The following is a 72,089-nucleotide window of genomic DNA, read 5'->3' as shown; positions in this document are numbered from 1 at the left end:
TTAACATTGCAGCATATTTTTTTTATTATGTGCCCATAAAGTAGCATGCACTTTTCCTTTTGCATTCACTGTTGATTTTATTGAGTGACAAGCGAAAGCAAACGATCGTGATAACACATCGTTAGTGTCGTCGTGAAAATACGAACTCAAATTGCACAATGTGCACCTTTTGGCCGGCTTTGGTATATGAGGTAGTAATAAATTTGTAGCGTGATTACAATGTCAAAAAAAAAAAAAACGTGTGTAAAAATCGAAGAAAAAAAAACATATCAAGATAAAACAAGTAAGGACGGGACTGTCTTCATACCTTTCATGAATGGGGCTGAACAATAATCTTATCCCGTTCGTAATCTCCGAATAATCGGATGTATAAGATAAGAAATATCTAGTGAACAGATCTACATACCTAAACGATTTTTAAGATAAATATAAAATAAAAAATAGGTAGGTACTTTGTGTGAGGATGCAAAGTTTCAGGTTTTTTGTGGCCTGCGTTTAAAAACTATGACTACGAATCACGTATTTCAACAATACAATATATGACGTAAACGTAACTATTTGAAGAAATGTTTTGCATTTTGAAGCTTCTAGCCGTAAAAAAGGTGCAAAAAAATACAGTTTATATGTGGTATATAATATATGTACCACCGATCTCTATGATTTTTTCGGACAACAATATTTACTATACACGTAAGCATTTGGTGAAATTTGAAGCTTCTAGCTGTTAAAATGGGCAAGAAATTGCGCAAAATTTCTTATCTGAACAATCGGTTGTATGAGATATATAATATATATACCACCGATCTCTATGATTTTTTTCAGACAACAATATATGCTATATACGTAAGCATTTTGTGAAATTTGAAGCTTCTAGCTGTTAAAATGGGGAAGAAATTGCGCAAAGTTTCTTATCTGAACAATCGGTTGTATGAGATATATACTATGTATACCACCGATCTCAATGATTTTTTCAGACATCAATATATGCTATACACGTAAGCATTTTGGTGGAATTTGAAGCTTCTAGCTGTTAAAATGGGGCCGAAATCGCAAAAAAAAAAATATATATACTATATATACCATCATATATATTATATATATCACCGATCTCTATGATTTTTTGACACAACAATACATACTATATACGTAAGCAATCGGTGAAGTTTGAAGCTTATAGCTGTTAAAATGGGGTAGAAATTGCGAAAAGTTTCTTATCTGAACAATCGGTTGTATGAGATATATAATATATATACCAACGATCTCTATGATTTTTCAGACAACAATATATGCTATATACGTAAGCATTTGGTGAAATTTGAAGCTTCTAGCTGTTAAAATGGGGCCGAAATCGAAAAAAAAAATATATATATACTATATATACCATCATATATATATTATGTATATCACCGATCTCTATGATTTTTTGACAAAACAATACATACTATATACGTAAGCAATCGGTGAAGTTTGAAGCTTATAGCTGTTAAAATGGGGTAGAAATTGCGAAAAGTTTCTTATCTGAACAATCGGTTGTATGTGATATATACTATAAATACAACCGATCTCTATGATTTTTTCAGACAACAATATATGCTATATATGTAAGCAATCGGTGAAATTTGAAGCTTATAGCTGTTAAAATGGGGTAGAAATTGCGAAAAGTTTCTTATCTGAACAATTGGTTGTATGAGATATATACTATATATACAACCGATCTGTATAATTTTTTTAAGACAACAATATATGCTATATACGTAAGCAATCGGTGAAATTTGAAGCTTTAGCTGTTAAAATGGGGTAGAAATTGCGAAAAGTTTCTTATCTGAACAATTGGTTGTATGAGATATATACTATATATACAACCGATCTCTATGATTTTTTCAGACAACAATATATGCTATATACGTAAGCAATCGGTGAAATTTGAAGCTTATAGCTATTAAAATGGGGTAGAAATTGCGAAAAGTTTCTTATCTGAACATTCGGTTGTATGAGATATATACTATATATACAACCGATCTCTATGATTTTTTCAGACAACAATATATGCTATATATGTAAGTATTAGGTGAAATTTGAAACTTCTAGCTGTTAAAGTGGGGCTAAAATTAGCGAAAATATATATATATATACTATATATATATACTACATATACCACCACATATATACTATATATACCACCGATCTTTATGATTTTTTCAGACAACAATATATGCTATATACGTAAGCATTCGTTGAAATTTGAAGCCTCTAGCTCTTAAAATAGGGCAGTAATTACGAAAAGTTCCTTATCTGAACAATCGGTTGTGGGGGATATATACCATATATACTACCGATCTCATCAATTTTTTCAGGCAACAATAGCTGCAATATACGAAAGTATATGGTGAAGTTTGAAGCTTCAATCTGTTAAATTGGGTAAGATATTACAAAAATCCTTTTTCTGAAAAATCCGTTGTATGGAGGATATACGCTATAGTGGTCCGATCCGGTCGGTTCCGACAAAATGTCTAATCGGACACCCAAATACACCCGCTCACCAAATTTTATCAAGATATCTCAAAAATTGAGGGACTAGCTTGCATACAAACAGACAGACGGACAGACGGACATGGCTAAATCAACTCAGCTCTTCAACCTGATTATTTCGGTATACTTAATGGTGGGTCTATCTATTTTCCATTAAGGACTTACAATTTTCGGTTTCGTGACGAAATTAATACACCATTTCATTTTCATGAAAGGTATAAAAATAGGTAGGTTCTTTGTGTGAGGATGCAAAGCTTCACGTTTTTTGTGGTCTGCATGTAAAAACTGTGACTACGAATCACGTATTTCAAAAATATATGACGTCAACGTAACTATTTGATGAAATTTGATGAATTTTGAAGCTTCTAGCCGTAAAAAAGGGGCAAAAATGACAGTTTATATGAAGTATATAATATATATACCACCGATCTCTATGATTTTTTTAGTCAACAATATACGTAAGCATTTTGTGAAATTTGAAGCTTCTAGCTGTTAAAACGGGGCAGAAATTGCGCGAAGTTTCTTATCTGAACAATCGGTTGTATGAGATATATACTATGTATACCACCGATCTCAATGATTTTTTTAGACATCAATAAATGCTACACACGTAAGCATTTGGTGAAATTTTAACCTTCTAGCTGTTAAAATGGGGCCGAAATCGCAAAAAAACATATATATATATATACTATATATACCATCATATATATATTATATATATCACCGATCTCTATGATTTTTGACACAACAATACATACTATATACGTAAGCAATCGGTGAAGTTTGAAGCTTATAGCTGTTAAAATGGGGTAGAAATTGCGAAAATTTTCTTATCTGAACAATCGGTTGTATGAGATATATACTATATATACAACCGATCTCTATGATTTTTTCAGACAACAATATATGCTATATACGTAAGCAATCGGTGAAATTTGAAGCTTATAGCTGTTAAAATGGGGTAGAAATTGCGAAAAGTTTCTTATCTGAACAATCGGTTGTATGAGATATATACTATATATTACAACCGATCTCTATGATTTTTTCAGACAACAATATATGCTATATACGTAAGTATTCGGTGAAATTTGATGCTTCTAGCTGTTAAAATGGGGCTAAAGATTGCGAAAATATATATATATATACTATATATATATAATATATATACCACCATATATATACTATATATACCACCGACCTTTATGATTTTTTCAGACAACAATATATGCTATATACGTAAGCATTCGCTGAAATTTGAAGCCTCTAGCTCTTAACATAGGGCAGTAATTACGAAAAGTTCCTTATCTGAATAATCGGTTGTGGGGGATATATACTATATACGACCGATCTCATCAATTTTTTCAGGCAACAATATGTGCAATATACGAAAGTATATGGTGAAGTTTGAAGCTTCAATCTGTTAAATTGGGTAAGATATTACAAAAATCCTCTTTTTCTGAAAAAATCGGTTGTATGGAGGATATATGCTATAGTGGTCCGATCCGGTCGGTTCCGACAAATGTCTAATCGGACACCCAAATACACCCGCTCACCAAATTTTATAAAGATATCTCAAAAATTGAGGGACTAGTTTGCATACAAACAGACAGACGGACAGACGGACATGGCTAAATCAACTCAGCTCTTCAACCTGATTATTTCGGTATAATTAATGGTGGGTCTATCTATTTTCCTTTAAGGACTTACAATTTTCGGTTTCGTAACGAAATTAATATACCATTTCATTTTCATGAAAGGTATAAAAAGGATTTAATGTGGGTGCTTATAAGCAAGCCCCTAATGTTAAATGCGGGAAGGATAAGGGTAAGTTTGCCGGAAGCGTTCTTGCAAATATGTGTAAATGTAATATGTGCAGATGCAATCAAAAAAGGAATATTCAAAGCTCCATAATTTCGAGTTAGTCCAGTGGTGTATTGTTGTTGTTGGCCTCTGGGGGCTGACCGAGCTGATGAAGATAGCTTATGTTGCGTTGGTCGGTGGACGGAAATGGTGTTGTTGTGGCGATATACCGCCGGTACAAAATATGTGTCCCCCAAAAAAGTGTTGTTGTTACCGCCGTCTGTGTCGCAGGTGGAAGTTGCGGTTGCCAGCAATGCATATACGTGCTATTGTTGTAGATGTTGGGTGCCGTCGGAAAGCAAATGTGTGTATTGTTGGTGAAAGCGAATGATAATAGTTTTTATGGTACCGCCAATATTCAAAGATGGAGTATTTGTTGTTTGGTTGGATGTCGCCAATATAAAAAAAGATTCTGTTGTGGTTGTTGCGGCCGTGTGTGGCCAATAAGAAAAATGCAGCAGGTAGTGGTTGTTGTTGTGCAGTGCGCTACCAAATTAAAAATATAGTGTAGTGCGTGGTGGTACTTGCCGGGCGGTATGTAGCCAATTCAACCGGTGATGTGGTTGTGAAACCGTCAGACTTACCTGGTTTTAGCAGTGGCGATAGCCTTTGTCGTCTAATTAATTTCTGCTGCAACGGTCAGGATCGGGAGCTAGCTGGCAAACCAGATTTTCCTGGTTATAGCGGTCGCGAGACACTTTTCGCCGCACACTACACAATTAAAAAAAGGTACTTGTCTACAAAATTTAGTAAACAGGCTTTTCCTTCGGTTTGACGCGCGCACTAAAAACTTGGATTATTTAAAGATTTTTAAAAGTTTTTTTTTTCTTTTTTGTGTTAACCACTTTCCACTTACACTTACTGGCACTGATGAAATAATACTTTGGACCATTGGCTCATTTTGCCCCTTCTTATAGCCACCGCCGTGGTAAGGAACGTTACCCAGAAAATTTTTACCATTACATGTCAAACTTTCTTATCGGCTTTCCCGTATTTTCCATTTATACAATCATGCACTCATACATTCACACGCTTACCGCTCCACAAAACGAACACCTACACAGATACATTTGGTTCGTCTTGACCGCTCACATTGATGGATTCACACGCGCATAGCCTTGCACCAATGCACATCCTCATACACACCAGAACAGAGCAAACACATAGGTACATTCCATTCGTCAATGCTGCTAGGTTGATAGCAACATGGTGATATTTTACTTATTCTAACAACACGATAAACACATAGACATATATACATGATGCCACTTATTCAAGCCAGTATGGAGTCAGGCTGTCGTTACATATATTTTAAGGATACATTTAAAGAGAAACGTGACGAACGTTAAGTGACTTAAAAGATTTTTGATCGACTTATGGCATTAAAAAAATTTCTGTTAGAAAAAGGTTTTTTAAACGGGCTTGCCCCTCAGTCGTGGTTTCGCAAGCACTCCGAGTGTATTTCTTCAACGAAAAGCATTCTAGTGAAAATTCATCTGCCTTGCACCGATGCCCTTAATCGGCATAAAATATGTAGATCTCGTCACCTCGATTTGTAAGGAAAAGTAAAAAAGCACGACGCAAATTGGAAGAGGACCTCAGTCTAAATCTGGTCCGAGGTAAATGGCGTCAAGAATTTTTTATGTCATTAACCGTTTTGTGGTATTCGACAAACAGATGTCGAATTTCTGCAGAATTCTGAGCAACGTTTTTTTTTGCCAAATCTGCGCAACTCAGCGTCGCAACTCCCTGCGCTCACCTCCCCCACCAACTGCTGGTGAGAAATCAACAAATTATGTGAGTGGTAGTATCTGCAAATCGGCTTCTAATGCTCAGAACTCTCTATATCCGAAGCCCGATGAGGCTATAAAGAAATGGGATAAATCGACTGATAATGCTAACAAACAACAATTTACATTAGAAGCTTTTTTTAACGTGATTTCATGTCTTCGCGCCGAGAATGCCCGTGTGTACAGTTTGGTTAGTGCACTAAATAAAGATAACAACAAACAGGCGGTGGAAATTGAAAAAATGAATTTGGCTCTTCTCTCAGTACAGAGCAATTTAGCTGAAAGAGATGATACCATTGCTGCTCTTAATAATGAAGTAAAAAGCCTGCGTAACTCTATTGACGTTGCCCTCGACAAACTTTTTAGTAACAATGTTATGGTCAAAGATAGTATTGAATGCAATTGCCTGCTTTATTGAATTCTATACATCATGCACCATCCCCTTCGCCCTCTATTACTATTAGCGAAATTCCTATTGTAAGTGCTGCTGCTTGCGTTACAACTACACCATGTGCTGTGACATTTGCGCCAATAGTGGTTTCTTCCGATGCTGCCCTCTCACATGTTTCAACGAACTTTTTTGCTGTTAAGTCAACTGCTAGTGCCTGCACTGATACTAGTTCGTTGACTTCATGCATTGTGTCGTCGATGCCAGAAGTTGATGCTAATGTTGATGGCCGCAAAGTAAATGCTATTGCCGGCACTACATATTCTTCTGTTTTAGCTGCGCCTATTGTTAATGCTGATAATGGACAGTGGGCGAAGGAGCCAGAAAAACGGCTTATTAATAATAATAATACTGTGAATAAAAAGAAACAAATACGTGTAAGGGGTACAAATTCTGGCACCGACCTTGTTGTTGCGGCACGGTATAAATGGCTACATTTAGCTTCTTTTTCTCCGACCGTATCTGAAGATGATATCAGAGATTATGTGGCTAAACAAATTAATTTAGATAAATATTCCTTATCATGCTCTAAGCTGGTAAAAAGAAATGTCTCAGTATCAACTCTCCATAGAGTTTATTTCAAATTGGGAGTTCCTGAGTCTTCTTACGAGAAACTGTTGTGTTCTGCTATTTGGCCGAAAAACGTAACGGTCAAAACCTTCCAGTTTTTTCGGAAGGCTCAACAAAAACCACAAAAAGCGTAGCAAGGAGTACTCTCTAACCTGCAAACAATAAAAGTGGACTAAAAATTTATTTCCAGAACTTATCCGGCATGAGAACCAAGTCTGATATTGTGCACAATTTCAGTACGCATATGGATTATGACATCTTCGTTTTCGTCGAGACGTGGCTTAATATTAGCTTTTTTGATAGCGAGTTCTTTGACTCGCATATATTTAACGTACTTCGTAAAGATCGAGACCCATAAAAAACTGGTCGCCGCCCGGGCGGTGGCGTTCTAATTGCCGTCAAGTGTCAATTGCATACATTCTTAGTCCCACTCAATAATGGGGACACTTTGCTTGATCAGATTTGCATCTGTATAAATGGGTCTACTACGCAAGGCTCTCTATATCTTTTGGCGTCGTACGTGCCACCCGGCAGTACATTTGAGCTTTACAAGGCACATGCCGATAATATTGTATCTTTGGCCCTAAACAACTTGAACGATAATCATCTCTGCTTGCTAGGTGACTTTAACCTTTGTAATATTCATTGGTCGAATAACTCTTCTAACTATGGCCTCACTCCTAATAATCTTGTTTCAAATCATGAATTGTTCTTTATCGATAATGTATTTAAGTAGTCTTAATTTATGTCAAATTAATGAACATTTCCATGCCCTTAACATGCTTCTAGATCTTATATTCGTAAGTGATAACATTTTTTGCGAAGTTAGTGAGTGTGAATCCAATTACTCATAAGGACAGGCATCACATACCTCTGATTATAAAATTTAATTTTTATTATTTTTAACTGGATGCTTCTGAGTACAGACTAACTTTTAACTTTTCCTTGTGTGATTTCGACTCTTTTAACAATTTCTTGTTTGAAATAAATTGGGAGCAGTTACTTGGAAGTCTTGCCACCTCAGAAAGTTTTTCGGTTTTTTTAAATATTTTGTTCAACCACTGCTTGGATAAGATTCCGGTACGAAAGAAAAGACCATACAAATTGCCGTGGACTTAAGTAAACTGAGGAACCTGAAGAACAAACATCTTAAAAAATTTAAATGTACCAAGAATCACACATTCTTTGCTAAATATAGGCACTATTTAAGGACTTTTAATAATTTGAATAGATCTCTCTACAATAATTATATTCGCAATATTGAGGTTAACATAAAAGCTAACCCCAAATTTTTTTGGAACTTTATAAAGTCTAAAAAAACTTGTGCCAGTGTGCCCAAAGGGGTTTTCCTTCATGGCAATTCTGCACAAACCCCAAGTGATGCAGCCAATTTATTTGCAGATTTTTTCAAATCAAATTTTACTCTGGATGTTAACAATCAATCGCATGATTTTTCAATCAATCAGGATACTTCCCTTTATTTTGGAGCTCTCTGCTTTTCTTTTGAGGATATAAGTAAAACCATTGATAAACTTAAATCCTCCTCTCAAACAGATGTCGTCGGGTTTTCACCCGTCTTGCTAAAAAATTGTCCGGCTTTGATTAATCCATTGAGACTGATATTCAATAAGTCTCTTATTTCAGAGACTTTCATTGATGATTGGAAGCTCACTTCCATAACGCCCGTTTTCAAGAGCGGTTACAAAAATGATGTCCGAAACTATAGACCTTATGAAATGTTTGATTAAGAATAAAAAGATGTGAAAGGTTTGGTAGTCAAACATTAATTCCTTTTTATTAAATAAATTCTTTCTCTTTTATAGCTATTTACTTAACCTATACATTCATAATTATCTTAATACTAATAAACTAAAAATATGTACATTGGTAATGGGGTATGCATACATGTAGGTTTGTATACATGCTTTGTATACATGTAGATTTGTATGCATGCTTGCATACATGTACATTTGTATGCATGCTTGCATACATGTAGATTTGTATGCTTGCTTGCATACATGTAGATTTGTATGCCTGCTTGCATCGTCAGCAGATCAATGCGAGTAATTTGGTTAATGCTATGCATACATGTAGATTTGTATGCATGCTTGCAAAGTCAGCAGATCAATGTGAGTATTTGGTTAATTCACATTATTGGTTGTATGTAAGCAATAATCAGAATTTATAAGCTGTGAACGGACATGGGTTTCATATTCGGCATTCCATTGATGTTAGCTAACCGCTGTGTTAGTTCAATAATTTATGTTGTATAATATTGTAATATGATTGTTACTAAGAAGTATTTAGCATAAAAGTTCATGATGCGTAATGCCGCAAGTGTATTGCATAGGTGAGTATGACACATAATGCTACACCATCCGCCTTAGAAAAAGAGGGTTATATAATTGTTTTGTGAACAATTGTATAAGGCTCTTTGTCGTATTTTCAATGATTTTGATATTTTACTGTAACTTTATATTGTAGTGAAAGAGCTTGTTTGCTTTGTTTCTGATTTGCTGACCTTGGTATTTTTATTGTTTACATTTTATGCATATCCCTTTTTTTAATTTTAAGTTTAAGGATTATTTTACTTAATTTACTTATTGTATTTACTGTATGTGTTTTATAGCCGGATTTTAAATGTGTGCACTCACTTAAAATCCGCTTTTTTTTTTTTGAAATTATTTTCTAAAATTTATATGGAAATATGAAGCAGAAAAAAATTCTGTTTTCAATTGCCTAGATACGAATTATTATTAAATAACTGAGTAAATTGGAATAGTTATGTATAGATTATTTTCAAGAGATATCTTAGATGGACTACTAATTCCTTACCTTTATTGCTTCTATTACTAGTTTCTAATTTATTTTTATTGTTCCTACCATTTTTATCCTACCATTATTATTATGCAAACTAATTTCCTATTAATATTTTCTAATCTATTGGAGCTAAAGTAGAGTACTTCCCTAATATAGAAAAATATGATCTTATGAGACCTAGGTAATAAATTATTTTATTTTCTATTATTCAAGGAAAAAGGATTTTTTTTTCTTTTTTTTTTTTTTAATAATTTTTGGGCCAATTGTTGAAATTTAAATATTTTGATTTTCAGAGCTTTAAGGCCGTTAATTAAAGACAAAAACTAAGTTTTTCCTTGTTCTCCTACGCGCTTCAATGTTTTTACATCTTCTTCAGGGAGCCTGGTTTATTTAACATAAAACAAAAATGAAAATTATTAATATTGATCGTTTTTTCTAATGGCTTAGCGTCCCTGAGGCCGCTCAATTGATTCTAATAAAAATTATAAAGATTTATATACATAATATAGCTGCCAGTTTGATGTTAGTTAGGATTGGAATTGTTGCTGTACCGTCCTTTTTTCCCGAAATATGTATTCCACTCAATTATGCATTCGATGCCATGCGTGCTTTTTGGATCCGAAGCGTATATTCCACTCGATTATGCATGCGCTGCTATGCGTACCTTTTGGATACGAAGTGTATATTCCACACGATTATGCATTCGCTGCCATGCGTCCGTTGTTATAAACTATTTGTAAAATGGGATCACTTGCATCCTTTCAAATAAACTTCTTGTGAAACGGGGTCACTTGCATCCTTGCCAACAATTAAATAGTTGTTTTCGAAAAAATTCATTTGAATCCTTTTTGGGATTTTGATAACTACTTTTAATTACTTTAGCCTTTCAGATCTTTGGCAGGATCTGGCAGGCTCTTCCTTCAAGATGATCGCCTTTAGCAATTTTCCGCTTATTCAGCAAATTTTATGCTTAAAGGTTGAACTGGCAGGATCTTTTCCAGTCAGATCGTTTTAGCAATTGTGCTGATGTTTGATCTGAGCCGGCAGGATCTTTTCCTCCAGCAAGATCTTTTAGCAGTTTTGCTGATTTCTGATCAAGCTAGTCAAACGTTAATTCCTTTTTATACTCAGTTGAGCAGAGCTCACAGAGTATATTAACTTTGATTGGATAACGGTTGGTTGTACAGGAATAAAGGAATCGAGATAGATATAGACTTCCATATATCAAAATCATCAGTATCGAAAAAAATTTGATTAAGCCATGTCCGTCCGTCCGTCCGTCTGTCCGTTAACAGGATAACTTGAGTAAATTTTGAGATATCTTGCCGAAATTTGGTGTGTAGATTCCTGGGCGCTCATCTCAGATCGCTATTTAAAATGAACGATATCGGACTATAACCACGCCCACTTTTGCGATATCGAAAATTTCGAAAAATCAAAAAATTGCGATATGTCATTACCAAAGAGGGATAAAGCGATGAAACTTGGTAGGTGCGTTGAACTTATGACGCAGAATAGAAAATAAGTAAAATTTTGGACAATGGGCGTGGCACCGCCCACTTTTAGAAGAAGGTAATTTAGAAGTTTTGCAAGCTGTAATTTGGCAGTCGTTCAAGATATCATGATGAAATTTGGCAGTAACGTTACTCCTATAACTATATGTATGCTCAAAAAAAATTAGCTAAATCGCAGAGCGACCACGCCCACTTAAAAAAAAATTTTTTTTTTTAAAGTGGATTTTTTACAAAAAATTTAATATCTTTACAGTATATCAGTAAATTATGTCAACATTCAACTCCAGTAAAGATATGGTGCAACAAAATACAAAAATAAAAGAAAATTTCAAAATGGGCGTGGATCCGCCCTTTTTCATTTGATTTGTCTAGGATACATTTAATGCCATAAGTCGAAATTTACCAATCCTTGTGAAATTTGGTAGCGGCTTAGATTCTAGGACGATAACAGTTTTCTGTGAATAAGGGCGAAATCGGTTGAAGCCACGCCCATTTTTTATACACAGTCGACCGTCTGTCCTTCTGCTCGGCCATTAACACGATAACTTGAGCAAAAATCGATATATCTTTACTAAACTCAGTTCACATAATTACCTGAACTCACTTTCTGTTGGCATAAAAAATGGCCGAAATCTGACTATGACCACGCCCACTTTTTCGTTATCGAAAATTACGAAAAATGGAAAAAGTGCCATAATTCTATACCAAATACGAAAAAAGGGTTGAAACATGGTAATTGGATTGTTTTATTGACGCAAAATATAACTTTAGAAAAAAACTTTGTAAAATAGGTGTGACACCTACCATATTAAGTAAAAGAAAATGAAAGTTCTGCAGGGCGAAATCAAAAGCCCTTAGAATCATGGCAGGAATACTGTTCGTGGTATTACGTATATAAATAAATTAGCGGTACCCGACAGATGATGTTCTGGGTCACCCTGGTCCACATTTTGGTCGATATCTCGAAAACGCCTTCACATATACAACTACCACCACTCCCTTTTAAAATTCTTATTAATACCTTTAATTTGACACCCATATTGTACAAACACATTATAGAGCTACCCCTGGTCCACCTTTATAACGATATCGCGAAAAGGCGTCCACCTATAGAATTAAGGCCTACTCCCTTTTAAAATACTCGTTAACACCTTTCATTTGATACACATATCGTAAAAAGATTCTAAAGTCCACCCTGGTCCACCTTTATGGCGATATCTTGAAAAGGCGTCCACCTATAGAACTCAGGCCCACTCCCTTTTAAAATACTCAATAAGACCTTTCATTTGATACCCATATCGTACAAACAAATTCTAGAGTCATCCCTGGTCCACCTTTATGGCGATATCTCGAAAAGGCGTCCACCCATAGAACTAAGGCCCACTCCCATTTAAAATACTCATTAACACCTTTCATTTGATACCCATATCGTACAAACAAATTCTAGAGTCACCCCTGGTCCACCTTTATGGCAATATCTCGAAAAGGCGTCAACCCATAGAACTTAGGCCCACTCCCTTTTAAAACACTCATTAACACCTTTCGTTTGATACCCTTATAGTACAAACAAATTCTAGAATCAGCCCTGGTCCACCTTTATGGCGATATCTCGAAAAGGTGTGCACCTATAAAACTATGGCCCACTCCCTCTTAAAATACTCTTTAATACCTTTCATTTGATACGCATGTCATACAAACACATTCCAGGGTTACCCGAGGTTCATTTTCCTACATGGTGATTTTCCCTTATTTTGTCTCCATAGCTCTCAACTGAGTATGTAATGTTCGGTTACACCCGAACTTAGCCTTCCTTACTTGTTATTAAATAAATTCTTTCTCTTTTATTGTTATTTACTTAACCTATACATTCATAATTATCTTAATATTAATAAACTAAAAATATGTACATTGGTAATGGGGTATGCATACATGTAGGTTTGTATACATGCTTCGTATACATGTAGATTTGTATGCATGCTTGCATACATGTGGATTTGTATGCATGCTTGCATACATGTAGATTTGTATGCCTGCTTGCATACATGTAGATTTTTATGCCTGCTTGCATCGTCAGCAGATCAATGCGAGTAATTTGGTTAATGCTATGCATACATGTAGATTTGCATGCATGCTTGCAAAGTCAGCAGATCAATGTGAGTATTTGGTTAATTCACAGTATTGGTTGTATGTAAGTAATAAGCAGAATTTATTAGCTGTGAACGGACAAGGATTTCATATTCGGCATTACATTGATGTTAGCTAACCGCTGTGTTAGTTCAATAATTTATGTTGTATAATATTGTAATATGATTGTTACTAAGAAGTATTTAGCATAGAAGTTCATGATGCGTAATGCCGCAAGTATATTGCATAGGTGGGTACGACGCATAATGCTACACTTAGGCCGGGTCGATTTGTGGGGAGGCAAAAAAATCGCCCATTGCTCTATGAAAATCATATTCTAGGGATCAAAATAAGAAACTTTGCCGAAGGAACCATACCTCTAAAATGAATTCTGATGTCCCCCCCTTTGGGTCGTAGGGGCAAATTTTAAAAAATTCCACTTTGAAATGCCTATGTTTTTTCTTTTTGGAGTTTATTTTTCTCCTTAGTAATTTATTTAATCAGAACATATGTAAATGAAAAAATGAATTTAACTTAGTAATAGTAAAGAAATTAAAAAAAATTATTAGAAATTAGCGTTTTTACAACCCCCTTTTAAAACCAAGGCATCACTGTGATGCATTTGCATGTCGTAAACATGGTTGTGTGGGTTTTTAATTCAACCGTTTTAAAAAATGAAGGTATCACTGTGACACAATTGCAGATCGTAAAATTGCTTGTGTTGTTTTTTTGAGCCACCACAAGACACAGCAGGTAGAATTGAAATTGCCCCTACCCAAAAGTTCGATCCAAAGGGGGGGGGGGGGGGGGAATCAGAATTCGTTTTAGAGGTATGGTTCCTTCGGTAAAATTTCTTATTTTGATACGATTTTCACAGAGCAATGATCGATTTTTAAATCGACCCGTCCTAATAGACCTATATCCAAGCTATCTACGATTTCAAAACTTTTTGAACATGCGGTCAATGCAAAGTTGAGCTTTGCTGTTAAGTCTCTCATTTCTCCCTATCAGCATGGATTCATCGCTGATAGGTCAACAGTTTCTAATCTAGCTGTATTTAGTGAATACTGAATTGACTCCTTTTCAGCAGGTTCCCAGGTGGATTGCATTTACACAGATTTTTCAAAAGCTTTCGATAGGCATAGTGTTTTAATTAACAAATTGCGTCATATCGGGTTTAATTCTTCATTTATGCTGGTGGATAAGTTCCTACTTATGCAACAGGCATTGTGTTGTTGCTATTGACGGCGTATCCTCCAGTCCCTTTATAGCGACATCTGGTGTTCCCCAGGGAAGTATTTTAGGTCCTTTACTATTCTTTTATTTATTAATGATATTGTTAGTTGTTTTTCATTTGCTAAGTGTTTACTGTATGCTGATGATTTAAAGTTATTTTCAATAATTAGGGCACCAGAGGATGCCGTGATGTTACAAAACGACATCAATAAGCTACATCTGTGGTGTGAGAAATATCGTATCTCTTTGAACACGTCTAAATGTTTTCAAATGACCTTGTCTAAGTCCGTTAACAGTTTGAATACAAAATATAGTAAATCTAATTGTGATCTTCAATCCGTTAGTGAGATTAAGGACCTTGGTGTTATCTTTGATACTAAGTTTTCTTTTCTTTTACCAACCATATAATTACATAACTTCCAAGTCATACTCCATGCTTGGTTTTGTTAGACGCAATAGCTCGAAATTTTCTGATCCCTATACTATCAAACTGCTCTATACATCTTTTATCATGTCTCGTTTAGAATATGCTGCTTTTATTTGGAGACCAAGTAATCTTACAGCTATAAACAGAATTGAGAGAATACAGAAAGTTTTTCTGAAATACGCCCTTCGGCCGTTAAACTTCTCAGAACCCATCCCTTCTTATTCGGCTCGTCTTATGCTCTTAAGTTTGAATTCTCTTGAAAGTCGTAGATCCACACTTTGCTTATCCTTCACGTATGACATTATTAATGGGTCCATTGACTCTCCATATTTGTTGGAAAAGATTCATTTCAATTTCGCGCAACGCACTCTCCGGAATTTTATCCTTTCTATGGTGATAACTGTAGAACCAACTATGCTAATAATGCCCCTATAAATCGCGCTAGTCGTGAGTTTAGCTCCCTGAGTAGCACAGTTGCTTTGGACTTGTCGCTCCCTAAAGCTTTTTTTTTGATAATATTGTATTCAGTTCAAGTAGTTGGATTCATACGGAACCATAAGTAGATTGTTCTTAATATTTTTAAGTAAATTTTATATTCTAGTCTGTAAGGATTGTAATCCAAAGGCTTAAACAATAAATAAATAAATGCACAACAACAGCAAAGTAGGCAATCACAAATACAGTACAAAGTACAAGAACAAGATAAAGAAAGATGTTGATGTTGAAATAGCCTCATAAATGTATTTTTCCAGATTGAAAATGGTCAAGCGATTTCCCTCCGTCGATTTACGAGCACAAATCATTATTTTGCAAAAACAGGGAGAAACTATCAAGAAATAGCCAAACTTTTGAAAATATCTCTGTGTTCAGTTCATACGGGCATTCGAAGATATCGATCTGGTCGAACAAGAAAGACAAATCAGAGAATCGGCAACAATATATATTTAATAAGTAAGTAAGGCCAATCGACGGAAAATTTGGATTCACCAATATCGCTCACGACAGTCAAAGGCGGGCTTAATTAAAATGAAGCACTTATGCGAATAATGCCTAATATAGGTGGTCCGAGCGAAGTTACCCGTCAGCTATTGTGCACAGTATCCAGCTTGATAATATTATACGCAGCACCAGTGTGGTTCGGCTCTAAACAGACCCATAAAAAGATATATTAGCAGCATACCGACTTGCAGCTACAAAAAAAAGCAAGTGCTTATCGAACGGTGTCCGACGACGCGATTCCGGTCCTAACCCGGAAAATCCCAGTGCACTTACTGGCTAGCGAAATGGCCGCTCTATATAGCACTCACCGGTGATTTTCCAATAATTGTGTCGCTTTGTGGCGAACGGTTGAATCGGGAAAACACCAGCGATTCCCAACCCAAGCCCTTCGACTTCAACATTGCCACCGGCCTTGCAATACTGAGGAATTGCAATTACTAGAAAAGAAGCTTCCGTAAGGTGGTATTTTTATGGTGGTATTTACGGAATGCATTATTAATTCAATACTTATATAGACTTAACAACTACGCCCATTAGGGGGCCATAACAACTTACAACTAATGCCCATTCGGGTGCCATGAGATCGAAAATCGGTCGAACGGAACCCACGAGGGGGTCGCTGTGCCTTAAAGGACACATGGGCCAGAAAGGACCCAACCGAACGCGGAATTTTGGGCAACAGGATACCCGGGAAACTTATGACCTTATGGTACACATCCCCCTAAAATCATTGCTACCACGGAGGACATATGGAATCCGGGATCGGCCAACGTCATATTTACAAACCTTTTGCGCGTAGATTCGTCTAAATGGCGAGCCGGCATTTTCAACCCGAGCTCTGGTATAACTTTAGCCGACAACGAGAAGCGGAAGTGTGCATCGTTTGACGAGCTTATAAGCAGTTTGCACATGGTGATATGTGCAACTGGCACAGTGGGTAACCAAAAACGGCGCACGAGCGAATTGCAAATCTTGCTTGTTGGTGAACAAGCATCAATCAGGGCCCGGTTTAAAGTCTTCCACAGACCTACATGCACATAAACGCCAACTGTAGGCAGTATCGTGATAGTTTCGGAAAGCTGCGTTAATACGGGAGGTAGTTCGCGTTGGGCACTTGGGCTATTGTGCGAATGCAGAAGCGAGTGATGCTTACCCCACAAAAGTGACATATCCCAGTGCTAATGCATGCTTTCGTAGTGTGCGAGTGTGCTATGTATCGCGAGCAATAGCACTGCTGAAGCACCAGGCGTAGTCGGCGTTCGCGTCTATACACTTTTTGCAGAACCAGAGGGGATGTGACAAATCGCAAGCTCTGCACTTTCTGCTGCTCAGCTTGGCAATTTTTGGTGGAGCTGACGAGCCCGTTGCTGCCAGCTTCGTATTGGACGATGTCTCCGCTAATGTCGCTGCAATGGGAGAGGCGGATGGCGAATATTGGATGAGTGGTGTGTCCATTATTAAAGGTAAAGGGAAAACAAATAGAAAGAAGTATGGAGTTAGTTCGGCAAAACCACTAACACGATGGGGCGCGTTATCATTCCCTTTTGGGTGCGAATGTCGGCTACGCGAACCCTTTTGCGCGTTCCATTGTATATATTGGTGACCCTGCCCAAGCGCCACTCATTTGGTGGAAGATTTTCATGTCGAACAGCGACCAGATCATTGATTGCAATATCCTTTTGAGGAGACTTCCATTTATGGCGTTTATGACGTTCTTTCAAATACCCTTCCTTCTAACGAAGCGAGCGTAGTTGGCTAAGGGCCTTAATTTTTTGCCACCGATTCATTAATGAGGTCGGGTTTGTTTCGATTGAGGGTTCCGGCGGAGCCAGTAATAGACCTCCAGTTAGAAAGTGGCCAGGGGTGAGCGCTGCGCAATCGGCTGGGTCGTTAGATTTCCGCTATATAGGCCTCAAATTCAAGCAGGCACGACACGACAAAGAAGCGTTTGGAATTCTTCAAAGTTGCTTTTTTGAGACGCAGCAGTGTGACGAAAATGAAATTTGAAGTTCTTAACTTCAGCTTCCCAGAGGCCACCCATATGCGGAGCCATATGCCTGCAGTAATAAAATGCCAGGAGACTTCTTGCTGACTATACAAATTTCACACCGACTCCTGAGTGGTGAGGATGAACTTTTTGAAATCTTTCTTAAGAATGGTGGATGCGCCCACGAAGTTTGTTCCATTATCTGAAAAGATATTTTTTGGGAAGCTCCTTCGAGCAGTCAATCTTGAAAAGACCGCTAGTTGCTTCTAAATGAATTGCTTACGTAGAAAAGCATACAAAAATGCAAACATATCCTTTCGTCATCTAATAAGATCTTCCCGAAAAATTCTTAATGTCGAATGGACCCGCGAAATCTACACTTGTATTTTCAAAGGGCTTGGAAAGTACCGTCCGTTCCTCTGGGAGAGCAGCCATAATTTGGCACTGATCTCGTTTTTTGTGTAAGACACATGGTTTGCAGTTATGAATTATGGTTTTTATCAGATTCTTGGACTTCGGAATTCAATACTGTTGGCGAAGTAAACGTAACATCAGCTGATTACCACCGTGCAGAGAAATGTTGTGAATGAAATGGACTGACAACTTTGACAACGTACAATTATATTGCAAAAGAATCGGACATTTTTCGTTATAGGATAACATGAGCGAGTTTGTCAGTCGACCATTGACACGAATTGTACCGTGGTTATCTAAGAACGGATTCAAAGTTAGAATTTTGCTTTTTGGGTGTATGGGGAGTTTTAACGTGAGATTCTTATGCTCCTGCGGAAAATGATTCATTTGGGAAATAATTATTAGTGGAGTACGCATTTTCGAGATTTCCTTGCCTGAAATGGAGGGGTACGAATGAAATTGATGAGTGTGCTTGCTAGTCCGATTGAAGAATCGGAAGACATATGCTAAAACCCTAAGTGCTCGTGGAAGCGAAGAAAATCTTTAAAGGGGGTTCTCATAACTAGATACGAGTGAGGTGTGTGCCTGTATCCCCTTGGCCACGAGTGTGACGTCTTCCGTTTCGGGTTCGTATGTTGGCCATTGACCGGCATCTTTCACTAACCAAGAGGGCCCGTGCCACCATAAATGATTCGAGCTCAAATCTTGATATGCTCCTCTGCTACCAAAATGGGCAAGATTATCCTATGAATCGACGTGATTCCAATGCCTAAAACCTACGAATTCCTGTAGCTTTGCCACTCGATTAGCGACAAAGGTAGTTCAAGAGCTAGGTTGTTTGTTAAGCCACGCTGAAACAATTACGGGGTCAAAAAGTTCTGCTATGAGCGAGAGCGCTTCACGCTTGGTGTAGATATCTTTCAATACATATTGTGACGAATATTAGTGACACTAAGTGATACTCACATCACTAGTCTGATGCTAAGTAAATGAAGCCACAACAACAATAAAGCAGACAGTCACTTGTATCTACATAAACGAATCAATCATTATGTCTACACATATGTACGTTCACGCAGCGGAGAAGCAACGCACAACCACATGTATATATCTGAGATACTCCCAAAAGTATGCAATCATTTGTGCAAGTATCAATCACATACACACGCGCATGGGCTATGAGAGAAGCTATAAAATCGTGCACCTGTAGTTATAGCTGAGAAATTTTTAGCTGATAACTAACTAGTAAATTCTAGAAATAGAAGCGCCTAGAAATATATCAACGAGGAAACCGAACAGTATAAAAAGCAGCAACAGTAGAGGCACGACAATCAGTTTGATTTAAGCAAGCTATCAGTTGCGAAGTATAAGTGTTATTGTGAAGTACTTTAATAAAGGCCATTTTGCATTATTGAATAGTGGAGTTATTTATTCAACAGTTTAGTGATAGTTGCAGTTGAAAGTTAGTAGAAGGTCGCAAATAAGAAGAATTGCAGTAAATTTGTAACAAATGGTATCAGAAGAGGCATTGTTGAATAAATTGCCAAGATTGGGAATACAACTTGGACATGGCAAAGTTGAGTGAATTAAAGATCCCGCAACTGGAAAAGGAGTTGGAGAACCGCGGATTGAATACAACCGGCAATAATATCGAACTTCAAGCATGGCTACGAGAGGTAATGGAGTCGCAAGGAATTGATGTGGATGAGTATATCTTCTATCTTGATGCGGAACAACAAAAATGGAAGAGAAAAACGAAACATCGCAGACACTTACCAGCACAGACTTGAACATGATATTGGTTGCAATATCTGCACAAACATCGACAGTAATATCAATGTCGTCGCAAATGTCATCTCAACTGGAAGAACAGAAGACATATATGGCATCACAATTGGAAATACAGGCGGCACGCATTTCTGAAATGGCGTCACAAATGTCATCTCAACTGGCAGAACAGAAGACAAGTATAGCATCTCAACTAGAATCCCAGAAGAAACGTATAACATCCAAGATGGAAGCACAAGAAATGCGTATTTCAGAAATGTCGACACAGATTAAAACTAACATGGAAACACAAGAGGCACGAATATCCGATATGTCGGCGCAAATTTCAGCACAGATATCCTCGCAGTCTTTCCTTCAAGTTGGAAGCGCAAGATACAAAAATTTTACAACTCGATGACAAAATTGATGCCGAGATTTAAACATTGAGAGGTAGTACACAGGAGTTGCAACTAAATCGCCTTCCAGTTTCAGTAATCCAAAGGTAAAAACACCATCCTTTGACGGTTCTGTCCCTTTCTAGGTGTTTAAGCTTCATTTCGAGAAGACCGCAACAGTGAATAACTGGAATGCTGTAGATAAAGTTGCAGCCCTATTCGTAGCATTGAAGGGGTCAGCAACCGAAATCCTACAGACGATTCCCGAAGGAGAGCGGACCAACTATGAAGCATTGATGGCTGCTGTAGAACGAAGGTACGGAAGCGAACACAGGAAACACGGAACACAGATAACAGATATCAAATAGAGTTGCAAAACCGTTACCAAAATGCTAATGAGAATTTGCAAGAGTTTGCTTCGGATGTTGAAAAGTTGGCTCATTTGGCAAATGCGGACGCACGCGTGGAGTACACCGAGAGGGTTTTATAAATGGCATACGGGACGCAGAAACGAAGCGAGCGACATATGCAAACCCAAAACCCACATTCGCGGAAATGGTATCCCATGCACTGACTCAGGAAACAGCGTCACTTTTGAGTAAGCCCGCATACAATGCTCATCGCTTGGAAGTGGAAAGGCCACACTGGGTAGACACAATTTTGAATGCATTAAAAGGAACGCAGCAGAAAAACGATGGTGCCGTCAAATGCTTTAAATGTGGAAAGCCAGGGCACATTGCTCGTTATTGCAGTGCCAATCTTAACAGTTCAAGCAATGTGGGTGGCCGTAAACGCAGAGCTGATGAAGATGAGCAAATCTCCAAATGCACTCAATCGTTAAACTAAAGCGAGTCAGCAGCAAGAGGCGACAGCTAGCTCCCTCAATTAAATGCCCCATAATCTCTATCTAGTAAATTGGAAGAAGATCAAGCAATCTTACTGTAGGAGGACATGCGGATTGAAAGGAACGTTTACTGACTGTAGATACGGGTGCATCCCATTCCATCATTCCATCAGATTTAGTCAACAAGAAGATAAGACCATTGCTTGGAGCAAGATTACCTACAGCCACGGGAGAGGACACACAGGCAATTGGAGAAGTAGCATGTGAAGTAGCAATTGGGAACGTCACTGTACTACACAATTTTATAGTGGCAGAGATTGTTGATGAAATCATAATTGGAGTGGACTTCTTAATCGAAAGATCGATATGCAAAACAAGACGATGGGATATAAGAACATGAATGTGTCACTTAATTTCGGCTACGAGAGCGGCTACAGCAGTAAACGAGTGCTGGTGGATCAAAATCCGGAGCCGTCATCTGGGCAAAGATTGATGTAGATTGTGGGACATAAAAATTGTGGGTTTTCGAGGCAGCAAACAAATCAACACCGAACATACTTCTAGGAAAAATCCTGGCTATGACAGAACAGGATGGACGTATTCCGGTAAGTGTACTCAATGAGTTCAAGTCACCACTTAAACTGACCAAATCATCAAATTGACACTGGATACGCGAGGAAAATACGTAAAGCTTCTCGCAGTGTTCCACTGGCGGAGCGGGAAGTTGTGAGTCAAATCGTACAAGAAATGAGCGACAGCGGCGTCATTGAACCATCAGCTCGTCCATGGAGCTCACCGGTGGTACTTGTGAAGAAGAAGGATGGGAAAATGATGTTTTGCGTGGACTACCGCAAGTTGAACGACGTCACGAAAAAGAATAGCTACCTCTTGCCAAGAATTGACGATACTCTGGACTCGCTATCTGGTACGAAATGGTTTTCCACACTGGAATTGAAAAGCGGCTACTGAGTTGAGGTGAAGGAGGCAAGTTGAGGTGAAGGAGGAAGGTAAAGAGAAAACGGTCTTCAGTGTCGGTGATGGTCTTTGGCAATTTACAGTGATGCCTTTTGGAATTTGTAATGCACCAGCTACTTTTGAGAGACTCATGGAGCAGGTACTGATAGGACTACATTGGAAAACACGCTTGGTGTGCCTGCACGACATCATCGTATTGGGCAAGAACTTTGATGAACATCTTAAGAACTTGGAGGAAGTTTTCGAGATAATAGATGGCGCTGGTCTGAAACTAAGCCCCAAAAAGTGTTCGCTGTTTAAAAAGGAAGTAAATTATTTGTGTCACAAGGTAGCGACAGAAGGTATCTGTACAGTAAATTAAAAGATAGATGTAGTAAAGGATTGTCGAAGACCACAGAACTTGCATGAATTAAGAAGTTTCCTTGGGCTGTGCACACATTACCGCCGATTTCTACCAAACTTTTCCAGCGTATCCCATAGCCTCCATGAGCTTACAAGAAAAAATAAAGCTATTGAATAGGAAAAGGAGCAAGAAGTGGCTTTCCAAATATTGAAGGAGCGTTTGTGCACTGTCCCAGTGTGAGCATATCCGATTCCAGGCGCAACATTTATACTAGATACAGATGCGAGTGGATATGCTATAGGAGGCGTTTTATCACAACTGGTCGATGGACAGGAGAATGTAATTGCATACTACAGCCGTTCGATTGGAAAACCTTAGGCCCAAAACACGAAGTCATGGCCAGATGAAGCAGTATATTTCAGGTACACCATTTGAAAGGATCGCGATGGATGTCGCAGGTCCATTTCCTACTAGCAACCGCGGAAACAAATACGTACTGGTGGTTATGGATTGTTTCAGTAAATGGCCAGAGGTATCCCAAACCCCAAAATCCCAAACCAAGAAGAGGAAATAGTAGCAGGAGTGGTTACAAACGATTGGGTTGCAAGTTATGGTGTACCAATGGAGTAACATGCTGACCAAGGCAGGAAACTTGAATCAGCTGTGTTCCAAGAAATGTGTAAGAAGTTGAGCATTCGAAAAACACGGACAACTGCATTGCATCCTCAATCCGATGGTATGGTGGAACTTTTCAATAGAACATTGGAGGAGCATTAAAGGAAAGTTGTATACAAGTACCATAAGAAGTGGGATACACACATATCATTAGTCTTGATGGCTTACCGATCGGCAGTGCATGAGACAACGGGCCAAACTCCCGCAAAGGTAATTTTGGCAATGACCTTCAACTGCCAGCTGATTTGGAGTTTGGGATAGATGCCGATGCGGAGAGAAATGTCAAGAAATCCACTGGTGTCTTGAAAGAAGAGCTGAGAGAGATACACGATCTGGTAAGGCAACGAGCAAAGATTATAAGCGACAAGATGAAAGCCAGATACGATAAAGCAATTTATTCGGAAGGGTTTGAGGAAGGAGATTTGGTGCTGTTATACAACCCACAACGAAAAAAAGGTTTGTCCCCAAAATTACAGTGTAATTGGGAAGGCCCATACAAACTTGTAAAACGGATCCACGATGTAGTGTACCGCATACAAACCATTGGCAAACCACGAACCAAAATGAAAATGGTTCATTTGGAAAGGCTGGCGTTTAGAGCGAGAGATTTGCCTGATCGGGACGTTCAGACTTAGGTGGAGGGCAGTGTGACGAATATTAGTGACACTTAGTGATAGTCGCATCACTAGTCTGATACTAAGTAAATGAAGCCACAACAACAATAAAGCAGATACTCACTTGTATCTACATAAACGAATCAATCATTATGTCAAGTATCACTCGGATATACACGCGCATGGGCTATAAATTCGTGCATCTGTAGTTATAGCTGAAAAATTTATAGCTGATAACTAACTAGTAAATTCCAGAAATAGAAACGCCTAGAAATATGTCACCGAGGAAACCGAACAGTATAAAAAGCAGCAACAGTAGAGACACGACAATCAGTTTGATTTAAGCAAGCTATCGGTTGCGAAGTATAAGTGTTATTTTGAAGTACTGTTACGTAACTGCCTGGTGCGCGAGAGGAGGAGTGGCGGGGTGGCATGGTAGTAGCCCGGCTGAGGCTCGTCGGCTTTGAGACGCAGTTCTTGCCACTTCTCCTTCCCCAACAGTTACATAGCAAAATTGAGTTCATGCCTGAGGGAAAGTATCTAAACAAACTAAAGAAAAATAAATATAGGAAAGCGGGAGAAAACCTGTCCGAGTCAGGTGGAGCCTTCCCACCCCTCCTGTTCACGAGATGTGAACAGCCTTTGGATTCTACTATGGCTCCGTTTCCCGAGTAGAGGCCCCTTAAACCAGACAAATGTTCGTTTCTATGTCTTTACGTCCCTTCCATTACTTACTCAAATACCCCAACTTACCATCAGCTAGCACAAGGGCAACACCTGCACCAACAACTTGCAGCTTCTAGCCAGACATGGTTTACTTATGTCTTACCTAAAAAGATCACAATTTCAGCCCATGTATGCAAACAAAAATTAATTATGCAACACTTTCTTTTCCAAGTGACAATTTATTGATATAAACTATTTCAAAAAAAAATGTATATTGAAAACCTAAATAGCTCTCTCGAAAACTTATTATTTCTATGCACTTTCTACTATATGAATTAAATTCAATTATTACTTCTACCTATTAATACTTAATCCAAATTTTCCTTAACTTTTCCTTTCCTTCACGTACTTTATATTCTAATTCTTAGACACGGCCTAATACATATCTAACCATTTGTGAACAAGCATACGCATAAACATGTGTATATCTGTACGCTTGTGTGTGCGCTCACTCCCAAAGAAATGTTGAACTAACTATATGTGTGGGTGTGTGCTACTTTACTCTGGGATTGTAATTACAAATTTACGTGGGTTAAGGTGTGTGTGCATACGAATTTTTTCTTTCTTTTATGAATAACTCACCTCGCTCAGAACTCCGAGTTTGTACCAAATCGTTGTGCGGAGCTGAAAGTAAAAAAGGAATAAAATAATAAAAAAAATGTTTAAGTTAAAGGGTTTTGTTAAAAACAATACTTACATGAAATAATAATAATACGAAAAGCTAGAAAATAATTAGGTAGGTCCCAGGTACTAGTCGTCACACTCCTTATCAATCTAGGGCGTTGATCAGACAATTAAATAAAAGCGTTGGGTGCGTGAAATTTCTAAAAATGTGAGGCGTAGCATAACCTATTAAGGTTCAGTTGGTTTTACTTATGACTATCAATAGAAATATGACGCGTCTATTGCTTTTATTTAATTGTCTGATCAACGCCCTAGATTGATAAAGAGTGTGATGACTAGTCCCTAGGACCTACCTAATTATTTTCTAGCTTTTCGTATTATTATTATTTCATGTAAGTATTGTTTTCAATAAAACCGTTTAACTTAAACATTTTTTTTTTAATTATTTTATTTTCAAGTTTTTAGTCTTTATTTAATAGCCTATTATTTCTCATTCTATTAAGTTCCTTTAGTGACTCATTATTACAAGGACTCTTTCCTGACAATTTGTTACAACCTAAGTCCTCAATACATAATCCTTCCAAAGGCTTTACTCGACTCTGCGCCACGTATGCTTGTCCCTCCTCCAACTCTAAAATATTTTGATGTCACTTCTACTGGATGTATGCAATATTTGTTCCAAATATGAGCCAAATCGGGCATCATAGGTCGCTTTCTATTCATGTATGTATTATGTGTTCCAAATATGGGCCAAATCAAGTCGGACCACAAATAAGATTTTTGTGAATATCTCGATCCTTGCGCCACCTAGCGGCGATTTTTTTTTGATAGGTCGCTTTCTATTCTTGTATGTATTATGTGTTCCAAGCATGAGCCAGGTCGGACCACAAATACGATTTTTGTGAATATCTCGATCCTTGCGCCACCTAGCGGCGATTTTTTTCATAAGTCACTTTTTATTCTTGCAAGTATTATGTGTTCCAAATATGAGCCAAATCGGACCACAAATACGATTTTTGTGAATATCGCTATCCATGCGCCACCTAGCGGCGATTTTGTTTTTCATAAGTCGCTTTTTATTCTTGCATGTATTATGTGTTCCAAATATGAGCCAAATCGGACCACAAATACGATTTTTGTGAATATCTCGATCCATGCGACACCTAGCGGCGATTTTTTTTCACAGGTCGATTTCTATTCTTTCATGTATTATGTGTTCGAAATACGAGCCAAATCGGACCACAAATAAGATTTTTGTGAATATCTCGATCCTTAGGCCACCTAGCAGCGATTTTTTTTCACAGGTCGATTTCTATTCTTGCATGTATTATGTGTTCCAAATATGAGCCAAATCGGACAACAAATGCGAATTTTGCGAATATTTTGTTAGCTGACCTAATCATGTGAAAACGACTTCATAGCTTAAAAGGACATTAAACGGAAATCGGACCACAAATACGATTTTTGTGAATATCGCTATCCATGCGCCACCTAGCGGCGATTTTGTTTTTCATAAGTCGCTTTTTATTCTTGCATGTATTATGTGTTCCAAATATGAGCCAAATCGGACCACCAATACGATTTTTGTGAATATCTCGATCCATGCGACACCTAGCGGCGATTTTTTTTCACAGGTCGATTTCTATTCTTGCATGTATTATGTGTTCCAAATATGAGCCAAATCGGGCCACAAATAAGATTTTTGTGAATATCTCGATCCTTAAGCCACCTAGCGGCGATTTTTTTCACAGGTCGATTTCTATTCTTATATGTATTATGTGTTCCAAATATGAGCCAAATCGGACCACAAATAAGATTTTTGTGAATATCTCGATCCTTAAGCCATCTAGCGGCGATTTTTTTTCACAGGTCGATTTCTATTCTTGCATGTATTATGTGTTCCAAATATGAGCCAAATCGGGCCACAAATAAGATTTTTGTGAATATCTCGATCCTTAAGCCACCTAGCGGCGATTTTTTTTCACAGGTCGATTTCTATTCTTGCATGTATTATGTGTTCCAAATATGAGCCAAATCGGGCCACAAATAAGATTTTTGTGAATATCTCGATCCTTAAGCCACCTAGCGGCAATTTTTTTTCACAGGTCGATTTCTATTCTTACATGTATTATGTGTTCCAAATATGAGCCAAATCGGACCATAAATAAGATTTTTGTGAATATCTCGATCCTTAAGCCACCTAGCGGCGATTTTTTTTCACATGTCGATTTCTATTCTTGCATGTATTATGTGTTCCAAATATGAGCCAAATCGGGCCACAAATAAGATTTTTGTGAATATCTCGATCCTTAAGCCACCTAGCGGCGATTTTTTTTCACAGGTCGATTTCTATTCTTGCATGTATTATGTGTTCCAAATATGAGCTAAATCGGACCACAAATGCGAATTTTGCGAATATTTAGTTAGCTGACCTAATCATGTGAAAACGACTTCATAGCTTAAAAGGACATTAAACGGAAATGAGAAGCTCTCAAGGCCAAAATAATGACTTATCAATTTTAAAAATCGGACGACAAATAACCAAGTTACAACGAAAAAACCTTTTTGGCTGTATTTCGAAAGATCAAGAAAAATTTTAAAAAATTTTCCGAGACCCTCTCAACATAATCTTCAAATTTAGGGGCGGACATTAGCAACTTTTTTTTTTTGCATGGGGTCCAACCCAGTCTAATGTACATGTAAGTGCACTTATGTATATTTTAATATTTATGAATTTTAAATTCAAACCAAATTCGATCGATTAAAAATCAAATAAAATAAAAATTCACAACAAATATTTCGACGGGAATACAATGAAAAATAGTGTTTACACCGAAAACGGTCAAAATTTAAAAGGAGATTTTGGGTAAGAAATGTTTAGCTTGATAATATAGGAATAATTTTTGGATAAAAGTGCCAAAGAACCATCTATGAAAAACTCTACTTTCGCGAAGTGGACTTTAGGTTGAGCCGATTTAACGATTCGAAACTATTTTTAACTCAATTTATTTTTTTATAAAATTCCAAAAATAAAATGGTTTACTAACAATTTTCTGGTTTCACAAAATTTACAAAAAAATGTTTAGTTTCAAACAAAATTATTTAAACCAGGATTCTGAGAAAAATGTTCTAATAAGATAAAAACTGACTCTACGTTTGTACGATATGGGTATCAAATGAAAGGTGTGAATGAGTATTTTAAAAGGAAGTGGGCATTAGTTCTATGGGTGGACGCCTTTTCGAGATATCGCCATAAAGGTGGACCAGGGGTGACTCTAGAATTTGTTTGTTCGATATGGGTATCAAATGAAAGGTGATAATGAGTATTTTCAGATTAGATTTTAGATTAGATTTATTCATTTTCTTTCAAATCTCAATATTTTATACATGTTTACATATATAAAATTGACACTTAAATTAATACATTGAAATTGAAAGAAAAGTAAGGCATTCTGTAAAGTTATCTAAAACTTTAGTTTTGAATGCCATCTCAAAATAAATTAATGAATATATACAAATGTGTGTGGGGTGAAAATAGTTAATAAGTTATAACCTAAGTGGAAGTTAAAGTACCAAATGCAAAATAAAATGTACAAACAATAGAAAATAAAAATGTTGGTTTTAAATTACTAAGTACCAGGGTTCAGCAAAGTTTTGATGTCGTCGTGTGACTTCTCTAATAAAAATGATTTGATATTTTTTAAAAATTTACGCACATTTCTAATGACACGTATAGACACAGGTAGCGTATTGAAAGCTTTACAAGATACGATAGTAAAAAAGTTATTATAATGTGTAGTACGAGATGTAAGAACAAAAACAAGTCCGAGTGACTTTTGCCTCAAATTATAATTATCCGTAACTAGGCTGTTTAAGTACCCACAACGAATAAAGAATATTTTTAAAGGTTTGTAATAGTACATGTTTTTTACTGGAAGAATTTTCAGCTCTCTAAACAACTCCATGCTGTGATGGAAACGTTTCACCTTACATATTTTCCTTATGACACATTTTTGAATAGTAAGACGCACCACCACAGCAGCATATGCCATATTGAAGCTTAGAGTGAACCAAAGCGTAATAAAGCGTCTTAAGCGCTGCGTTTGAACATATATTCCTTAAACTATAAAAATAGCGCACAGTAGATCGCATGTATGCCTTCAAGCGGGAAATATGTGTTGACCAACTTAAGGATTGGTCCACAGAAACACCCAGATATTGGAAAGTATCAACTCTTTCAATTGGGAAACACTTATCGCTACAATTTGCTTCATAAATAAACGATGTGCCAGAGCACGACATGTTGTTCAGAGCGAAACGTCTACAGTCAGTGGCGTGGAATATAATGGCAATATCAGGTGAGGTTCTTGGAAGTAAATTGAAATACATCAGTTGAGTTTTTTGCTGACCATCAGTTTATGTTTAGCAAACCACACTCTCAACAAATGAACATCGAAGTTGACGCCTTCTACCAAATCCAGATAGTTCGATGAACCATAGGCTATAGCAAGGTCGTCTGCAAATGCGGTAACCTTTCCATATAACGGCAAAGAAAATAAAGAATTCAAATAAACAAGGAACATTATTGCACCTAGAACAAACCCTTGGGGTACTCCTAAGGTACTTAGTTGCCACAGAATTGCTTAAACAATTGCCAACCTTTACTTTCTGCACTCTTCCTGATAAGTATGATTTCAGCCAATTGCACATAAAGCCACGAAAGCCTACGCAATACAATTTATCTAACATTATTTGGTGATCAACCATATCAAATGCTTTCGTGATATCAACAAACAGGCCGGCACAGTTCTGCTTTTTGTCTAACTCGCCATAAATAACGGAACAAAAGCTCAGTAGGGCATCTTCTGTTGAGAGTCCAGATCTAAATCCGTATTGCATCGAGCTGAAAAAATGTTTTTTTATTAAGAAAAGAAAGAATTCTACTTTTAAAAAGCTTTGGCGAAATCACCACCACAACAAAGAAAGCGGCAGAAACAACGCAACAACAAAACAAGGTACGTGTTTACATATTCAAACGCACTGTGACAAATAATTTTTTTTTAAGTGAATTGTGTTGATACGGCCTTTTGTCTATCAGCTATATATATCCCCCACTCGCGTTAAGGTATATCTTAAGGTAACATAGTGCAGTTTTTTTTTCAAGCAAGTTTTCTTTTAAATTGATCTGCACTATTTTCTGTTTCACATAACCACACTTTCCTTTGGATGCTTCACTTTTGTTTATTTTCAACAAAAACAACACTACACTCTGTGAATTAAAGTGAAGGGACGTCGAAAACACCTTTCCAATTGCATCCACAATACTCAAAGAGTATAGGTATGTGCACTGTATCTACTGAACAAAGATTTCCTGGAATTCGAAGATGCAAGTTCAGTGAAGGCACTAGGAGTAAGATGGAATGCACACAATGATGAGTTTTACTTCATCGCAATACCAATGGAAAATGGCGACAATTTAACAAAAAGGGCGATCCTATCGGCAATCGCTAAACTGTTCGACCCATTAGGATGGCTTGCACCAATAATAGTTGTAGCCAAAATAATAATGCCAAACATTTGGCTTGAAGGTACAAAATGGGATGAAGATGTACCCCCAATTACTACGGAACGTTGGAACACCTTTATGGAAAAGTATCATGAAATTAATAAAATTCGGATACCGCGATGGACACGCTTCTCCCCGCACAACAAAGTGGAAATTCATGGTTTTTGTGATGCATCAGAGAAAGCGTATGCCGCGGCAATATACCTACGAGTGGAAAACAACGACCAAGTTCTCATCAATTTGCTGTTGGCAAAAACAAAGGTAGCTCCGGTAAAAACCATCTCACTTCCCTGACTGGAATTATGCGAAGCCGTCCTACTCTCCCAAATGATGGAAACAATTCTAACAAATCTCAACTTAGGGAATCTAAAAACCTACTTATGGACCGATTCAACGATTGTACTGGCATGGATACGAAAGCCCCCTTGTTCATGGTCAAATTTCGTAGCGCACCGTATTACGAAAATCGTTGAAAAGGTTGGAAATGATAACTGGCGCCATGTGGATTCGGGAACAAATCCAGCCAACTTGGCTAGCAGAGGACTTCCAGCACATGCACTGGTCAACAATTCGCTGTGGTGGCAGGGACCTTCTGGGTTACAAGAAGACATCTCATAGATCTGATTTAAGGGCATTTATAGCTAATTCGCGTGAGAACGCATTGTCTAAATATGCTCATTCACTTCTGCAATGGCATTTCATCCCTAGTGCTTCTCCTCATATGGGAGGTCTGTGGGAAGCAGGAGTAAAGAGTTTCAAAAGCCACTTTCGAAAAGTGACAGGTAGGAATAAATATACCTATGAGGAATTCACAACCCTACTTTGTCGAATAGAGGCTTGCCTCAACTCGCGACCATTAAGTCCAGTGTCGAACGAATCGACCGACTTAGATCCATTAACCCCTGGTCATTTCCTGGTAGGCGGACATATCCTCGCTCCTTCAGAAATAGATCCCAATGAGAATACTGCCTCCATAGTCAATAGCTGGCATAAATTAAAAGCTTTGCATCAAACCTTTTGCAAAAGATGGAAAAGAGAATATCTCTTAGAAATGCAAAAGTGGGTTAAATGGAAATACCCGAAAGCAAATATCAAAATAGGGGATTTCGTCGTCACGAAAGATGACAAAGTAGATCCAAACGAATGGAGACTTGGAAGAGTGGTCAAGCTCCACCCGGGAGCAGACGACCTTGTACGAGTTGTCGACATCACGACTGAAAAAGGTAAAATTACAAGGCCCTTGGCCAAACTGGTTCTTCTTCCAACTGCCATTTACACAAATGGAGAAATATCCACTAAAGGTCAAGCCCAATCTGAAACGTAAGACATTCCACTTCATCAGAATAGGTAATGCCACATCTAATTATCGGCGTACAAAGTAAAAAACTTTTATTTCAAAAATTAAAAAGCAAAAGCCAACAGGGTGCAGATACCAAGTCTATGAAAACTAAAAACCAAATCCCTGAAAAATAACCTATATCACAAGCGGAAACATATATAAAATACATAAATTAACTACAAAACTAACTATCAAACTAACTACACGCAAATTACCACCTACAAACGTTCGGTAGCCGCAGGGAAATACATTCGTTTATTCGCTTGGGTTTTTTTTTCTTCTTCGTTTCAAAATACTTCTCAGCCATCGGTTCCTAAATATAAAACGGTTTAATAATGTTTCCGACAAATAACAGTCCAACTACAATAACTTGACAAAACTTTGGTTAACACAACCGGCATCATTCATTATCAAATTAATGTATCATGTTAAGGTAAATATCGGCTGTCAAGAAATTAAAATCAAGTTGCTGTAAATGGACTAACTACATTAGAAAAACAACGATATATATTACAAATTTTGCTAAGGAGTTCACTAATTTTCTACAAAAAACAAAAAAAAAAACGAAATTTGATGAAAAACTAAACCGCAAAAAATTCATATTATACCCATTCGCATGCGGGTATAATTAGTAGATATCAAACCGATATCATTAAAACTAGTCAATAAGAGTACAAATCATGCCTTGCGTTCAGTTTTATCCAATGATTCGAAACCATTGCATTAAAACTTAGTGTAATGTACTTTTGCAATACACTAACAAAAAAAAAAACAGATGTGTATTTACTACGTCAATATGAATAAACAAAACCCATATTCGTAAATTGTGCTTTCTTTTTTCCAATAACAAATTTTTTTTTAAGTTTAAGTGCTTTCTCTTAGTTCTTACAATAACTCACAAAATTATTTGTTGGGTATTATGGGACAAGGAATGCACTACAACAACAAAATTGCTAATTAACTTTGCACAAACCTACTCATATAACTGATCGCTTCTGCGACCATTTCTGGCTTTTCTAGCACAAAAACTAGAAAGAAAACTTAAATGCACATCTTAAAACATCTTACAAGTTTCCGGGACATATTTCTTGGCATAGTTTTCTGGTGTTTTTGGCTTCTTCCCTGAAAAATTGAAGCCATTGTTCTTGGGGTGGTTCTTTGATGCGGTGTGCAGTTGTGTGTGCACTACAAGCATTTCATTGCATAATCTGAAAAGAAAAGAAAACAAGAAGTTATTAAAATGATTAATTTAACACAAATTATAAAATTTTACGACTTGTTTACTTACCATCATCATGTTTATTATGTAATGACATTCTTCTTCTTCCATTTGTCATTCTTTCATTCTATTTCACCATGGTTCAATTATGTACAGGTTGGCTCATCTCATCAGCTGATTTTATTTATGTCATTGCAAGGTCGAAGGGATTGTCAAAAGGAGATGGCAAACTCAAAATGAAACCAACACATTGGCAACATTTTATTTACACATACAAAAACTGCTAAGTATTATGTTTCCATTCCATACCATTCGCACCAACACCAAATGCACAGATTTTGACAATTTGAACAGACATATTTTATTGCTTTACAGATGAGCCAACCTGTATATAGTTGAACCATGTCTTTCACTTAACACTTCAATTTCGACGTGCGGTGTTGCCATATAATCAAAATAAATGAACACCAATTTTCAGTATGCGTGTTCCCGAGGAGCAACACAGGAACCGATTTTTTTTCATCAATATTCAAAATTAAATGTGTCATGAATATTTTACTGAATCTTTTTGTAAAGATAACCACGAATGGCATATGAAATATGGAAAACGCGAAAAGTTAAGAATGACTTGCAACTAAAAATTATTTAGCAAGAGCTTTTGTCGAATACTACAAAAACCAGCCTGAAATGCGAAACTTTTCTTGGGGGGCAGGAATCTTGTGACAAAAGTTGTCACAAAATAAAAATAAAGCTACAAACTTTCGATCATATTCGAAATACAAATTTTTCGGTCGTAGTCCAAATTACAAGTTTTCGGCCTTAGGACAGAAAGTGGAGTTGCCAGCCACATAAAGGCATGTTAGATGGTCAATATAACTTTACGGAATAACTCAAAATTATTAAAGCGCCTTAAGACAGAAAGTGGAGTTGCCAGCCACATAAAGGCATGTTAGATGGTCAATATAACTTTACGGAATAACTCAAAATTATTAAAGCGTTCGCCACCCAACCAATATTCATTTTAAAATAAAACATTCTATTAAAATGAAAACCAAAAATAACAAAATAAATCCAATCTGGCACGGAGACCCGTCCTTTCCGTTTCGATATAACCTTAAATCTCATAAAGTTAAAATGTGGAACGGAGATTTGGCCTCTTTGTCCAGATGGAAAATATTCTTACAATCGCCGAAATCTGGAACGGAGACATGTCCTCTTCGTCCAGAATACGAAAAACTCGAAATCCAAACGAGTTTTATACTAATAAAGTGCGTTGAATTGTAACCCGTCCTTGTTTTCAGCTTTAATATGTTGCTTCTTTTCTTCCTACAGCGGCCTCTATTATCGATCAAGTACGGGTGCGATCAGCCAACACATATTTGTTCAAAATAAACAAAAAATTAGATCTAGTTTTTAAGTACTACTGTGCGTGACAGCTGAAGCATGGAGTTCCTCCCACAGATGTTGCTTACCGCAAGGGGGCCGGCATGTTTAAGTCAGAACTTAAATATTTAAATCTATTTTACACGGCCACCCCAATGCATAATTCATTTAGTTGCACATAGGTATTTACATAAATACACTGTCATGTATTGCTAACACGCATGCATACACCCTCATATAGTCACTCACACATATAAGCAGCATAACACGGGTAACTGAGTTTTCCATCGGATAACAAATATCCCTTGGAAAACCCCCGCACGATCTCCGGTCCGACACAACGGAGAACATTTTCTTGTTTGCTGTTCTATTTCAAACACGTAGGAAGAAAGTCGCTGCTGCTGTCACGCCACACAATATACCAAAGGTAAAGTATTGTACTAACTTTAATACAAAATAATTATTGCCATCATTAATAATATAACCATTTGCCTTTTTATTTCTTTTCATACACATATATATATTCTCCGTGCTTCCACGCACCGTGCGAGAACATATAGGCTGTTTATGCCAAACATTCCATTCCTTTTTTGGGTTTCCATACGACGACCTGAATTCGTTTCTATAGAAACTGTGGAGTTCCAATCGTACTTCTTTCTTAGCTTGTTTTTAAGGCGAATCTTTTTTACCAACTGCTTGCTGATCTACGCCTTTTCGAGATATCGCCATAAAGGTGGACGAGGGGTGACTGTAGAATTTGTTTGTACGATATGGGTATCAAATGAAAGTTGTTAATGAATATTTTAAAAGGGAGGGGGCCTTAGTTCTATAGGTAGACGCCTTTTCGAGATATCTTTATAAAGGTTGACCAGGGTTGACTCTAGAATGCGTTTGTACAATATGGGTATCAAACGAAAGGCGATAATGAGTATTTTAAAAGGGAGTGGGCCTTAGTTCTATAGGTGGACGCCTTTTCGAGATATCGCCATAAAAGTGGACCAGGGGTGACTCTAGAATTTGTTTGTACGATATGGGTATCAAATGAAAGGTGTTAATGAGTATTTTAAAAGGGAGTGGGCCTTAGTTCTATAGGTGGACGCCTTTTCGATATATCGCCATAAAGGTGGACCAGGGGTGACTCTAGAATGTGGTGTACAATATTGGTATCAAACGAAAAGTGATAATGAGTATTTTAAAAGGGAGTGGACCTTAGTTCTATGGGTGGACGCCTTTTATAGATATCGCCATAAAGGTGGACCAGTGTGCTTGTACGATATGGGTATCAAATTAAAGGTATTAATGAGGGTTTTAAAAGGAAGTGGTGGTAGTTGTATATGTGAAGGCGTTTTCGAGATATCGACCAAAATGTGGACCAAGGTGACTCAGAACAACATCTGTCGGGTACCGCTAATTTATTTATATATCTAATACCACGAACAGTATTCCTGCCATGATTCCAAGGGCTTTTGATTTCGCCATCAGAACTTTTTCATTTTCTTCTACTTAATATGGTAGGTGTCACACCCATTTTACAAAGTTTTTTTCTAAAGTTATATTTTGCGTCAATAATTCAATCCAATTACTATTTTTCATCCCTTTTTCGTATTTGGTATAGAATTATGGATTTTTTTTTAATTTTTCGTAATTTTCGAAATCGAAAAACTGGGCGTGTTCACAGTTGGATTTCGGCCATTTTTTACACCAATACAAAGTGAGTTCAGATAAGGACGTTAACTGAGTTTAGTAAAGATATATCGATTTTTGCTCAAGTTATGGTGTTAACGGGCGAGCGGAAGGACAGGCGGTCGACTGTGTATAAAAACAGGGCGTGGCTTCAACCGATTTCGCCCTTTTTCACAGAAAACAGTTATCGTCCTAAAATCTAAGCCCCTACCAAATTTCACAAGGATTGGTAAATTTTTGTTCGACCTATGGCATTAAAAGTATCCTAGACAAATTAAATGAAAAAGGGCGGAGCCACGCCCATTTTGAAATTTTCTTTTATTTTTGTATTTTGTTGCACCATATCATTACTGGAGTTGAATGATGACATAATTTACTTATATACTGTAAAGATATTAAATTTTTTGTTAAAATTTGACTTAAAACAATTGTTTTTTAAGTGGGGGTGGTCGTACTCCGATTTTACAAATTTTTATTAAGCATACATACAGTAATAGGAGTAACGTTTCTGCCAAATTTCATCATGATATCTTCAACGCCTGCCAAAATACAGCTTGCAAAACTTTTAAATTACCTTCTTTTAAAAGTGGGCGTTGCCACTCCCTTTGTCCAAAATTTTACTAATTTTCTGTTCTGCTTTATAAGTTCAACTCACCTACCAAGTTTCATCGCTTTATCCGTCTTTGGTAATGAATTATCGCACTTTTTGTGTTTTTCGAAATTTTCGATATCGAAAAAGTGGGCGTGGTTATAGTCCGATTTCGTTCATTTTAAATAGCGATCTGAGATGAGTGCCCAGGAACATACATGCCAAATTTCATCAAGATACCTCAAAATTTACTCAAGTTATTTTTTTTCGATACTGATGATTTAGATATAAAAAATAAATAAATGTAAGGCGCGATAACCTCCGAAGAGATCTAAGGCCGAGCTTCTCTTCCAACTTGCGTCGTGCTCCTCTTGATTTTTCCCTACAAATTGGCCGGACGGGACCTACATGTTTTATGCCGACTCCGAACGGCATCTGCAAGGCAGATGAGTTTTCACTGAGAGCTTTTCATGGCAGAAATACAATCGGAGCGCTTGCCAGACACTGCCGAGGGGCGACCCCGCTTAGAAAAATTTTCTTCTAATTGAAAAATCTTATTTCTAAAATTTTGATGTTGCTTTGCCCGGGAGTTGAACCCAGGGCATACGGTGTGATAGGCGGAGCACGCTACCATCACACCACGGTGGCCGCTGATTTAGATATATGGAAGTCTATATCTATCTCGATTCCTTTACACCTGTACAAACAACCATTATCCAATCAAAGTTATTATACTCTGTGAATTCTGCTCAACTGAGTATAATTACGGGTAAAAAAAAAGGTTTTTAAAAAAAAAAATTCAAATCGCACACTTTGACTTACCGGTGACTTTGCTGCTTTCTTGAGGGGATTTTTCCACGCACAGTGGTGGCGGTACTTCTTGCTCTGCGGTGCACCTAGAGAGGATTCCCTAGTATCAAAGTTCACTCTTATTTTATTCGCTCGCGTTTACTTTTAGCGTGAAACCGCACTTTAGAAAAAATACTTTTTCACTCGCGCACCCACACTTTAAGGTGAACAAAGCGCATTTTGAATATAAAACTTTTCACTTCACTTTTGGCACTGCACTAAAGACCGCGACTTTTCGATTTTGATTTCGGTCGATCAGCGTAATCCCTTTTTATACCCCATTTGGCCTTGCGGCATTTATGTCCCCATAAGGCACGAATAGCCTGCCTGCCTTGGTCAAACCAATCTGCGATCGCCCCATTCGCGGCGCGTATACACATATGTGCAAGCAACAGTTCAGCCCACTCACACAATCAAACATCCGCTTTGTTAATATCGTAAAGCGGAGAAGGAGATTTGGTTAGCGGTTGCTTACACATCTGTTCATATACCTGCTTGCGTGTCGTCAGAGAAATCCTCAAAGGCTGTCGTTACAAGCTCGGATCCGCCGATGGTGCCTGCATCAGGGAGCGTGAGCGTAAAGAAACTCACAACGCAGCCATGGGTTGGTTTATAAGTCCAGTGGCCACGTGTGGCCTCAACCCACGATATAAAGCCGGGCTTCTTGTTCGCATCTCGCCTAATCTTATTTTCTACAAAATGTACTACACTAACAGAATTTTACTAGGACACCAAAAACAACAAATACTTTATCTACAAAAAATCTAAATTTAATATCACTGGGGTTTTAAGCAAAAATTAACCTTGGGTATCACAGATGTGCCTCTTAATTCTATATCACAGGTTAGTCTAAAACTATATCACAGACTGAAAAAAATTAGTCAAGTTGCAAATGTATAAATGAGTTAATATGTCAAGTAGGAAATGTATAATCAAACTAGGAGGTCAAGACAAAGTTATAGAATTACATTAGTCGGTCAATAATCTTAGAATAAATGAATAAATAATCACATAAAAAAAGGCAAGTCAATTTACTAGAGGTCCAGTTTTCAGGTACAAGGTGGATAATAAATAACATGTAACATTCAACATTTACTAACATCATGCCACAAATATGTCCTTAGCATGGTATACCTCGATTCTGTTTCCACTAGCATCACTGAGTTCATACATAGAGTTACATATTACTTTCAATATTACGCATTTTACTTGATTTGGGGCAAGTTTCGCGTTATAATTGCCTATTTGTGAACTCTGTTTAAAATTTCGGCGGTATACCACTTGTCCTATTTTAAACATCACATCCCTACTTCTAGCATTATATACCTTTTTACTTCGCTCGTGGGCCAACCTCAGCTCTTTCATTAGGTTATTTGGGATTGAATGAAGTTTGTCGGACATCACTTCTACTTCACAGTCCACATCCTTCACTTCCCCTAATTTCCTATATAATAACGCGAAATATGGAGAGGTGTTAATCGCCGAATGGATCACGCTCCTTAAAGCAAATGCTGCATCGCTGATAGGTTTGTCCCAATTCTTTTGATTTTCTCTCACGTAAGACCTCACTATTTGCAATATTGATCGATTGACCCTCTCTGCGGCATTACCTTGTGGAGAGTAGAAGACGGTCCTTATATGCGTCGTATTATATTTTGCCAAAAATGATGTGAACATTTCTGACACAAATTGTTTGCCATTGTCAGAGTGTACATACTCTGGTACTCCAAATATATGAAAAACATCCCTTTCAAGGAACTTCACTACTTCTGCTGAGGTTGCCCTACGCATTGTTTTCAGAAACACAAACTTAGAAAAATGATCTAGACACACGAACACATAGACATTTCCATCACAAGTACCTGTGTATGGACCCATATATGACGATGAATAAGCGTGGAAAAGGCCGTTCAGTAACATGTTGCTTTCCCATCTTCGTTTTGTGGAACGCGTTTTGGGTTTTATTACCTTTGCAAATATCACAACCTTTAACATAATTTTGTACGTCGGCCACAAGCCCTGGCCATTAGTATCTTTCACGTATACGCGCGAGGGCTTTATGAATGCCCCCATGTCCTGCAGAAGTTGAGCGATGCGACGCTTCCACCAACCCAGAACGAAGTTCAGTCGGTACCCAGAGTTTCCAAGCATGGTCTCCTTAAAGTCCTTCCCCCTTGTCAAATTGCGTCCGTCTATAAACGTATCCATCAGATACGCAGAGTTCCGGTAATTTATCCATGTTCGATGTCACCGTGTCTATGAGTTCGTGGTACTCAGTCGTTTTAAATTAAGGTGAATTTACGTCGATGTCCAGCATTCTTTCGTTTACCAAAATTTCACTCATGTCGGCCCTGGATAAAGCATCCGGCACTACATTTTGACGGTTAAGCGCCAATTAAGTAAGTAAGTAACTACATTTTGGATGCCCTTACGGTACTGGATGTCGAAACTGAAGCCTTGTAATTTTAAACTCCACCTTGCCAGCCGGCCAGATAAGTCCTTCTGACCCATCAACCACTTTAGGCTGGCATGGTCATTTATTACCGTAGAGGGCAATCCGTCGATATAGGGCCTGAACCTCTTTACACTCAGGACCGCTGCATAACACTCTAGTTCCTTGATACTGTAATTTATTTGTGCCTTATTTAGTTTCGCAGATACGTAGGCAATCGGTCGTTCGTTTCTGTCCTCGTCTAGTTGGAAGAGTACTCCTCCAGCTCATCAATTTGGCATCACGCAGACATTTAGCTTCATGGGACAACAAATCTAAATGGGCTGAAAATTTTTCTGAACAGACAAGGAGATCATCCAAATAAAGGAACACGGATTCACGAAGAGAAGCGGGGATGACTTTGTCCATTTACCGACAAATTCGCTGCGCCGCGTTGCACAGTCCAAAAGGCATGACTATGAAATGGTACAAAAGTTCTACCAGGTACATTGAAAGCAGTTTTCTCCCTGGACTTTTGCTCTAAAGTTATCAGCCAAAACGCGTCTTTCAAATCTATGGCAGATATGTACCTGGTATTCTGAAGCCGACTTAGAATACCATCTATATGTGGGAGTGGGTAGGCATCCTTGATTGTGCGTTCATTTAACTTACGGGCATCCAAACATAATCTGTTTTTAGTTCCTTTAATAACTAATGACACGGGTGAATTCCAACAGCTGTTACTTCTTTCGATGACACCCATTTCCAACATTCTGTCCAGTTCTGCGAATATCAATTTTTGTATTGCCGGAGAGATAGGGTTGTGGCGCTGCTTTGCCGGAAGGTGTTCATCCGTCACTTCGATTATGTGCTCCTCTACGTCGGTCTTACCCAACCCAAGTACTGCAAATGAAGGATACTGTGCTTTCACGCGATCCAAAGCTACAGTTTCCTCGGGAATCAATTCATGTTGCACCGCATCGAATGACAAGTCACCATCAACAGACGTAAGCTCTGACACGACAGAAACCTTTGAGTTGATTTGGGGCCCCCTACTGACCACATTAAGCTGGAAGGCTTTCCAGAAATCGATCCCCAGATAGACCTCTTGTTGCAACCCTGGCACTATAAGGAATTCCAGCTCCCGAGTGGCAGTGTCCCACAGTACAGGAAGAGTCACTATGCCAACAACTGCGGTTTCACCCCCATTGGCTGTCTTTACATTTTGACCCCGGATCGGCAGAATTTATGGGCGTTTTTCTCCAAGCAGCTAGCCCCGGCCCCGGAATCTAAGAGCGCGAGCACCTCGCGTCTACCGCTCTCCGTTTTGGGGAACAACCTATTATCACCCTGCACAGTAACTATGGTCGAAATAATCTTTCTTTTAATCTTCCTGAAAATCTTGTGTTTTCCCGCATCTTCTGTATTTTTTCGAAATTTCTCTTCTTCTTTTTGGCCTTGATCTCTTCGTAGAATATTCTTCTCCTTGCTTCTTCGTACTTCATCTTCCTAACATGTAAGCTTTCTCTAACTGATTCCTTCTTCTTCTCTTCTACTTTCTCCTTTGTCTCTCTTTCCTTATCTCGTTTTACTATATAAATATGTGTACCCTCTACTAATTCTACGGGCGTTCTTGATTTTGGGCAGAGCTCGCGGACATCTCTTCCAAGGCCCGGTTTGTCGCCTCGGGTTTAAAAACACAAAACGATGAATCTCCCCCACACGAAAAACATTTCATCAAATGGAACGACGACTTACACTTAGTGTTTTTCGCTGCTTCTGCCGGGTTCTTTATGTAAAAATCCACCGGCATTCCACAGGAAAAACACAGCATAAGGTGGAACGGGGAAGGACAAAACATTTGGTTTTAGACTGAACCTTTACAATGGACATTGGACGATGAACCTACATTGGACTAGGATTGGTGGGAATGGTAGGCTGAGGAATGTTTTGAGAGACAGGGCACGAGACATATTCTTATTAGCACTAATGTTCCTAGTATCTTTGCTTAACGCCTCAACACTAAACTCATCCGCCTGCTCTTCTGACCATAACCCGTTTTTCATCCCTATCTCACTAACTGGCTTTGCCCTAGACCTATTTTCCTTCATGAGGTTTTCCGCCCTCTTGCATTCTAGCTTAGTTCCGCCAATGTTCCGGTCTTCGTTGCAAATGTGAGATTGGCCAGATATGGTTTTAAGTTGCCCTTAATTATCTTCACTAATTCGTTTTCGGGTATCCTTTGCCTAACACGCAACGTGAGATCGTGGACATCGGCGTAATATTCGTCAAAGCTCTCTTGGAGTTGCTGCTTCCTTTCCATAATTTCACGTATTACTTCGTAGTCTGATTCTGCCGACTTTTACTGCGCCAGAATCTCCAATACCACTTGAGAGCAGGACCTGTCACCAAACAATGGAAGTCCGAAAAGAGTTGCTGGTAAGACAACTAATATTGGATACGCATTCTCTCTAGGCGAAAGACAAAATTTTCTACCGTCATCCCCTTTGCCGACCCGTTGAATTTAAGGTGCCATTTATCTAAGTCTACCTTCTTCCTTCATGGGTAACTTGTGTTGGTGTTGCTGGAGTTGTGATGGCCTCCCAATGTATCGCGAACGTGTCCTGGTGTAGACGCTGATGCTGGAGGGGGTGGTGCAGTGGGAGCGCGTATTGACTACTCCACGTCGGCAACGCGGTTGCTGAGCCTAGAAACAGCAGACCTCATCTGGCGTATCTGGTCCATATTTACCGTCATCTGCGCATTCTGCTGCATCATCACCTCCATAACATGCGTCAGATGTTCAATCCTCTCTTCTAACGTTGCTGGTGTTCTACCATATGCGGCCGCTTCTGCTACAGGTGGCCTCTTAGGAATGTCGCCCCAATACGTGATCGTCCCAATCCGAGGGACTCTCCTCGGTATAGCACCTCCAGTTGCCCATTGCTCCGAGTCTGACATCTCCAATATCTTCTCAATCTTCCATGAAATACTCAAACTGCTGTCAGAAGCTTCGAAAGAAAACCTATCTGTCACACTAATCTCCTGCCTTACGTTGGTTTGGGCCTCTGGCTGTCCAAATACCCTAGTAGTGCAACGGTTCAAGAGGTCTACCGGAATGAAGTCGACTGGATATTCTATGCCTGTGTCGATTTGAGTGAATAAGGAACCTGCCACCGGATTCTCCAGAGCCCGAGATACGCTACGTGTTATCCGCTTAACATGTGTTAGTAATCCCAAATCCCTCCTTGTTACAGCTCCCGGATTCTTGGCCTTATCCATAAACTAAGGGGGCTGGTATACAAGGGAATCCGCAATCAGACTACCAAAACCGTATCGACAAACTTCCAAGTTGGACAAAAGAAACAACAAACAAGTAAGGACGGGACTGTCTTCGGCTATGCCGAAGACTTCATAACTTTCATGAATGGGGCTGAACAATAATCTTATCCCGTTCGTAATCTCCGAATAATGGGATGTATAAGATAAGAAATATCTAGTGAACATATCTACATACCTAAACGATTTTTAAGATAAATATAAAATAAAAAATAGGTAGGTACTTTGTGTGAGGATGCAAAGTTTCAGGTTTTTTGTGGTCTGCGTGTAAAAACTATGACTACGAATCACGTATTTCAACAATATATGACGTAAACGTAACTATTTGAAGAAATGTTTTGCATTTTGAAGCTTCTAGCCGTAAAAAAGGGGCAAAAATGACAGTTTGTATGAAGTATATAATATATATACCACCAATCTCTATGATTTTTTCAGACAACAATATATGCTATATACGTAAGCATTTGGTGAAATTTGAAGCTTCTAGCTGTTAAAACGGGGCAGAAATTGCGCAAAGTTTCTTATCTGAACAATCGGTTGTATGAGATATATACTATATATGTATACACCCGATCCCAATGATTTTTTCAGACATCAATATATGCTATACACGTAAGCATTTGGTGAAATTTGAAGCTTCTAGCTGTTAAAATGGGGCCGAAATCGCAAAAAAAGAAATATATATACTATATATGTATATACTATATATACCATCATATATATATTATATATATCACCGTTCTCTATGATTTTTTGACACAACAATATATACTATATACGTAAGCAATCGGTGAAATTTGAAGCTTATAGCTGTTAAAATGGGGTAGAAATTGCGAAAAGTTTCTTATCTGAACAATCGGTTGTATGAGCTATATACTATATATACAACCGATTTCTATTATTTTTTCAGACAACAATATATGCCATATACGTAAGCGTTCGGTGAAATTTGAAGCTTCTAGCTGTTAAAATGAGGCTAAAATTGCGAAAATATATATATATATATATATATATACTATATATACCATCGATCTGTATGATTTTTTCAGACAACAATATATGCTATATACGTAAGCATTCGTTGAAATTTGAAGCCTCTAGCTCTTAAAATAGGGCAGTAATGACGAAAAGTTTCTTATCTGAACAATCGGTTGTGGGGGATATATACTATATATACGACCGATCTCATCAATTTTTTCAGGCAACAATATGTGCCATATACGAAAGTATATGGTGAAGTTTGAAGCTTCAATCTGTTAAATTGAGTAAGATATTACAAAAACCCTCTTTTTCTGAAAAATCGGTTGTATGGAGGATATATGCTATAGTGGTCCGATCCGGTCGGTTCCGACAAATGTCTAATCGGACACCCTAATACACCCGCTCACCAAATTTTATCAAGATATCTCAAAAATTGAGGGACTAGTTTGCATACAAACAGACAGACGGACATGGCTAAATCAACTCAGCTCTTCAACCTGATTATTTCGGTATACTTAATGGTGGGTCTATCTATTTTCCTTTAAGGACTTACAATTTTCGGTTTCGTGACGAAATTAATATACCATTTCATTTTCATGAAAGGTATAAAAATAGGTAGGTTCTTTGTGTGAGGATGCAAAACTTCACGTTTTTTGTGGTCTGCATGAAAAACTATGACTACGAATCACGTATTTCAAAAATATATGACGTAAACGCAACTATTTGATGAAGCTATGATGAATTTTGAAGCTTCTAGCCGTCAAAAAGGGGCAAAAATGACAGTTTATATGAAGTATATAATATATATACCCCCGATCTCTATGATTTTTTCAGACAACAATATATGCTATATACGTAAGCATTTTGTGAAATTTGAAGCTTCTAGCTGTTAAAACGGGGCAGAACTTGCGCAAAGTTTCTTATCTGAACAATCGGTTGTATGAGATATATACTATGTATACCACCTATCTCAATGATTTTTTCAGACATCAATATATGCTATACACGTAAGCATTTGGTGAAATTTGAAGCTTCTAGCTGTTAAAATGGGACCGAAATCGCAAAAAAAATATATATATACTATATGTATATACTATATATACCATCATATATATATTATATATATCACCGATCTCTATGATTTTTTGACACAACAATACATACTATATACGTAAGCAATCGGTGAAGTTTGAAGCTTATAGCTGTTAAAATGGGGTAGAAATTGCGAAAAGTTTCTTATCTGAACATTCGGTTGTATGAGATATATACTATATGTACAACCGATCTCTTTGATTTTTTCAGACAACAATATATGCTATATACGTAAGCAATCGGTGAAATTTGAAGCTTATAGCTGTTAAAATGGGGTAGACATTGCGAAAAGTTTCTTATCTGAACAATCGGTTGTATGAGATATATACTATATATACAACCGACCTCTATGATTTTTTCAGACAACAATATATGCTATATAAGTAAGCAATCGGTGAAATTTGAAGCTTATAGCTGTTAAAATGGGGTAGAAATTGCGAAAAGTTTCTTATCTGAACCATCGGTTGTATGAGATATATACTATATATACAACCGATCTCTATGATTTTTCAGACAACAATATATGCTATATACGTAAGTATTCGGTGAAATTAGAAGCTTCTAGCTGTTAAAATGGGGCTAAAATTTGCGAAAATATATATATATATATACTATATATATATACTATATATACCACCATATATATACTATATATACCACTGATCTTTATGATGTTTTCAGACAACAATATATGCTATATACATACGAAATTTGAAGCCTCTAGCTCTTAAAATAGGGCAGTAATTACGAAAAGTGCCTTATCTGAACAATCGGTTGTGGGGGATATATACTATATATACGACCGATCTCATCAATTTTTTCAGGCAACAATATGTGCAATATACGAAAGTATATGGTGAAGTTTAAAGTTTCAATCTGTTATTTTGGGTAAGATATTACAAAAATCCTCTTTTTCTGAAAAATCGGTTGTATGGAGGATATATGCTATAGTGGTCCGATCCGGTCGGTTCCGACAAATGTCTAATCGGATACCCAAATACACCCGCTCACCAAATTTTATTAAGACATCTCAAAAATTGAGGGACTAGTTTGCATACGAACAGACAGACACGGACATGGCTAAATCAACTCAGCTCTTCAACCTGATTATTTCGGTATACTTAATGGTGGGTCTATCTATTTTCCTTTAAGGACTTACAATTTTCGGTTTCGTGACGAAATTAATATACCATTTCATTTTCATGAAAGGTATAAAAATAGGTAGGTTCTTTGTGTGGGGATGCAAAGCTTCACGTTTTTTGTGATCTGCATGTAAAAACTATGACTACGAATCACGTATTTCAAAAATATATGACGTAAACGTAACTATTTGATGAAATTTTATGGATTTTGATGCTTCTAGCCGTAAAAAAGGGGCAAAAATGACAGTTTATATGAAGTATATAATATATATACCACCGATTTCTATGATTTTTTCAGACAACAATATATGCTATATACGTAAGCATTTTGTAAAATTTGAAGCTTCTAGCTGTTAAAACGGGGCAGAAATTGCGCAAAGTTTCTTATCTGAACAATCGGTTATATGAGATATATACTATGTATACCACCGATCTCAATGATTTTTTCAGACATCAATATATGCTATACTCGTAAGCATTTGGTGAAATTTGAAGCTTCTAGCTGTTAAAATGGGGCCGAAATCGCAAAAAAAAAATATATATACTATATATATATACTATATATACCATCATATATATATTATATATATCACCGATCTCTATGATTTTTTGACACAACAATACATACTATATACGTAAGCAATCGGTGAAGTTTGAAGCTTATAGCTGTTAAAATGGGGTAGAAATTGCGAAAAGTTTCTTATCTGAACAATCGGTTGTATGAAATATATACTATATATACAACCGATTTCTATGATTTTTTCAGACAACAATATATGCTATATACGTAAGCAATCGGTGAAATTTGAAGCTTATAGCTGTTAAAATGGGGTAGAAATTGCGAAAAGTTTCATATCTGAACAATCGGTTGTATGAGATATATACTATATATACAACCGATCTCCATGATTTTTTCAGACAACAATATATGCTATATATGTAAGCAATCGGTGAAATTTGAAACTTATAGCTGTTAAAATGGGGTAGAAATTGCGAAAAGTTTCTTATCTGAACAATCGGTTGTATGAGATATATACTATATATACAACCGATCTCTATGATTTTTTCAGAAAACAATATATGCTATATACGTAATCAATCGGTGAAATTTGAAGCTTATAGCTGTTAAAATGGGGTAGAAATTGCGAAAAGTTTCTTATCTGAACAATCGGTTGTATGAGATATATACTATATATACAACCGATCTCTATGATTTTTTCAGACAACAATATATGCTATATACGTAAGTATTCGGCGAAATTTGAAGCTTTTAGCTGTTAAAATGGGGCTAAAATTTGCGAAAATATATATATGTATACTATATATACCACCATATATATACTATATATAAAACCGATCTTTATGATGTTTTCAGATAACAATATATGCTATGTACATACGAAATTTGAAGCCTCTAGCTCTTAAAATAGGGCAGTAATTACGAAAAGTGCCTTATCTGAACAATCGGTTGTGGGGGATATATACTATATATACGACCGATCTCATCAATTTTTTCAGGCAACAATATGTGCAATATACGAAAGTATATGGTGAAGTTTGAAGTTTCAATCTGTTATTTTGGGTAAGATATTACAAAAATCCTCTTTTTCTGAAAAATCGGTTGTATGGAGGATATATGCTATAGTGGTCCGATCCGGTCGGTTCCGACAAATGTCTAATCGGATACCCAAATACACCCGCTCACCAAATTTTATTAAGACATCTCAAAAATTGAGGACTAGTTTGCATACGAACAGACAGACACGGACATGGCTAAATCAACTCAGCTCTTCAACCTGATTATTTCGGTATACTTAATGGTGGGTCTATCTATTTTCCTTTAAGGACTTACAATTTTCGGTTTCGTGACGAAATTAATATACCATTTCATTTTCATGAAAGGTATAAAAATAGGTAGGTACTTTGTGTGAGGATGCAAAGTTTCAGGTTTTTTGTGGTCTGCGTGTAAAAACTATAACTACGAATCACGTATTTCAAAAATATATGACGCAAACGTAACTATTTGATGAAATTTGATGAATTTTGAAGCTTCTAGCCGTAAAAAAGGGGCAAAAGTGACAGTTTATATGAAGTATATAATATACATACCACCGATCTCTATGATTTTTTCAGACAACAATATATGCTATATACGTAAGCATTTTGTGAAATTTGAAGCTTCTAGCTGTTAAAACGGGGCAGAAATTGCGCAAAGTTTCTTATCTGAACAATCGGTTGTATGAGATATATACTATGTATACCACCGATCTCAATGATTTTTTCAGACATCAATATATGCTATACACGTAAGCATTTGGTGAAATTTGAAGCTTCTAGCTGTTAAAATGGGGCCGAAATCGCAAAAAAAATATATATATACTATATATACCATCATATATATATTATATATATCACCGATCTCTATGATTTTTTGACACAACAATACATACTATATACGTAAGCAATCGGTGAAGTTTGAAGCTTATAGCTGTTAAAATGGGGTAGAAATTGCGAAAAGTTTCTTATCGGAACAATCGGTTGTATGAGATATATACTATATATACAACCGATCTCTATCATTTTTGCAGACAACAATATATGCTATATACGTAAGCAATCGGTGAAATTTGAAGCTTATAGCTGTTTAAATGGGGTAGAAATTGCGAAAAGTTTCTTATTTGAACAATCGGTTGTATGAGATATATACTATATATACAACCGATCTCTATGATTTTTTCAGACAACAATATATGCTATATACGTAAGCAATTGGTGAAATTTGAAGCTTATAGCTGTTAAAATGGGGTAGAAATTGCGAAAAGTTTCTTATCGGAACAATCGGTTGTATGAGATATATACTATATATACAACCGATCTCTATCATTTTTTCAGACAACAATATATGCTATATACGTAAGCAATCGGTGAAATTTGAAGCTTATAGCTGTTTAAATGGGGTAGAAATTGCGAAAAGTTTCTTATCTGAACAATCGGTTGTATGAGATATATACTATATATACAACCGATCTCTATGATTTTTTCAGACAACAATATATGCTATATACGTAAGCAATCGGTGAAATTTGAAGCTTATAGCTGTTAAAATGGGGTAGAAATTGCGAAAAGTTTCTTATCTGAACAATCGGTTGTATGAGATATATACTATATATACAACCGATCTCTATGATTTTTTCAGACAACAATATATGCTAGATACGTAAGCAATCGGTGAAATTTGAAGCTTATAGCTGTTTAAATGGGGTAGAAATTGCGAAAAGTTTCTTATCTGAACAATCGATTGTATGAGATATATACTATATATACCACCGATCTCTATGATTTTTTCAGACAACAAAATATGCAATATACGTAAGCAATCGGGGAAATTTGAAGCTTATAGCTGCCAAAATGGGGTAGAAATTGCGAAAAGTTTCTTCTCTGAACAATCGGTTGTATGAGATATATACTATATATACAACCGATCTCTATGATTTTTTCAGACAGCAATATATGCTATATACGTAAGTATTCGGTGAAATGTGAAGCTTCTAGCTGTTAAAATGGGGCTAAAATTTGAGAAAATATATATATATATATATTATATATATATACTATATATACCACCGATCTTTATAATTTTTTCAGACAACAATATATGCTATATACGTAAGCATTCTTCGAAATTTGAAGCCTCTAGCTCTTAAAATAGGGCAGTAATTACGAAAAGTTCCTTATCTGAACAATCGGTTGTGGGGGATATATACTATATATACGACCGATCTCATCAATTTTTTCAGGCAACAATATGTGCAATATACGAAAGTATATGGTGAAGTTTGAAGCATCAATCTGTTAAATTTGTTAAGATATTACAAAAATCCTCTTTTTCTGAAAAAGCGGTTGTATGGAGGATATATGATATAGTGGTCCGATCCAGTCGGTTCCGACAAATGTCTAATCGGACACCCAAATACACCCGCTCACCAAATTTTATCAAGATATCTCAAAAATTGAGGGACTAGTTTGCATACAAACAGACAGACGGACAGACGGACAGACGGACATGGCTAAATCAACTCAGCTCTTCAACCTGATTATTTCGGTGTACTTAATGGTGGGTCTATCTATTTTCCTTTAAGGACTTACAATTTTCGGTTTCGTGACGAAATTAATATACCATTTCATTTTCATGAGAGGTATAAAAATAGGTAGGTTCTTTGTGTGAGGATACAAAGCTTCACGTTTTTTGTGGTCCGCATGTAAGAACTATGACTACGAATCACGTATTTCAAAAATATATGACGTAAACGTAACTATTTGATGAAATTATGATGAATTTTGAAGCTTCTAGCCGTAAAAAAGGGGCAAAAATGGCAGTTTATATGAAGTATATAATATATATACCACCGATCTCTATGATTTTTTCAGACAACAATATATGCTATATACGTAAGCATTTTGTGAAATTTGAAGCTTCTAGCTGTTAAAACGGGGCAGAACTTGCGCAAAGTTTCTTATCTGAACAATCGGTTGTATGAGATATATACTATGTATACCACCGATCTCAATGATTTTTTCAGACATCAATATATGCTATACACGTAAGAATTTGGTGAAATTTGAAGCTTCTAGCTGTTAAAATGGGGCCGAAATCGCAATAAAAATATATATATACTATATATATATACTATATATACCATCATATATATATTATATATATCACCGATCTCTATGATTTTTTGACACAACAATACATACTATATACGTAAGCAATCGGTGAAGTTTGAAGCTTATAGCTGTTAAAATGGGGTAGAAATTGCGAAAAGTTTCTTATCTGAACAATCGGTTGTATGAGATATATACTATATATACAACCGATCTCTATCATTTTTTCAGACAACAATATATGCTATATACGTAAGCAATCGGTGAAATTTGAAGCTTATAGCTGTTAAAATGGGGTAGAAATTGCGAAAAGTTTCTTATCTGAACAATCGGTTGTATGAGATATATACTATATATACAACCGACCTCTATGATTTTTTCAGACAACAATATATGCTATATAAGTAAGCAATCGGTGAAATTTGAAGCTTATAGCTGTTAAAATGGGGTAGAAATTGCGAAAAGTTTCTTATCGGAACAATCGGTTGTATGAGATATATACTATATATACAACCGATCTCTATCATTTTTTCAGACAACAATATATGCTATATACGTAAGCAATCGGTGAAATTTGAAGCTTATAGCTGTTAAAATGGGGTAGAAATTGCGAAAAGTTTCTTATCTGAACCAACGGTTGTATGAGATATATACTATATATACAACCGATCTCTATGATTTTTCAGACAACAATATATGCTATATACGTAAGTATTCGGTGAAATTAGAAGCTTCTAGCTGTTAAAATGGGGCTAAAATTTGCGAAAATATATATATATATATACTATATATATATACTATATATACCACTGATCTTTATGATTTTTTCAGACAACAATATATGCTATATACGTAAGCATTCGTTGAAATTTGAAGCCTCTAGCTCTTAAAATAGGGCAGTAATTACGAATGTTCCTTATCCGAACAATCGGTTGTGGGGGATATATACTATATATACGACCGATCTCATCAATTTTTTTTGGCAACAATATGTGCAATATGCGAAAGTATATGGTGAAGTTTGAAGCTTCAATCTGTTAAATTGGGTAAGATATTACAAAAATCCTCTTTTTCTGAAAAATCGGTTGTATGGAGGATATATGCTATAGTGGTCCGATCCGGTCTGTTCCGACAAATGTCTAATCGGACACCCAAATACACCCGCTCACCAAATTTTATCACGATATCTCAAAAATTGAGGGACTAGTTTGCATACGAACAGACAGACGGACAGATGGACAGACGGACATGGCTAAATCAACTCAGCTCTTCAACCTGATTATTTCGGTATACTTAATGGTGGGTCTATCTATTTTCCTTTAAGGACTTACAATTTTCGGTTTCGTGACGAAATTAATATACCATTTCATTTTCATGAAAGGTATAAAAAACAAATTTATACAAAACAAGTAAGAACGGGACTGTCTTCGGCTGTGCCGAAGACTTCATACCTTTCATGAATGGGGCTGAAAAATAATCTTATCCCGTTCGTAATCTCCGAATAATCGGATGTATAAGATAAGAAATATATAGTGAACAGATCTACATACCTTAACGATTTTTAAGATAAATATAAAATAAAAAACAGGTAGGTACTTTGTGTGAGGATGCAAAGTTTCAGGTTTTTGTGGTCTGCGTGTAAAAACTATGACTACGAATCACGTATTTCAACAATATATGATGTAAACGTAACTATTTGATGAAATTTGATGAATTTTGAAGCTTCTAGCCGTAAAAAGGGGGCAAAAATTAGAGTTTATATGGGGTATATAATATATATACCACCGATCTCTATGATTTTTTCAGACAACAATATATGCTATACACGTAAGCATTTGGTGAAATTTGAACATATCTAAACGATGTTTAAGATAAATATAAATTAAAAAATAGGTAGGTACTCTGTGTGAGGATGCAAAGCTTACGTTTTTTGTGGTCTGCATGTAAAAAATATGACTACGGATCACGTATTTCAAAAATATATGACGTAAACGTAACTATTTGATGAAATTTGATGAATTTTGAAGCTTCTAGCCGTAAAAAAGGGGTCAAAATGACAGTTTATATGAAGTATATAATATATATACGACCGATCTCTATGAGTTTTTCAGACAACAATATATGCTATATACGTAAGCATTTTGTGAAATTTGAAGCTTCTAACTGTTAAAACGGGGCAGAAATTGCGCAAAGTTTCTTATCTGAACAATCGGTTGTATGAGATATATACTATGTATACCACCGATCTCAATGATTTTTTCAGACATCAATATATGCTATACACGTAAGCAGTTGGTGAAATTTGAAGCTTCTAGCTGTTAAAATGGGGCCGAAATCGTAAAAAAAAAATATATATACTATATATATACACTATATATACCATCATATATATATTATATATATCAACGATCTCTATGATTTTTTGACACAACAATACATACTACATACGTAAGCAATCGGTGAAATTTGAAGCTTATAACTGTTAAAATGGGGAAGAAATAGCGCAAAGTTTCTTATCTGAACAATCGGTTGTATGGGATATATACTATATACCACCGGTATCTATGATTTTCTCAGACAACAATATATGCTATACACGTAAGCATTTGGTGAAATTTGAACATATCTAAACGATTTTTAAGATAAATATAAAATAAACAAATAAGAACGGGACTGTCTTCGGCTGTGCCGAAGACTTCATACCTTTCATGAATGGGGCTGAAAAATAATCTTATCCCGTTCGTAATCTCAGAATAATCGGATGTATAAGATAAGAAATATATAGTGAACAGATCTACATACCTTAACGATTTTTAAGATAAATATAAAATAAAAAACAGGTATGTACTTTGTGTGAGGATGCAAAGTTTCACGTTTTTTGTGGTCTGCATGTAAAAACTATGACTACGGATCACGTATTTCAAAAATATATGACGTAAACGTAACTATTTGATGAAATTTGATGAATTTTGAAGCTTCTAGCAGTAAAAAAGGGGTCAAAATAATAGTTTATATGAAGTATATAATATATATAACACCGATCTCTATGATTTTTTCAGACAAAAATATTTGCTATATACGTAAGCATTTTGTGAAATTTGAAGCTTCTAACTGTTAAAACGGAGCAGAAATTGTGCAAAGTTTCTTATCTGAACAATTGGTTGTATGAGATATATACTATGTATACCACCGATCTCAATGATTTTTTCAGACATCAATATATGCTATACACGTAAGCAGTTGGTGAAATTTGAAGCTTCTAGCTGTTAAAATGGGGCCGAAATCGTAAAAAAAATATATATATACTATATATATATACTATATATACCATCATATATATATTATATATATCACCGATCTCTATGATTTTTTGCCACAACAATACGTACTATATACGTAAGCAATCGGTGAAATTTGAAGCTTATAACTGTTAAAATGGGGAAGAAATTGCGCAAAGTTTCTTATCTGAACAATCGGTTGTATGGGATATATACTATATATACCACCGGTATCTATGATTTTCTCAGACAACAATATATGCTATACACGTAAGCATTTGGTGAAATTTGAAGCTTATAGCTGTTAAAATGGGGTAGAAATTGCGAAAAGTTTCTTATCTGAACAATCGGTTGTATGAGATATATACTATACATACAACCGATCTCTATGATTTTTTCAGACAACAATATATGCTATATACGTAAGCAATCAGTGAAATTTGAAGCTTATAGCTGTTAAAATGGGGTAGAAATTGCGAAAAGTTTCTTATCTGAACAATCGGTTGTATGAGATATATACTATATTTAGAAATTAAAACGGGGCAGAAATTGCGCAAAGTTTCTTATCTGAACAATCGGTTGTATGACATATATACTATGTATACCACCGATCTCAATGATTTTTTGAGACATCAATATATGCTATACACGTAAGCAGTCGGTGAAATTTGAAGCTTCTAGCTGTTAAAATGGGGCCGAAATCGTAAAAAAATATATATATACTATATATATATACTATATATACCATCATATATATATTATATATATCACCGATCTATATGATTTTTTGACACAACAATGCATACTATATACGTAAGCAATCGGTGAAATTTGAAGCTTATAACTGTTAAAATGGGGTAGAAATTGCGAAAAGTTTCTTATCTGAACAATCGGTTGTATGAGATATATACTATACATACAACCGATCACTATGATTTTTTCAGACAACAATATATGCTATATACGTAAGCAATCAGTGAAATTTGAAGCTTATAGCTGTTAAAATGGGGTAGAAATTGCGAAAAGTTTCTTATCTGAACAATCGGTTGTATGAGATATATACTATACATACAACCGATCTCTATGATTTTTTCAGACAACAATACATGCTATATAAGTAAGCAATCGGTAAAATTTGAAGCTTATAGCTGTTAAAATAAGGTAGAAATTGCGAAAAGTTTCTTATCTGAACAATCGGTTGTATGAGATATATACTATATATACAACCGATCTCTTAAATTTTTTCAGGCAACAATATGTGCAATATACGAAAGTATATGGTGAAGTTTGAAGCTTCAATCTGTTAAATTGGGTAAGATATTACAAAAATCCTCTTTTTCTGAAAAATCGGTTGTATGGAGGATATATGCTATAGTGGTCCGATCCGGTCGGTTCCGACAAATGTCTAATCGAACACCCAAATACACCCGCTCACCAAATTTTATCAAGATATCTCGAAAATTTAGGGACTAGTTTGCATACAAACAGACAGATGGACAGAAGGACAGACGGACATGGCTAAATCAACTCAGCTCTTCAACCTGATTATTTCGGTATACTTAATGGTGGGTCTATCTATTTTCCTTTAAGGACTTACAATTTTCGGTTTCGTGACGAAATTAATATACCATACACGGCCACCGTGGTGTGATGGTAGCGTGCTCCGCCTATCACACCGTATGCCCTGGGTTCAACTCCCGGGCAAAGCAACATCAAAATTTTAGAAATAAGATTTTTCAATTAGAAGAAAATTTTTCTAAGCGGGGTCGCCCCTCGGCAGTGTCTGGCAAGCGCTCCGATTGTATTTCTGCCATGAAAAGCTCTCAGTGAAAACTCATCTGCCTTGGAGATGCCGTTCGGAGTCGGCATAAAACATGTAGGTCCCGTCCGGCCAATTTGTAGGGAAAAATCAAGAGGAGCACGACGCAAATTGGAAGAGAAGCTCGGCCTTAGATCTCTTCGGAGGTTATCGCGCCTTACATTTATTTTTTTTATTTTCATGAAAGGTATAAAAATAGGTAGGTAATCTGTGTGAGGATGCAAAGCTTCACGTTTTTTTGTGGTATGCATGTAAAACCTACGACTACGAATCACGTATTTCAAAAATATATGACGTAAACGTAACTATTTGATGAAATTTGATGAATTTTGAAGCTTCTAGCCGTAAAAAAGGGGTCAAAATGACAGTTTATATGAAGTATATAATATATATACCACCGATCTCTATGATTTTTTCAGACAACAATATATGCTATATACGTAAGCATTTTGTGAAATGTGAAGCTTCTAACTGTTAAAACGGGGCAGAAATTGTGCAAAGTTTCTTATCTGAACAATCGGTTGTATGAGATATATACTATGTATACCACCGATCTCAATGATTTTTTCAGACATCAATATATGCTATACACGTAAGCAGTTGGTGAAATTTGAAGCTTCTAGCTGTTAAAATGGGGCCGAAATCGTAAAAAAAAATATATATATACTATATATATATACTATATATACCATCATATATATATTATATATATCACCGATCTCTATGATTTTTTGACACAACAATACATACTATATACGTAAGCAATCGGTGAAATTTGAAGCTTATAACTGTTAAAATGGGGAGAAATTGCGAAAAGTTTCTTATCTGAACAATCGGTTGTATGAGATATATACTATATATACAACCGATCTCTATGATTTTTTCAGACAACATATGCTATATACGTAAGCAATCAGTGAAATTTGAAGCTTATAGCTGTTAAAATGGGGTAGAAATTGCGAAAAGTTTCTTATCTGAACAATCGGTTGTATGAGATATATACTATATATACAACCGATCTCTATGAGTTTTTCAGACAACAATATATGCTATATACGTAAGCAAGCGCTGAAATTTGAAGCTTATAGCTGTTAAAATGGGGTAGAAATTGCGAAAAGTTTCTTATCTGAACAATCGGTTGTATGAGATATATACTATATATACAACCGATCTCTATGATTTTTTCAGACAACAATATATGCTATATACGTAAGCAATTGGTGAAATTTGAAGTTTATAGCTGTTCAAATGGGGTAGAAATTGCGAAAAGTTTCTTATCTGAACAATCGATTGTATGAGATATATACTATATATACAACCGATCTCTATGATTTTTTCAGACAACAATATATGCTATATACGTAAATATTCGGTGAAAGTTGAAGCTTCTATCTGTTAAAATGGGGCTAAAATTTGCGAAAATATATATATATATACTATATATATATACTATATATACCACCATATATATACTATATATACCACCGATCTTTATGATTTTTTCAGACAACAATATATGCTACATACGTAAGCATTCGTTTAAAGTTGAAGCCTCTAGCTCTTAAAATAGGGCAGTAATTACGAAAAGTTTCTTATCTGAACAATCGGTTGTGGGGGATATATACTATATATACGACCGATCTCATAAATTTTTTGAGGCAACAATATGTGCAATATACGAAAGGATATGGTGAAGTTTGAAGCTTCAATCTGTTAAATTGGGTAAGATATTACACAAATCCTCTTTTTCTGAAAAATCGGTTGCATGGAGGATATATGCTATAGTGTGTCTAATCGGACACCCAAATACACCCGCTCATCAAATTTTATCAAGATATCTCAAAAATTGAGGGACTAGTTTGCATACAAACAGACAGACGGACAGACGGACATGGCTAAATCAACTCAGCTCTTCAACCTGATTATTTCGGTATACTTAATGGTGGGTCTATCTAATTTCCTTTAAGGACTTACAATTTTCGGTTTCGTGACGAAATTAATATACCATTTCATTTTCATGAAAGGTATAAAAATAAAATTTCAAATAAGTGTAAAAAAATAATAATAAACCTGTTTGTTTAAAAAAAATTCCGACGACTAAATTAAAAAACAATAGACTAAGTATATTCAATTAAATTTCTAAAAACTTTACTCTTATTCAAAAAAACAAAAATTTCAAAAGTTTATCTTCTTCTAATGTATTTACTGTTGGTGCATTCTGGTGTTGTCCTCGCCTGATGGACTCTGTGGGAAGGCTGGATAAAGTAATGATGTATTCTGTCCAAGGTCAATGTCATCTAATCCCCTATTAGTTATGAAATGTGGCACTATAGCGTCTTAAGAACCAACTCAAGACGTGGTTGCCGCAATTCCCCCTTACCCTGTCAAATTATCTAACCCCTGCAAGCTTACGAAAACCTCACCTACGTACGGAGCTGGACCATACGCATGGCAGCTGTTGTTGCTTACAACAAGACAAAAACAACAAAAAAATAAACATCGTCTTAAAATGCAGCCGATGACTTCTGATACAACTTTTAAACACTGTGAAGTTCTTAGAAGGAACTCAGATTTCCGCCAGCACCCCCCCCCCCCCCCCCCCCCCCAAAATTTTGTCACTCAGGCACATATCGCTCGTTGCTGACAATAAGCGATGTTGCCCTCGTGACCCTAAATCTGTCCGAGAGAAGGAAAATTAAGGAAACAAGCAGCATAGGAACAAGCTGAAAATAGTATGTAGAAAAGAACGTTACGCAAAAAAATGTATAAAAGTTGGAAATGTCCGAAAAATAGACAAAAAAAAGAGAAATATGAGAAAAATTACAATTGCTAGTGGGCTATTACGTTGGGCGCCATTGTTACGCTACTACCATGCCTCCCCGCCACTTCTCCCCTCCCGTACCAGGCAGGTATGTAACAGAGTCTTAAGCTGTGATCCCTGCCGTCGAAGCACTTTGCGCCCCCTTCTGACTTTGCCAGCAAAATTTCGAAACGAGTCATGATCTTAAGGAAATATTAATGTCATTGATCGGAGTTTGAATAGAGTGGTGATTGAGAACGGACGTGTGCCTAAGCAAATAGTGTAAAAATACAAATAAAAAAAATTATTTTTGTTTTTTACGGCCTTTGAATTATATCTTTTTAAATATAAACGAGCTCTAGGCCAAATATTTGTATATTCTTAATAAAACACAATACGTGAATTTTTGGTATACAATTATATTATTTAATTTGTCGATATTTCGACTTCAGTGTGAAGTCATCATCAGGAATTTTTGACATATTGCATTCAAAAATTCCTGATGATGACTTCAGACTGAACTCGAAATATCGACAAATTAAATAATATAATTGTATATCAAAAATTCACGTATTGTGTTTTATTAAGAATATACAAATATTTGGCCTAGAGCTCGTTTATATTTAAAAAATAAAAAAAATAAAAAAACCATTGGAAATTGTGTAAAACACATTTAAATCCTAGTTAGATGTGAATACAATCACTATGAGTGAAAAAAACAATAGCAATAATCCATTTGGATTATTGGAAGATTACTCAAATAAACATTATACAAATTTAACTAAAGAAACTTTAACTCAAAAAACAGACAATATGATGTGTGCAAAAAGCATACAAAGTGAAGGACAAGGTGATCTTAAACAGGTGCAAACATACAACAACAATGCTAGTGGTAACTCTGGAGCTAAAAACAATGCAAAAGCAGAGTATCTAATAAAAAGACGGAGAGAGCAAAGAGATGACCAAACCGACTTACGTCGCAATGTCGGAGACGATGTTGACGAAATTGAGAGTAAGCAATCAATGATGGCATAACTGCAATCACTTACCGAGATCGCTGAACTTAAAAGCATGATATCACAACTTAACTATGAAAAAGCTGCACTTAAAGAAAAAAATGAACAACTAAAGAAAAACACAAATCCTAATAAAGAACACAATGATGTTACGATGCCCGAAGTAAATATCAATGAAAATGAATCAGAAAATGAAACAGAAGCAAACTTCCCCGCTCTTCAAAATGGAGAGAACCATAAACAGGTTTCGGGAGCTCCTTCAAAAACAATATCCAAGCAGACAAAACAAACACCAATGCGTGAAAAGAAAAAAACGTAAGGAGAATCCACCTGTAATTATTTGTTATAACATAAATCAAAAGGAAATGCCAAAAAATGTACAAAAATTACTTAACCACAAAAACTTTGTCTTTAATATTATTAACAAAAACGTAACTCATATAAGTTCATGCGTCTTAAAAGACTTTAAAGAGATTGAGACCTTTCTGGTTGCCGAGAAAGTCAACTTCTATACTTTTACTCCCAATGAGGAAAAGTCATACTCTATCATAATAAAAAAATTGGCTAACGTCTATGAACGCGAAGAAATAACTGCTTATTTAAGTGACCTTAAGCTCGAAATTGAAATAGTTAAATTATCTAAATTTAAAAATGGAAATTGGTTAATCCAACTCAGTCATAATTCTAAGCTAGCTGATTTTTATAATATTAAGTATATTCTGAATTGTAAGGTAGATTTTTAAAAACTAAAACCACTGCTACCTTCGCAATGCAAGAACTGCCAGCGTTTTACACATGTAGCTAGTAATTGTTACCTGCCATATCGATGTGTCAAATGTATTGATACTCATAGCCCTGGTGAATGTAAAATACCCCAAAAAGAACATAACAATAAGGAGCACGTATATACTGATAATGAGACAGGCCAATTAGTTAAGGAAATAGGAATCCCAGTTGGTTGTGTAAATTGTAACAAAGAGGGCCACACTGCTAATTATTTAAATTGTCCAAAACGATTAGAAATAATCAAATGAATGAATGAGCGCAATAACAATAATAATAACAACAATAACAAATCCACTTTAAACATAGGGACTACACGTAGTCTTACACAGGGTAAGTTGTCAGCTTCGTATGCCTTAGTTACGCGTGGTGACGTCACTAAACGTTCTTTAAAAAGTAGCAACAGCAAACCAAAGATAACATCAGGGGCAAAACCTTTCGAAAGTGTTAATAGTAAATGTGTTCGACTATTCGGTAGCAATATTTCTGATTGCATGAAAAAAATAGCAAGTTTTTCAAAAACCTACAAAGAGTTGCATAATGATGATGAAAAATAAATACCTCTCTTTGGCCTTTTAACAGAATTAAGATTAAATCATGGGCAGTAAAAAATTAAAATGAATGTTCATAAACGTGAACTCATTAATATCTAAGCACAAAAGACATTTCTTTAACCTCTTTTTGAAAAAACATAATCCAGACATAGTTCTTATAGCTAAATATCGGCTGAACCCAAAGCATAGAGTTAACTTCAAAGGTTATAGTTTTACCACTCAAGTAGATAACGCCAAACGTGTAAGGAATAGAAAGTCCACAAGTAGTACTGCGACCGCGATTTGTATAAGGGAAAAATATAAATATGAATTGATCGAAATTGCTGATACCATCCATTTGGAAAAAGTGGCAATAAAAATATTTTTCGAAAACGATGAAGAAATCTCAATAGTATCTTTATACAATCGTCCACCATTCATGTAAGTGACCTTAATTTAGTATTGGAGTCTCTTGGCACAAGCAAAATAATTATTGGTGGAGATCTCAATGCTCGGCATCCCAGTTGGGGGGATTCCCTGACAAATAACAACGGAAGAATACTGAACAACTGGCTTCAATTATGCCCCATTTTAAGCTTAATACCAACAAAGCATACCACTAGAGTAACTAAGCACACGGCTTTATACTTAGATATCTTTTTAGTGACACCCTTTGCTGGAATTTTTTTTGATGAGACAAATGGATACATGAACTGTCTAAAAACACATGAATTTGAATCAGATCATAGTGCAGTAGAACTGATAATAGAATCAGAACATAATATACTTGATTTCCAGCCAACCGAGTACTTCAATTATGAAAAAAACTGATTTTAAACACTTTAACAATGTTCTTCTAAACAACTTTAGATCGAACTTCTTACCAATCAATTGTAATGCATCTCGAAATGAGATTGACAATTGCATTATAAATCTTAACAAAGCCATTGATTCAGCCCTAAATTCAGGAGCTATTCCAAAAGTGAAAGTACGCAACCGTGGTTTGATAGACCTCCCTGCAGAAATACTTGAACTAATATCTGAAAAGAAGCGCTTACGCCGCGCCGCCTCAAGATGTGTGGATCCTCAGCACAAAAACACTCTTATGGTTATCATTTGCAATCTCAATGAAATAATAGAAGATCGAATTCGGATACATGAAGACAGATATTGGGCAAACTATTTTGCCTAAATACGTATGAACAACAATCATAGTAAAAATATTGTCCTAACAGACAATTTTCACAAAGTAAATGCATTAGCTTATGCGTTTGAAAAAATACACCTTCAAAACCAACACATGGAAGAGGAAAGCTTTTCAGGCTTCGTTCAAAACAGTGTGGCAGAACTAACTAACTATAGCGAGCCGATAGTACATTTTTCAAACACCATTACAGCGGACGGTGAACTTAATGATATCGAATCTGAACAGCGACATAAATTTATAAATGCTAAGAAAATTTGTACAATCCTACAATCAAAGAATAATAAAAAGAGTTGTGGTGATGATGGAATCTCAAATTTCTTACTCAGGAAAACAACGAATGATTTCTGGAGATTTTTAGCTATCCTTTTCAACCATTCACTTAATTTAGGATATTTTCCGACACAATGGAAAACCTCAAAGCTAATCTGTGTGCTAAAACCAAACTCTAACCCTGATTCAGTCTTTAGCTACCGCCCAATATCCCTTCTTTCAAATATAAGTAAACTTCTAGAAGATCTAATACTTGAAAAAATTAAAGAACATATGGAAGAGCGTAATATTATAAAAGACCATCAATTTGGCTTTCGGCCATACCACTCGAGGAATCATGTATTAACACTGCTCTCTGACTTTGTATGCAGTTATCTAAACCGTCGTCAAGCAACCATTCTAGTAAGTCTTGATTTGGAAAAAGCTTTCGACACAGTCTGGGTCGAAGGAATTATATTTAAAATATATCGATATTTTAACTTTGATAAACATTTATGCAAAATGTTGCTCAGCTACTTAAAAGACAGTGCATTTTACGTAAGTGAATATACACAAAATTCTATGATAAGAGACGTTGGCGCAGGTGTGCCCCAGGGGTCTTTATTAGGCCCTTTCCTGTATAACATATTCCTAGCCGATTTACCCAATCCACCAGTGGGTACTATAACAAACAATTCCGAAATAAAAGTTATTATATACGCGGACGATATTCTAATACTGGGATCTCATTCGCGCATAGCTAAAGCCAACGAATCAATTAACTTATACCTTGGCCAAATAAATAGATATTTCCAACAATGGAAATTAAAATTAAATGTCGCTAAAAGCGAAACTATAATTATTAAGGGAACAAGAAAAAGTTTGCTTCCAAACGCTCGTAAGTATGAACCGCAAATAAAAATTAATGAAATAAATATAAACAACAAAGAGCAAATAAAATATTTGGGAGTACTATTGGATAGCAAATTTACATTTGCGAGACACATAGATTTTATATTGGCAAAAGCAAAAAAAATGTTTTTCGGTTATTCCAACTTTATTAAAAGGCAGACTGGCCTTTCAAACTGTATTAAATTGAATATATATAAACAAATAATAAGACCAATAATCCCATATGCCCATCCTATATGGTTTAATATCTCGTCGAGCCAAATGGAGAGACTCAGACGATTTGAGCGATATATCTTGCGACTTTGTAGCGGGCTCAACCGCTAACCATACAGAACGGGCACCTTCAGGAAGAGAATTTCCAATAAAGTTTTGTATGAAAAATGTAAAATTTCACGAATAGGTTCTTTTTTAATTAAATCCTCAGACAGATTTGTTGAAAGAATGACATACTTAGAAAACGAGTTGATCAGTAAATATTTGTCAAAGCAAACAGAAATATCTTTACCCTTGACAGAAAGATACTTATCTCCAATATATTTAAAAATATTAAAAAACAATTCTCTACTACATAAAAATAACAAAACAATTTACTATCATAGACGTTACAAAACCTATAATACCAACGCAGAAAATTTAGTTTATAGTACAGACCAATATATAAAGAAGTAGCTTTAAGTTACATACTTAGGTATCTAAAAACATTTTATATACACACATATCCAGATAAAATATTAGCATATCTTCTTTTAAGCCCTTTTTGGAAGAAAATTAAAAATTCTTAAATAATTCTTGTCAAAGACAAATGTATAAAAAGAAATAATCATAATCTATTGTATATAGAAAGTAATAGAACAAATTTTAAACTCCTAGATAAATACAAATGTATGTTAGGATAACACTAAATAACTAAATTTTTAACATAAGTACGTAAAAAATGTATGTTAATGTGATTTTTTGGGCAATAAATAAAAATAAAAATAATAAAATGTCATTGATCAGGACCAAACGTAGTCTGAAATTGACTAAATGTTGTTTGTGTAGCGTGAATAAAAATATAGCGAAAAAAGGAAGAACTAAAGTGATTTAAGCAAACATGCGTTTAATGTAGATGATGCTTTCGTACTTTATTTTATCATGATCTGGTAACCTTTCTGTGGCGCGGACGTTTTTTTGATCGCTCTGTTATCTTTTATTGTTTTTATACTCAGTTGAGCAGAGCTCACAGAGTATATTAAGTTTGATTGGATAACGGTTGGTTAAAGGAATCGAGATAGATATAGACTTCCATATATCAAAATAATCAGGATCGAAAAAAAATTTGATTGAGCCATGTCCGTCCGTCCGTCCGTTAACACGATAACTTGAGTAAATTTTGAGGTATCTTGATGAAATTTGGTATGTATGTTCCTGAGCACTCATCTCAGATCGCTATTTAAAATGAACGATATCGGACTATAACCACGCTCACTTTTTCGATATCGAAAATTTCGAAAAACCGAAAAAGTGCGATAATTCATTACAAAAGACCGATAAAGCGACGAAACTTGGTAGATGAGATGAGCTTATGACGCAAAATAGAAAATTAGTAAAATTTTGGACAACGGGCGTGGCACCGCCTACTTTTAAAAGAAGGTAATTTAAAATTTTGCAAGCTGTAATTTGGCAGTCGTTGAAGATATCATGATGAAATTTGGCAGGAACGTTACTCTTATTACTATATGTACGCTTAATAAAAATTAGCAAAATCGGAGAAGGACCACGCCCACTTTAAAAAAAAAAAATTTTTTTAAAGTAAAATTTTAACAAAAAATTTAATATCTTTACAGTATATAATTAAATTATGTCAAGATTCAACTCCAGTAATGATATGGTGCAACAAAATACAAAAATAAAAGAAAATTTAAAAATGGGCGTGGCTCCGCCCTTTTTCATTTAATTTGTCTAGGATACTTTTAACGTCATAAGTCGAACAAAAATTAACCAATCCTTTTGAAATTTGGTAGGGGCATAGATTTTATGGCGCTAACTGTTTTCTGTGAAAATGGGCGAAATCGGTTGATGCCACGCCCAGTTTTTATACACAGTCGTCCGTCTGTCCTTCCGCATGGCCGTTAACGCGATAACTTGAGCAAAAATCGATATATCTTTACTAAACTCAGTTCACGTACTTATCTGAACTCACTTTATCTTTGTATGAAAAATGAACGAAATCCGACTATGACCACGCCCACTTTTTCCATATCGAAAATTACGAAAAATGAAAAAAATGCCATAATTCTATACCAAATACGAAAAAAGGGATGAAATATGGTAAGGTAATTGGATTGTTTTATTGACGCGAAATAAAACTTTAGAAAAAACTTTATAAAATGGTTGTGACACCTACCATATTAAGTAGAAGAAAATGAAAAAGTTCTGCAGGGCGAAATAAAAAACCCTTAAAATCTTGGCATGTATTACATATATAAATAAATTAGCGGTATCCAACAGATGATGTTCTGGGTCACCCTGGTCCACATTTTGGTCGATATCTGGAAAACGCCTTCACATATACAACTACCACCACTCCCTTTTAAAACTCTCATTAATAACTTTAATTTGATACCCATATCGTACAAACTCATTCTAGAGTCACCCCTGGTCCACCTTTATGGCGATATTTCGAAAAGGCGAACACCTATAAAACGAAGGCCCACCCCCTTTTAAAAATACTCATTAACACCTTTCATTTGATACCCATATCGTACAAACAAAGTCTAGAGTCACCCCTGGTCCAGAAAAGCCCACTCCCTCTTAAAATACTCATTAACTCCTTTCGTTTGATACCCATATTGCACAAGCGAATTCTAGGGTCACTCCTGGTCCACCTTTATAGCGATATCTCGAAACGGCGTCCACCTATGGAACTAAGGATTACTCCCTTTTAAAATACTCATTAACACCTTTCATTTGATACCCATATCGTACAAACGCATTCTAGAGTCACACCTGGTCCATCTTTATGGCGATATGTCGAAAAGGCGTCCACCTATAGAACTAAGGCCCACTCCCTCTTAAAATACTCATTAACTCCTTTCGTTTGATACCCATATTGCACAAACGAATTCTAGAGTCACCTCTGGTCCACCTTTATGGCGATATCTCGAAAAGGGGTCCACCTATAGAACTAAGGCCCACTCCCTTTTAAATTACTCATTAACACCTTTCGTTTGATGCCCATATTGTGCAAACAAATTCTAGGGTCACCCCTGGTCCACCTTTATGGCGATATCTCGAAACGGCGTCCACCTATGGAACTAAGGATTACTCCCTTTTAAAATGCTCATTAACACCTTTCGTTTGATACCCATATCGTACAAACGCATTCTAGAGTCACCCCTGGTCCATCTTTACGGCGATATCTCGAAAAGGCGTCCATCTATAGTACTTAGGTCCACGCCCTTTTAAAATACTCATTAATACCTTTCATTTGATACCCATACCGTACAAACGCATTCTAGAGTCACCCTTATCCACCTTTATGGCTATATCCCTAAATGGCGTCCACCTATAGAACTATGGCCCACTCCCTCATAAAATACTCTTTAATGCCTTTCATTTGATACACATGTCATACAAACACATTCCAGGGTTTCCCTCGGTTCATTTTCCTACATGGTTATTTTCCCTTATCTTGTCACCATAGCTCTCAACTGAGTATGTAATGTTCGGTTACACCCGAACTTAACCTTCCTTACTTGTTACGTTTGTAAACAATCTAAATTCTGCATATAAATTGTCTTAATTCTATACAGTTCAGTTATTAGCTTACAGTGTACAAGAACTTAATAAAGGTGCAATACATATTTTGGCAGTTTGTGCATTTTTAGTTATTTAGATTCTGTGTTTATAAACTTTCACTACAATTATTATTTAACTGCATACCTTTTTTTGGTATCTGCTATTAGCAAGTCATTCCTCTCGTTCCAGTGAAGCGTGATCTATATACGGATGGAGATTTAACATGCAAATTCAACAACAATGTGATCCATTTGGATCAATTTGTTGTTGCAGTTGCATGTTAAATCTCTATCGGTATCTGGATCACACTTCATTGAAACGCAACAATTGGGTATCTTTTGCGATCTGCTGTGTTTATCGTTTACTAATCGCTCACCAGCTCCCTGCAAAAATCGCTCATGTATCCATGTATGGAGCACTCGCTATGGACCAACCGAGTACTCCAAAATTAACCCCAATTCATACAAAAAATATGGTCCAATTAAGATTGCGATGTCCTACCCTGCAAAAATCCTGAGTACTCCATGCATGCATGTATGGAGTACTCGCTATGGACCAACCGAGTGCTCCAAAATTAACCACAATTCATACAAAAATATGGTCCAATTAACATTGCGATGTCCTAGGACTGGACCATAAACTCCAGCTACGCATTACATCAGAGTAATCCATGGAGTACCCACAGTCCAATAAACATCGTGTAGTGATTACAATCGTTAAAAACGAGCAATGATCGGCTTACAATGTGTTCGTCTAGAAACATGAGTTGGTCCATTGCTGCATTACAGTGGAGTATAACGGTAAGTACTCCAGTGGACCACATGATCCAACGATTTTTGCAGGGCTGTTTGCATACAGTGAGTGCTCCAAAATAACTCTCACTACATCTAAATGAGTGCCCGCAAAAAATTGTTTTAAGATTTATTGTGGTTTGTTTTTTTTTGTTTTTTTGTTGCTTATAATTTTAGTGAGGTCTCTTAATTTAAAATAATGTTGGATTGTTGTTTCGTTGTTGAGCATCTTCATTACAAATTCATTGTTCTTTTATTGTAATTTGTTAGTCAGATCTCTTTTCAGAACTCTGTAGTCTGAAATATTGTTCACTATAGCTTGCATCTTTACAGAATTGTCAGTTTGGTTCATCGCTACAGTTACATTGCCCTTATCCGCATTGAGTACTAGGAAATTTTATAATACCCAACGGATTAATACCCACCACAGCCCGCCCAATCGACGCGAGGGGTGCATTCGCATGACGTACGGATTTGTTTTTGCGGAGTTGTTGATAGGCGGAGGTTTGTTAAGCGTTGAGATTTAAAACTGCTCAGCTACAGAATAAAAATCATCAGCAGAGTATACATAACAGTTTGAAATTATACATATACTACATTGTTAAGTGAACTGTTTAGTACGTAAAATATTTATTTATATATTTTTTTTTTTTTTGTTACGAGTTAAGACAGAAATAGAGAGTTTTCATTATGGTATTAAGTGAATCCATTATATCAAATGAACTAGAATGAGTGTACAAATCATGACACAAACACCGAAGAGGTTCATTTAATTCGAAATTAGTTCTATACTGCCTCAAAAGAAGAGGTTTTAATATCTTGTCACTCGTGATGGGACGTTAAAGTTTATTTCGTTCAAGAGAATTGGGCTAGAAATCAATCTGTTCAGTAGCTAAGCCATAAATATTATGCCTAGCATTTCACTATGATTTGCAAGAGTTGGAAGATTGATAAGCCTCAACCGACTAGTATAAGGGGAGATTATACGCAGAGTCCGACTGAAAAATCCTTAAAGAGAAAAGTAGAAATTGCTTTTGTACTGAAAAAAGTCGATATATTGGATTCCAGACTATTTATACGTATTCTGTTATCGGTTTAACTAAAAAAAAGCGCTTTAGTTACATAAGGGTCACTAAATTCTTTGGACCACCGTTTCACGAATGAAAGAACACCTCTAGCTTTATTGACAGTGCCATTAATATGAAGGTTGAAACTAAGTTTAGTATCTATCGTGACTCCCAAGTCCACAAAATAGTTTACTGATAGAAGACAAAAATTATTAATTACGTAGGAGGCTGCTGGCAAAAATCTTCGAGAGATGGACATGAATTTCCATTAATTGAGGTTCAGCGGCATTGAATTTAGGTTACGCCAAGTAACTAGGCAGCTTAAATCCGCTTGAACCTTCTTCGATAGACGCATAAGACCTAACAAGCTTTACATCATCGGCATACATTAAGATTTTGGAATATTTTATAGTGGTACAAATATCATTAATAAATAGCAAGAACAGAATTGGACCAAGGTGACTGCCCTGTGGGACGCCAGAGGGAACATCGATGATAATTGAAAGAGTATTTTTAAAAATTAGTTTTTGGGTTCGACCGCAGATATACGACGAGATCCACTGGGTGAGACAAGGTTGGAAGCCAAGCCGATCCAGCTTGCAGATAAGTAAGGAGTGGGATACTTTGTCAAATGCTTTACTGAAATCAGTATAAATAACATCGGTGTGAAGATTTTCTCTAAATCCATTAGACACATGAGTTGTGAATTCAAGTAGATTAGTAATGGCAGATTTGCCTTCACAGAATCCGTGTTGCGGTTCTGCAATCAAAGTAGAAATGAAAAAATTTAGCTGATTGACAACTACAGCTTCAAACAACTTTGGAATGGCCGACAACTTTGCAATTACTCGATAGTTTTCTACACACGACCTACCGCCACTTTTGTACAGGGGTATGAGAACAGATTCCTTCCGAGCAGAACGAAAAAGTCCACGTTTTACGAACAGATTGAATAATTATGTTAGGGGCTTATAAATGTATTCAGCGCATTTTCTAAGAATGCAAGTGGGAATTTAATCAGGACCGTACTTGTAAGATTCCTTCAAAGGCATATTAATTGTGTTAAGTGAGTTAAGTTGAAATGGATATTCATTGGAAAAAGAGTTAAGTTCAGTGGAATAGTTGGACTTAAAAAATTGTGCAAAGAAATTAGCAATATCTTGATCGTCGCTACAGAAATCTACCTGGTATTTTAAAGCAGACGGAAATCCTTTAACCCTCCGTTTAGAGGTCACGAAATCATAGAAGGCTTTTGGATTGCAAGTTATTTTCCTTTTCATCTTGCAGATGTATGCATTATAGCATTTTTTGTTTAATTCAAAATAATTATGACGCAAAATAGAGTATTGCAAGTAATCGGAGTGAGAGCCCGGCCTTTTGAATAATTTGAAGAAGCGCGATTTTCTGTTTTTTAAAGGCCTCGGCTCTTTAGTGAACCATATTTGGATTAGTTCCGTAGACACACGTTTTCGCTTAGGTATGTGATTTTCCAAAACACCGTAAATGTTGGTATAAAATTCAAAAACATTTAAGTGGCTCAAATACGGTGGGCCACGCCACTGTAGATAAAGTTTGATTAAGTTTGCTAAAATTAGCCTTCGCAAAGTCAAATCTGAAACTAGAGTCGTATTTAGAAACAGGTATACTCAGAGAATTTGTTACGAATTCGTATGCTATTTCCAAGGAAGGATGGTAAGGGTACAGTTAGAGGTTCACCCCGGCTAAGAGTACATTTTGATGTATCGTCAACAAATACCAAATCAAGGGTCCTCCCGAACATATTAGGAATTATGTTTATCTGTTTAAGGAAAAGTTCAGTCATTTCGGATAAAAATTCGTTGTTGGACAGTTTTGAAGAAATAGGTACAATATCCTCGTCAGATATGGTCCATAAT

The sequence above is a fragment of the Eurosta solidaginis genome, chromosome 1 (assembly GCF_040869045.1).
Source record: "Eurosta solidaginis isolate ZX-2024a chromosome 1, ASM4086904v1, whole genome shotgun sequence".
Taxonomy (NCBI): Eukaryota; Metazoa; Arthropoda; class Insecta; order Diptera; family Tephritidae; genus Eurosta; species Eurosta solidaginis.
The sequence above is the reverse complement of the archived record's forward strand: the minus strand, read 5'-3'. Positions refer to the sequence as shown.